This window comes from Vombatus ursinus, unplaced genomic scaffold, assembly GCF_900497805.2.
Source record: "Vombatus ursinus unplaced genomic scaffold, bare-nosed wombat genome assembly UNPS02014775.1, whole genome shotgun sequence".
Classification (NCBI taxonomy): Eukaryota; Metazoa; Chordata; class Mammalia; order Diprotodontia; family Vombatidae; genus Vombatus; species Vombatus ursinus.
Genome location: NW_020954553.1, coordinates 9027087 through 9098547, shown reverse-complemented (window position 1 = coordinate 9098547; position 71461 = coordinate 9027087). Strand labels below are relative to the sequence as shown.

At 43.0% G+C, this 71461-nt stretch overlaps 1 protein-coding gene across 2 annotated transcripts; it reads left to right on the top strand.

The window, feature by feature from the left end:
• Positions 1–10959: 10959 nt before the first annotated feature.
• Positions 10960–70095, top strand: SMAP2 (small ArfGAP2). Of its 2 annotated transcripts, XM_027864523.1 has the most exons (10): positions 10962–11169; positions 51241–51374; positions 52739–52824; positions 53962–54040; positions 57644–57730; positions 58346–58427; positions 59589–59701; positions 60202–60367; positions 62189–62505; positions 68830–70095. In XM_027864523.1, the coding sequence occupies exons 1-10, from the start codon at positions 11067–11069 to the stop codon at positions 68953–68955; spliced, it is 1293 nt and encodes a 430-aa protein (XP_027720324.1). In that variant the 5' UTR covers positions 10962–11066; the 3' UTR covers positions 68956–70095. The 2 variants fall into 2 exon arrangements, with proteins under 2 accessions (XP_027720325.1, XP_027720324.1); XM_027864524.1 differs by lacking the exons at positions 52739–52824; positions 53962–54040 and having other exon boundaries at positions 10960–11169.
• Positions 70096–71461: the final 1366 nt, after the last annotated feature.

Below are 71461 nucleotides of genomic sequence, written 5' to 3'. Positions count from 1 at the left end.
TGGGGATTGGATAAGATGACCTCTCTCCTCACGCAGTGTTTGTTAGGAAGAGAATTTCTGCCTGACATTTCTGACCTTTAAACAAGGTCCTCCCTCTGCATGTGGGAACAGGGTGTGGTGCAGGTCTCCTTCCTATCAATGGAGCAGAGGCGCTGGGCTGTTTTAACTCCAGAGCGTGACAGCTTGTATTGGAAGTGTCACGCTGCAATGAGCCTTCCTGGTTGGCTTTCTCACTGCATACATTACTGAGGCCTGGGGCGGCTCTCCCTCCTATCTTGGGGTGGGGGGTGTGATCTTGCTATCATCTCCTTCCTTGCCCGATTCTGAAACACTCTTGTTACCTCAATGACAGTGAGGTGGCATGGCACCTCTGGTAAGGAATTAGAAACCTTCTCACTGCAGAGAGCCTGGAGGCAGACAACGGGGAGCTGGAGAATTCTAGGCAAGGGTGTTAAAAACCCTGGCTCGCTCATAAGAGTGACAGGCCAGATGGAGGGTGGACAGCATCCTGAGAGCAGTCTGACCCACAGGGATGGGAAGGTGGTCCAGAAAGTTCCCAGGAACAATAGGAGGGAGGTCAGTAGAATGTCAGAGTCAGAAGGGCCCTTAGAGCACAGAGTAGGGGAGCAGGGAGGGGCCTTAGCACACAAACTATCAGGGCTGGGAGAGGCCTTAGCACACAGGCTATCAGGGCTGGGAGGAACCTTAGAACACAGAATGACAGAGTCGGTAGGGACCTTTGAACACAGAATATAAGATATGGAAGTGACCTTAGAATAAAGAATGTCATAGCTGAGAGAGATCTCAGAATATAGCACATAGACTGTCAGAGGTGAAAGGGACTTTTGAGCACAGATTGGGGCACAGACTATGACAGTTGATAGGTACCCTAGAACATAGAATATCAGATCTGGAAGGGACCTGAGAACATAAAACACAGACTGTTAGCCAGAGACTTTAGCATATAGAAGGGAATACTTAGAAGATATCTTAATTACAGATTGTCAAAGTTGGAGGGGACCTTAGAACAGAGATTGTTAGAATTAGTCCAACCTTCTCATTTCATAGTTGAGGAACTGAGGTCCACAGAGGTTGAGTGACTTGTCCAAGGTCACACTGATAACACAAAAAGTCAGATCCAGAAGGCACCTGAAATGTCATCTAATCCAACCCTGTCAATTTATAGATGAGGAAGGTGAGGTCTAAAGAAGGGATAAGATTTGCCCAAGATGATACAGACGATGGAAGAGTTAGGGAGTAAAACCTAGGTTTCCTGACTCCTAGTCCAGGATACTTTCCTCTATAGTTGGAGGTCTGAAGGCAGGCAGACAGACAGGGAAGTCAGAGAAGTCTGGCAGCTGGAACTGAGCTGCAGGGACTGGGGTTCCAGGGAAGGCCTACAGTTCTGGGGAGGGCTAGAATTAGGTGACCAGGCAGGATGCCAGTTTTAGAGGATTTAGGGTACCAGACAGAGAACTAAGGTAAAGATGCAGACACACGGGAATACAAAAGGGACCCCGGCTTATTATTGGACCTAGACACATGAGGGGCACCTTTCCCCAATCCACTTCCTTTTGGGGAGACCCTTGATATGGGTCAACATAACCTTGAAGTAATTTTCCTCTGGGGCTCCAGAGTGAGATTCCAAAGAGTAAGAAGACAAGAGAGCCTGAGCCTCTTTTGGGAAGCCAGGTTACTCCAGGTTTGAACCTAATCTATAGATAGGAGTCTTGAGCTATGAGGGGCCCCTTAGTGCAGAGGGAGAAGACACAGGGCTCTAGTCTCAATGAGATCAGCAGCAATTAGACATGCTGACATTGAGGTGCTGATGGACATATATGGGAAGATGTCCAACAGGCTACCGGAAACGGGTGTCTGGAATGCAGGGGAAAAGGTCATTGTTGAAGGAACAGATGTGGGTATCATCTCTACTGAGGTGAGACTTGAAGATGTGGGAGGGGATGAAGTTAATGAGGGAGAGAGAGAGAGAGAACAGAACAGAGAAGAGGAGTCATGCTGCATCCTGAAGCTACTTAAGAAGTATTCTCGGGGCAGCTAGGGGGTGCAGTGGATAGAGGTCTGGTCTTGGAGCCAGGAGGACCTGAGTTCAAATTTGGCCTCAGATACTAGACACCTACTAGCTGTGTGACCCTGGGCAAGTCACTTAATGCTGATTGCCTCACCAAAAAAAAAAGCAAAAACAAAGAAGTATTCTCACTACAGGGCCCCAGAAAAGGGAAAGACAAGGGGATAAGTATTTATTAAGCACCTACTATGTGCCAGGCACTGTAATAAACACTTTACAAGTCTCTCATTTGATCTTCACAACCTGGGAGGGAGGTGCTATTATTAGCCCCATTTTATAGTTGAGGAAACTGAGGCAGACAGAGGTGAAGTGACTTGCCCAGCATCACACAGCTAGTATCTGAGGCTAGATTTGAACTTGGGTTTCCTGACTCCAGGCCCACTGTGCTATTTACTGACCCACCTAAATACCTGTAAGAGGACTTTCCATGCTACCCTAGGGTCTGAGGATTCCTCCTGGAGGCTACAGACTAGATAAGGTTATACCCTTCCCTTATTGCCTCCTAGTTCTCCTCCTCCTCCCCAATGAGCTCTGGGTGCCATGTTTTAGTTAAAGAGCATCCAGAGTAAGTCAACCAAGATGGGGCCTTGAGATGATGCCATGTGAGGCTCCCTTGGAGGTACTGAGAATGTTCAGTTGGACAAGAGACTTGGGGGGAGACTAGGACCATAGGTCTAGAGCTTCAAGACCGTTTAGATCTAGAGCTTAGAGACCATTTAGTCCAACTTCCTCATTTTATAGATTAGGAACTGAGGCCCACAGAGGCTGAATGATTTGTTCAGGGTCACATAGAGAGTGAGGAGCAGAACTGGAATTTATACCCAAGCAAGGTGATCCCCAAATCCAACCCTCTTTCTATTGTACTATGGTGTGTCCCTCAAGATATGACAGAAGCCTGAAGTATATGAAGGGCTGTTACAGGGAAAGCAATGTTAAGTGGGAGAATTTCTGTATTTGGAGCTGCAGGACCTGAGTTCAAACCCTGGTTTTACCATTTTGTTAAATTTTTTTTAAAGTTATTTTCATTCTGAATTTAGAATTAGAATTTAGAACATCAACAGCAGGGAGACAGAGGAAGGAGAGAAGGAGAGACAGAGGAGAGAAAGAGGAGAGAGAGAAAGTGATTGAGAGAGAGGAGAGAGAGATAGCAAGAGAGAAGGTGATTGAGAAAGAGGAAAGAGAGATGGACAGAGTGAGGAGAGAAAGCAGAGGGGAGAGAGAGAGAGAGGGAACGAGAGAGAGAGAGAGAGAAAGAAAGAGAGAGAGAGAGAAAGAGCATGCATTTCCATATATGAAGTGAAACAGAAATGGGGATTATATGTGAAACTGTTAAGTTCTATTATGTACAATTTTTTTAAGTATGTAATAAATTCAGCATTCAAAGCTGTCCTGTTTGTCTTTACTTCACTCTGAACTTTCTTCCGTTCCTGTATTTTTATATCTTTTTTTGTGTGTGTGTGTTTGCTTTTGGAGGGCATAACCCCATTGCATAGTTCCCCGTCTTGGGTCTCCAACAAAAAAGGAAAAACACAATCTTTGTAACAAATAAGCCTAGTCAAACAAAACAAACCCACACACTTCTGGCTCTGTCACTTTTAAAATGTTATAGAATTTGTTTTTAATGTGGTTTTCATTTCCCAATACATCTACCTTCCCCCTCTCAAATATTTATTACCTAAAGTGAAAAATAAAGCAGAAAGAAAATTCCACAAAACTATCCAACACAGCAACCCAATCCAACATACTTTTAATCCCCCATCTCTGCAAAGAAAGGAGGGAAAGGCATTCTTATGCATGAGCTAAGCCTGGTCATTATACCTACATAGTGCAAAGTTTCTATTTTATTTGTGATTATTCTTTCCATTGACATTGTTGTGGTCATCACGTCTATCGCTTTCCTGGTTCTACTTATTTCACTTTGTATCAGTTCATATAAGTCTTCTCATGCTTCTCTCCAGATTCTTCATTGTTTCTTATAGAGCAGTACATTATATTTATGTACCACAACTTGTGTTACTCATTTCTCAATCAGTGGTCAATTATCATGTCTTTTATGCTCTGTTCACTTAACTTTTGTAAGTTAATCTAATCCATAAAATTAGGAAGAGGGTGTTGCACTAGAGGGCATCTAAGCCCTAAATCTATGGTCTGATGATGTGATGGCTTGTTCCATGTTGACAAAGAGAACAGAAGTAGGAGTGATGGGTGGAAGTTAAAATGAGGCAAATTTAGACTCAAAACAGAACTCATTTCCCTCCTTGCCTCCTAAGCCACCTCTCTTTGGGGAGGTTCATTGCCCATTGCTGTCAGAGGCACAGCCATCCTTCAAGTCACTTAGGTTCCCAACTCTAGTCATCTTTGGCTCCTCACTCTCCCAAATCCCATGTTTCCAATCTCTTGAGGAGTCTGTTTAATTCTCCTCAACAACAGTTTTTACCTATGTCCTCTTTCTCCTCCCCTGGCCACCATCCTACTTCAGGCCCTTACTACCTCTCACCCACACTATTGAAATAGCCTCCATATTGGTTGTTCTCCCTGCCTCAAGTTTCTCCTCTCTCCAATTCATCCTCCACTCAGATGCCAGTGATATTCCTGAGCAAAGATGAACATATAAGAGGAAACAATATGGCCTGGCTCTCTCACATAATTACTTTAGCAAAGGTCAAGGAAGAGCATGAGACTGAGTTCTGATCGTGAAATCTAAAAAAACCTGCAATGGGTGCTTTTTTCCAGCCCAGGGTGGCACAGGTAGACAGCCAGAGGCCTGAAGGTGCTGGGCAGGGAGTCCATCCAGGAAGGCCCATGCAGAACTCTTCTAGTATGGGCTAGGGCTGGGGCCTATAGCTTTGTACTTGGGACAGGGAGGGCTGATTGGGGGCAAGTCTGAAGTTTTATCACACTGAATCAGAAGTACCTCCTGAACCTTGGCAAAGGCTGAGGCCACCAACTCCCGCTGTGCTATTTTGGCTCAGGACTAACTGAAAGGACTTCTGAAAGACCTGGACTGGGGAGTCTACAGTGGTGTACCAGGAAGGGGGCTTAGACCAGGGGCAGGTGTATTGCTTTGACCCAGGGGTCTTGGAGACCTCCAGTATCTAGACCAGGGCTAGGGCCTGCAGCTGTCTACTGGAGTTATGACTAGGGGCAAGTGTGAAGCGTAGTTTCCAAGACCTCAAACTGGAGTTAGGAGCCTGCAAAACCCAGACTGGGAAGGCAGTGATAAGATGGCATCTTAGACTGGGCAGCTTACTGTGCTGAAAATTTGCAGCTTGCAGATCTGAGCTGCCCCTGAGGTACTTGAAGAACATGGTAGAAACCCAGAGGAAGCAGTGACAGTATCCTAGATAAATATCAAAGATCAGGGCCAAACAACATATCACCATTGCCTCCAGAAGTGTATAGAATTTGATCTTGACACAAATTCCCATTTCAAGAAGGAAGGCTAAAAAATGAGCAAACAAGGGGGCAACTAGGTGGCGCAGTGGATAGAGCACCAGCCCTGGCTTCAGGAGGACCTGAGTTCAAATCCAGCCTCAGACACATAACACTTAGTAGCTGTGTGACCCTGGGCAAGTCACTTAACCCCATTGCCTAGCCTCCCCCAAAAAATGAGTAAACAAAAGAAGACAGTAATAAAGAAATATTATGGATCTAGGGATGCTGAAGACAGAAACCCAGAAGAAAAGAATAAAGATTGGTCCTGATTAATTCAAATATTGAATTCCATGAAGTGGTCAAATCATTCAAATTTGCACTGCATATTTCCACTGTGCTGGAACCAGTAATCATATTTTACAAATTATAATTTTGAATAGTACAAATTCAAGAACAACACCACTACTTCATGAACTCATTACTCACATTCTTCATTAATTGGGACCTAGCTGTAAGTTAACTCAATAACTCAAACAAAAACACAGCTTGGCCACAAGGTCAACCATAATTCCTGGAAGAAATGAAAGTAAGAGTTTAAAAAAAATCATATAAGTGAAATGAGATCTTTAGAGGAAAGAGATTTAGAGGAAAGAGGAGATTAAAAAGGAGGTACAAAACCTCACCCAGTATCAGATTCCCTGAAAATGTGAATCTACCAGACAAAATTCCATGGGACGGCAAGTAATACTAGAATCAAAGTGATATTCCTAGAGTATAGGTCGGTTCCTGTACTCAATAAACTCCAGTGGTTCTATATTACTTCTGGGATTCAGTATTAACATCTCTATTTGATATCTGAAACTCTCCGCAGCCTGGCCCCAGACTGCTTTTCTAACTTTATGGTACATTTTCTGTTCTGAACCCACTGTGGTCCAACTAAACAGACCTCATTGCTTTTCCTCATCTATCTCATTCCATATGCTGTCTTTGAGCATTTGCCCCCATACCTGGAATTAACTTCATCCTCACCTCCACCTCTTAGGATTCCAAAATTCAGCTCAAGTACCACTTTCTCCATGAGACCTTTTTGTTTTGTTTTTTATTTATTTTTATTTTTTTATTAATTTATTTTAATTTATCAACAATCACTTCCATAAGCTTTTGAGTTTTAAATTTTTCTCCCCCTCCCTCCTAACCTCCCTCCCCAAGATGGTGAGCAATCTAATATAGGCTATACATATACATTCCTATTAAACTTATTTTCACATTAGTAAGAATTAGATTCTTATTAGATTCTAAGTAAGAATTAGAACAAATAGGAAGAACCACCAGAAAGAGGAAACAAAACACAACAGAAGAAAAAAACAGCAAATAGTATGTTTTGATCTGCATTCAAACTCCATAGTTATTTCTTTGGATGTGGATAGCATGTTCCATCATGAGGCTTTTGGAGATGTCTTAGATCCTTGTATTGCTGAGAGGGGTTAAGTCTATCAAAGTTGGTCATCACTCAATGTGGCTGTTACTGTGCACAACATTCTCCTGGTTCTTCTCACTTCACTCAGCATCAAACCATACAAGTCTTTCCAGGTTTATCTGAAGTCTGCCTGTTCATCATTTTTTATAGCACAATATTCCATTACATTCATGTATCACATTCACAATTATGATTACTACCTGTGTCTTTCTCTCTATCTTTTCCTCTCCTTACCCCCCCTTTATGCTTTTCTTTCTCCTTTCTCCTTTTCCTTCCTCACTGATGTTTTGCTTTTGACTACCACCTCCCTCAGTCCCACCTCCCTTCTATCCCCCCTCCCTTTCCTTTCCCCTTTTCCCTCCTACTGCCTATAGGGCATGTTAGATTTCTATGCCTGATTATGTTATTCCCTTCTGGAGCCAAATGTGATGAGAGTGAGGTTCAAACAATGCTCATCTCCCTCCCTTCTTTCCCTCTGCTGTAATAGGATTTTGTGCCTTTTCCTGTGATGTAATTTACCCTTGTCTGCCTCCTCCTTTCCTTTGCTCTCAGTACATTTTCTTAGATCAGATTAATTCACTTACTTGGATTCATTTAACCAACTTGATTAGATTTTATTCATCATTATATCAAAGTCAATTTATACCTACCCCCTTTACATATACCCCATTAACATGGTGTAATAACAATACAGTTCTCAAGAGTTACAAGTGTCATCTTCCCTTATAGGGATGTAAACAGTTTGCCCTTATTAACAACATATTGTATCTTTCTTTCCCATTTACCTTTTCATGTCTCTCTTGAGTCTTGTATTTGAAGATCAAATTTTCTGTTGAGCTCTGGTCTTTTTATCAGGAAGGTATGGAAGTCCCCTATTTCATTGAATATCCATCTCCTCCCCTGAAAGAGCATACTCATTTTCACTGGGTAGTTGATTCTTGGTTGCAATCCAAGCTCCTTTGCCTTACGGAATATCATATTCCGTGCCCTATGGTCTTTTAATGTAGAAGCTGCAAGGTCCTGTGTAATCCTGACTGTGGTTCCATGATATTTAAATTGTTTCTTTCTCGCTGCTTGCAGTATTTTCTCTTTGACCTGGCAATTTTGGAATTTGGCTACAATATTCCTTGGCATTTTCAATTTGGGATCTCTTTCAGGAGGTGATTCGTGGATTCTTTCTATGGCTATTTTACCCTCTGGTTCTAGGACCTCAGGGCAGTTTTCCTTGATGATTTCCTGAAAGATGCTGTCTAGGCTCTTTTTTTTCATCGTGATTTTCAGGTAGACCAATAATTTTTAAATTGTCTTTCCTGGATCTATTTTCCAGGTCAGTTGTTTTACCAATGAGGTATTATACGTTTTCATCTATTTTTTCGTTCTTTTGTTTTTGTTTGACTGATTCTTGCTCTCTCGTAGAGTCATTAGTTTCCATTTGCTCAATTCTAATTTTTAATACATTGTTTTCTTCTGTTAGATTTTGTACTTCCTTCCCCATTTGGTCAATTTTATTTTTTAGGAACTTATGTTTTTTCAGTGTACTTTTTCTCCAGTTGGTCAATTGTATTTTTTAAGGACTTGTTTTCTACAGTTAATTTTTGTCCTTCCTTTTCCAAGCTATTGACTCTTTCTTGCATACCTCTCATTTCTTTTTCCATTTTTTCTTCTACCTCTCTCATCCGACTTTTAAAATCCTTCTTGAGCTCTTCTAAGAAGGCTTTTTGGGCTTCAGACCAGTTCATATTCCCTTTTGAGGTTCCAAATGTGGGTTTGTTGACAATGTTGTCCTCTTCAGAATTTCTGCCTTGATCTTCACTCCTCCCATAATAAGAATCTACCGTAGGTTTCTTTTTGCTCATGGTGTTTGCTTATTTCCTGGCCTTTAAAGAGATTGGGCTCTCCTGCTGGGAAGCAGAGGGCACTGACCCAAACAAAAGTGCCTTCCCCTTCTAATTATTCCTATTTATGCTGCATAGAACTTGCTTTGTGTATATTTGTTTCCATATTATCTCCCCAGTTAGATTGCCTTGAGGGCAGGGATTGTCTCTTGCCTTTCTTTGTATACCCAGGACTTTGCTCAGCGCCTGGCAAAGAGTAGGAATTTAATAACTTTTTATTGATTGATTGTTCTGTTTAGAACTGGGTTACAGTTACAACAGAGGTTATACTAAGAAAGGTTTGGGGTTCCACGTACACAAAAGTTTTCCTGATTTCTTTCTTTATCATGGCCGCAGGTACCTTTCCCTCTTCTCGGATTGTTAACTTCCTTTTATATGGTGTCTTTCCTCATTAGAATGTAAGCTCCTTGAGAACAGGAACCGTCTCTCTCTCTCTCTCTCTCTCTCTGCTTATATTTGTATCCCCAACGCTTAGCACTATTGGCACAAAGGAAGCACTTAATAATTGTTTGTCAAGTTGACTTGATTTTCTTCTAACAACCAACTAAGATGTATTTTGAAAGAGAAGCTTTGGTGGTCATCCAGGACAATCCCCTTATTTTACAAATGGGGAAACTGAGGCCTGAGACATTTAAGTGACTTGCTGGATGGAGGTCACATAGGTATGAAGTAGCAGAGCTGGGATTTTAACCTAGGTTCCCCTGGTTCCAAACCATCCCTCATCTCTAGGGCACTGTGCTGCCCCTACTAGGTTGAGTGACCTGCTGTCAGGAATGGGACTGGCCTCTGCAGGAGTTAAGATAAGAAAGGACTTTATAGAACACGTAGCCCGTGTTTTATAGATGGAGGCTTAAAAGATCACACGGGCTGCATCAGGAGTGACATATGAGTGCTGTGGCTCCTTTCAGCTCTAACATTTTGGTCCTATGTTCTTTTCCCTGTTTTCCTGACTCATGTGTCTCCCTCTAAAAACAGATATGACAAAGACCTTGCTCTTGAGGTGTTTGCAAGCCAGGCTACGTTTCCCTTAGGCCAGGGCTTTCAGATCAGGATTCATGTCATCTTCCTGAGTATATCTACCTCCACATCTCTACCTTCAGAATGAGGGCTTCCTTGAGGGCAAAAGCACGTCCCCATCTCAGGGAGACAGTAGAGCGTTGTAGAAAGATCGATAGATTGGAAGTCAATAAGCATTTATTAGGCACCTACTATGTACCAGGCACTGTGCTAAATGCTAGAGATACAGAGAAAGGCAAAAGACAGGCACTTCCCAAGGAGCTCGTAGTCTAATGGATGAGATAACATGCAAATGTATAAATAAGATACATACAGAATAAACTGGAGAAAATACGAGGAGGCACTAGCATTAGCCAGAAATCATGGGTTCGTAGTGCAACTCTGTAAGATCTTAGACAAGTCACTTGCCTGTTTCCCCATTCTCCCGACCCCTCCTTTTCCCGCCCAGCTCCATTCATTCTTTTCCAAAGGTCCCCTTATGGGGCGTGATTTTATGAAACCACGCCCCCATCTCGCCTTTTCCCTCCGGGGATTGGTTCCTGTTAGAGCTCTCCACTCCCACCTTGTGTGACGCACGGCGCCGTTCAGTGGTGGGGCCAAGAGTAGGAGGGAGTATTCGACCTGTGGGGCGGGGTCTGGGAACTCGGCCAGGAGCTGGGCCAGGCGCGCAGGCGCAATGTGGAGCGGAGGGCGGGGCGCGAGGTGAGGCCTAGGGGAGGGGGTGGGAAGGAAGGAGGGAGGAAGAAGAGCCGGAAGTGGGAGGCGGGGGCTGTAGCTGCCAGGGAAACCGGGGAGTAGAGCAGCGGCAGCGACGGCGGCGGCTGGGTTGGGCTGATGGGTGGACGCTGAGGCGGCTAGGCAGCCAGGGGCGGGAAGCAGCGGGAGCCGGCCCGGGGACGCCAACATTCGCCTCCCCGCCCTCCCAGTGCACTCAGCCGCCGGGGGGCTACCGGCCCAACCGCCCACCGGGCCGTGAGGAGCCGCGCGCGCGGCCTTCCTTGCCGGCGCCGCCAGGGGGCGCCCGCCGCAGGGGCTCGGGGGAAACCTTCCCCCCGGCTCTTGGGGGCCGGGGCCGGAGCTGGGCCGGGCTTGGCCCGGCGGGGGCAGTGTCTGGGGTACCTGCGACCCCCCTCCCCCGGCCTCGGGGCTCGCAGGTGGGCTCGGGGAGCGGGTCTCCTCCTTCCTCCCCGGGCAGAGGTCTCGGGGGCGCGTGGCCATGACGGGCAAGTCGGTGAGGGACGTGGATCGCTACCAGGCTGTCCTGGCCAGCCTGCTGCTGGAAGAGGAGAACAAGTTCTGTGCGGACTGCCAGGCCAAAGGTAACCCCTGGGTAGGACCACCTGCCCTGCTCCCAGGCCCCCGGGACCTCTCCGAGGCCCTGGTGAGGGCAGGCCGAGAGGGCGAGCTCCCTGAGGGCAGGGACCTTGGCTTAGCCGAACTTCACCTCTCCGCCCCGAAGCCTGGGATGCAGCTCTGTACAGTGATTGTTTAATAAATGTTGGTCGAATGAATGAATGAAGCAACCCTCCAGTCTCTTCTGACCTCTCACCAGAGAGAGAGAGAGAGAGAGAGAGAGAGAGAAGTAAGCAGGCTCTCTGCAGCCCAGCAACCTTGTACAGATGGATGGAGATTGGGTGCATGTGTGTTTTGTGTTCAAAGATTAGATCATAGGAGAGCATAGATAGAGAACTGGAAAGGACTTAGAGTAATTATTGTGGCTGCTGAGTGCTGTTAAGAATGGCCACTGAGCTGGACCCTGACCATGGTGACCAAGGTTGGACGACTTTTCAGCCACCCGGTTGCCTTGTGCAGTTGGGCAATATCTTTATGCAGTGACACACTGCAGATTTCTTGGTACTTACTGGTACTTCACCCTCTTCAGGATGGTGGAGTGTGTGAGAGCCTGGTGTGGGGGTTGGCAGCAACAAACGGGTTCAGGCTGTAGTGCAGGCTCCATTTGGTGGATAAAGGTAATGGGGAGACAGAGAAATAACATTGGGTTTGCTTCGTGGTGTTTGCAGGGCCAAGCTCGGTGAAATGCTGTTATTGTAAAATGGCCCAGCAGTGCCAGCATCCAGCGTCCATTTGACAACGACCCTCAAAGACTGAGCTTGAGCAGTTGATTGGAATATAAATGAGGGTGTTTGGCCTAAAAAATACGCAGCAACTTGCTTGGCTGTTGACACATTTGTGGCTGCAAGGTCTTAGGGGTGAATAGTTTTCGTTTCCTCTTTTTGCTGAATACTTGATAAACATAGGAGTTATGGAAATATGCTTGGTTGGGGTTGGGGGAGGGGGTGGTCCTCTGTTTTTAATGTATTTTCCTGAAATTGGGCCCAGTGGCCCCATCAGTTTCTCAGGATGTTCTGTATTTATGGATGCTCTTTGTCAGTGGATGTAGTACCTTTCTACATGAGGATAAACCAAAGACCTAAATGTATTTGTTCTTTTTGGGGGGGGGGCGCATGAGGAGGGGAAGGGGGAAGCAGACACGTGTTTTTTGTTTGTTTCTTGTTTGTTTTCATGTGAATAGATGGAGAGAGAGATGCTCTGTCTTTTTCTTGTCCCTCATAGAAAGTGAAACAATTAGTTTGTCTTGGTGAACTCTGGCTCAATGGGAAGGTGGGTAAGCCATAAAACAGACTTTATTTGAAAAATTACTTGGGGTTAATTTGTTAAAGTAGGTTCTTGTTAATGAGTTTCTTCTGTCTGTTAGAATTTCCCTGCAGCTAGGGGAGGTGCGTTGGCTTTGCTCAGTTCCCCATTCTGAGTCATAGTGGGGCCACCCACAGGAAAGGACTATTGCTGGGATGGAGGAATTGGATGCCATTTCCATGATAAGACCCATTTCTCATCATAGGATCACATAGCCTGAGCTGGAAGGGACATCAGAGGCCATGTAATATGATCCCATTTGAAAGGAGGAAGCAGGCCAAGGGAGGCTAGATGAGTAGCCCAAGGTCACACTAGCAGTCAGCATCAGAGGTGAATTTTGAACCCAGGTCCTCTGACTCCAAAGCTTTTGTTCTTATCACTCTACCACACTTCCTCTTGGATTTATATCCTAGCCCTATCAAAGCTAGTGATTACCTTGGGCTCACTGTCACTGTCCATTTCCTCTAAAATGGAGGGGCTGGGATGCTCTCTAAGGTCTAAATCTTTTGATTCTCTCTTAAGCTGAAGCCAGTTGTGAAGAGTTTTACCAGGCTTTCCGGGCTGATTACACGATTCTCCTTTAATGAGCTCTGGCTCCAGCCAAACTGGTGTCCTTGCTGTTCCCTATACAGGATGGTCCATTTCCTGCTGACATGCCTACCTTTCCACAGTCTGTTACCCTGGTCTGAGATGTTCTCCCTCCTTCTTTCCATCTCTTGCAGCTCCTAGCTCTCTTCAGTGCTTAACTCTAATGCCACATCCTTCAAGGGGCTTTTTCTGATTTCCCCTCTTGGTAGTGGCCCTCTCCCCATCATTGTGTATTTATTTTGCTAATATTCTGTATTTACTTACCTGTGAATATATTGTAGGCCTCTCTGTAGAATGTAAGATCCTTGATGGTAGGAATCAGTTCATTTTGGTAACTGTGTCTCTAGTGCCTCACACAGTAATAGGAGCATAGTAGTTGTTTAATAATTGTTGTCTCTAACAACTGGTCATCCAGCTTGAATAATAATAATAATAATGACAGCTGGCGTTTAGCTCTTATTGTGCTAAGCACTTTACAAATACTGATCCTTATTTGAATGAATGAAATCATTTGATCTTCAACAACCTTGGGATGTCAGTTATGATCCCTATTTTACAGTTGAGGAAACTGAAGCAAACAGAGGTTAAGTGACTTACTTAGGGTCATACAGCTAGTAAGAATCTGAGGCTAGATTTGACCTCAGCCCTTCCTGACTCCAGATCCAGCAGTGACTGACAGGGAGCTCACTGCCTTTACAGACATTCCACTTTGGTACCCCTTTAATTGCTAGGTTGAGCTGATCTCTACCTCCCTGTGACTCTTTCCTTTACAAAAGGCAGTTGCCTTTTGTGAAGAAGAGAACATATCTAATATGTCTTTTCAGGTCAATCCTTCAGATATTGCAAAAGAGCAATCATTTTCCCCGTGTCCCTTATGATATGAGAGCAAAGCTTTTTTTTGTGCCATGGACCCCTTTGGCAGTTTGAAGCTTATGCATCTCTTTTCAGATTATGTTTTAAAATCATGGAAAGGAGTGCTAAATTTCAGTTAGAGGTTAGATAAAATGAAGATGTATGTATATTTTTCCCATCTCATTTTCCCATGAATGCCCTAACTTCTATCTACAGACCTCAGGTTAAGAACCCTTACGCAAAGTTTTATTCACTGCTCTTATTCATCTCCCCCCACCAAAAAAAAATACAAACCTCTCTGATAGGCTTTTGTATAGCTACCGATCAGCTACTGGAACTAATTACCTCATTCTAAATGAAAGTTAGTAACTTTGCTGGCTAAAAAAATTCACTTAATATTGTTGTCTTTATAACCTGTGGTTCCTAGAAAGGGCAATTTTCATAGTTTGGCAGTGCAGGATGCAGCTGACATGTTCTTTTGAGGAGAGGGAGTCGCTGTTGCAAATTACTGCCGGCTTTGGTCAGTTAATAAGAATTTATTGAGCCCTCAGATTATCTAGCCTGTGAATTAATGTATTTGGGCCTCCTCTCCATATATTTCCCCTTGGCCATTTTTGTATTTCACTACCACATAATAGAACAGGGGCAAGTAAAGAACACCTTTATTAGCAGTTTTGGTTACTTGTTAGGTTGGCCTGGTAAAACGTTTAGTAGAGGTGGAGTTTTACAACCCTTGGACTGAAATAAAGATGTTTTAGCTCATTTCCTTTGTGATCATAGATAATTAAGAATTTCACAGAATCTGATGAATGATTGGAAATGAGGGCATTAAGACTGGAGGGGGAATAAAATAGCCCTGAATCACGAATGGGCAGGACTTTTTTGTATTGCTCCAAAATATTTCCTCACCATAGATAGATTCCTTTTTCATTTTTATACTTTGGTTCTGCACTGTTGTCTCTTTATTTATTTGGCTCTTTAGAAATTTGACCTGAAATACACAAATAACAGAATCATTGGAATGGAATGGAATGATCTGCCCCTTCAGAGTTAGCTGTTTACTTGGTCTTGGAGTGTTTTACCACAGGGTCCATTAAATTTCCTGCTACTCCAAGCTACTGTAATTATTCTTCTGTGGGAATGGAACTAGTCATTTAAACCCTTGCTAAGACCTAAAGATATTTTCCTCTAGACCCTTAGGTTAATGGTCCCTCCTGGGAGTTTATTGCAACAGAGGTAATTAGGGACAGAGGACATATGATGGTGTATGATGGCAGCATGTTATGGTGTAAATAATACTGAACTTGAATCAGAGGATCCGGGCTCTATTCTCTTCCAGCTCTTCTTCTTACTACCCATATGACCTATGGGGCCCCATTTTCCTAATCTGTAAAAGAGGGCATTGAACTAGATGACCTCAGAGGTCTCTGCCAGCTCTAAATCTATGCTCCTATTAATCTGAAGGAAATGTAAAATTGGTCCCAGCCATTGCATTTTTCTTTACTTTTCCTAAGCCTCTGGTAGCTGATTGGAGAACTGGACAGCTGTAATGGCAGCATCCTCTAATATGAGGGAAGGCAGATTGGTTAGCCAGGCCCTGTTGCTAAAAAAGAAGAGTGATGCTTATAACAAGTTTAGTAACATTGCTGTTCTTAGCATGGGCTGGTAAAAAAGAAAGAAAGAAAGAAATATATGCAATGTTGACTAAACCTTGTTTCTTGGCTATGGATTGAATCGCCAAGTTGTTTCACTCACCTTAGTTTTGAAAATGCATTCCCCCTCCCCCTTTTCCAAAAGTACTGTATGTGGTTACAGGGAGCCTGGGCTACCACGACTCACCCCATAAATCCTTAGGCTTTGCAGCTGAAACCGTTTCCTGTGTATGGTGATTCTAGCATTTCTGCAAATGTGCTCACTCTGAGCTCATGTGGCTGGTTCTGGATGTCTCTTATCCTCCCAAGCTAATTGAAAAATGTTAATGAAAAATATTTTGTCACCTTAAATGGCAGATTGCATTATAGGGTTATTGCGCAAACAGAATACTTCAATAAAAAGTGAAATTCTCTTTAAAGATCTGTTTCTAGAGAAAGACCAACTGGTACAAAGTGTGTTCATCCTGGGTTCTGTGACGTTCAGGTTGTAATGACTGAAAACTCTAGTCACTGGCAGGTTTCTGTTTTGACCATGTGCAAGATGGTTAGATAAAGATCTAGAGAGTTTGGCCTACTCTGCTCTTAGGATCATGTATTTAGAGTTGAAAAGAGCTCTTTGGAGGTCACCTAGTTCAACCTCTCATTTTACAGATAAGAAATTGAGCCCCAGAGAAGAAGGACTTACCCAGAGTCTCACAGAACCAGGGTTTAAGCCCAGACCCCCCCCCCCCCCGCAAGTCCAACACTATTTCCACTGTGCTGCCTCAGTAGGTGGAGAATCATCATGAATTGTAATTACACTAAACTTATCTCTTAGATACCATACCACTGGACATGTTTTACATAAAACAAAAAATGCTTGTGAAAATGTCGAGTAACTATGAAGAGTTCTCTGTTATGTGAAGCGTCATGTAAACTCTTGGGTTGTTTTTCTGCTGGGGATCAGCTGATGGCTTCCTGTTATATATTAACTTAAAGCAAGAAGGTTCTCCCTATAACCTTGAATATTGTAGCTGTGTCTGGAGGTGATGAAAATCATTCTCTGAATCCAGATGCCTCATAGAGCTTTACTTCCTTGCTTTCAGCTAGTCAACAAGCATTTGTTAAGCACTACTATGTGCTGGGTACTGTGCTGTAGTACTAGGCTATTTTCTTAGTTGCCCAACTTTTTGCTGCTCTTACAGTAACTTTTTGAGGTTTTGAAACTGATGCTTCTTCACTGTGACAATTGTGGTTGAAGATGACACAGTTTTACTGAAAGTAATTTTATCAGGATTCCCATTAGATTGCCTTCTCACTGTCACAGAGCTGAACTTATTCCCTGGGAAACAGCCTTACTTTTTCCTTTCTTTTTGTTCTTTCAAACATCATTGTGTGGCAGAGTAGATGGTATAAATTGGAGATATGCCATCTCTTAGAGCAAGGGTTCTTAGCCTTTTTTGTGTGTCATGAATCCTTTTGGTCCAGAGAAGCCTATAGATCTCTTTTTAGATAAAGTTTTTAAATATATAAAGCAGATTGCAAAGGAAACCAGTTATTAAAGTACAGTTATCAAAAATTTTTTTAAAAAAATAAGTTAATGGATCCTAATTCTAAGACCCCTTGTCTCAAAGCACATGTTGAAAGACTGAGAACTGATACTCTATGAATGAAATCCCCAGTGGACAAAGGACTTAATCTGTGATGTTGAGGTGGTTACTTGTGTGATCTGTGCTTCAGGCTGCTTGCTTATAAGAGACTATGTCACATTTCAGACATCTGAAACTGGGTGTCCTGGAGATGTCTTAAACTCAGTATGTTCAAAACAGAACTCATTATCTCTCCCCCTATACTCTCCCCACCTCCTACCTTCCCTGTTACTGTAGAGGTCAACACCATCCTCTCAATCCCTCAGACTCACAACCTAGGAGTCATCTGGATTCCCCACTATCTCTTACCCCTATATCCAAGCTGTTGCCAAGACCTGTTGTTTTCACCTTTGTAACATTCCTCGAATATACCCCCCTTTTCTCCTCTGACACTGCCACTACTCTAGTTCAGGCTGTCATCACTCATGCCTGGGTTACTGCAATAACCTGCTCGTGGGGCTACCTGCCTCAGGTCTCACCCCACTCTGGTTCATCCTCCATTCAGCCACTAAAGCAATTTTCCTAAAATGCAGTTCCTCCACTCCCTCCAGCCCCCACCCAATATACTCCAGTGGTTCCTATGGCCTTCAGAAGCAAATACAAAATGTTTTGTTTGGCATTCAAAGCCCTTCATAACCTAGCCCCTTCCTACCTTTCTAGTGTTTTTACACCTTACTCTTAGATTCATACTTTTCCATCAGGTGACACTGGCCTCCTTGCTTTTCCACAAACAAGACACTCCAATCTCTCTCTTCTGGGCAGTCTCTGTGGCTGGAATGCTCTCCCTTCTCTGCTCTGATTACTGACTGCCCTGGCTTTTTAATTTCCAACTAAAATCCCATTTCTGTAGGAAGCCTTCCCCAACCCCTCTTAATTCTAGTCCCTTCCTTCTGTTAACTATTTCATATTTATCCTGTATGTAGCTTGCTTTGTATATATTTGTTTGCATGTTGTCTCCCTCATTAGATTGTAGGCTCCTTGAAGGCAAGGACTGTCTTTTGCCTATTTTTATATCCCCAGCACTTAGCACAGTGCCTGGCACATAGTAAGTTCTTAATAAATGCTTATTGATTGACATTGGAGGCTTTCCTGCATCTCAGGGGGAATTAGGATTAACTCACCCTGATGGTGTTTTGCAGACCTGAACCAGGGCACCAATAAGATCTCCATGTACGTATGAAGAAATAACAATTGTAGATTCATGAAAGACACTTATTAAGAATTAAATTATTTTTAATCTGCCTTTTTTTTTTGAACAAAAGACTATGGTCACTACTTTGGCTATATACAGTGGTGGGATTAAGACTTAGAAAACATATAATGCTCCGTTAGCTAATTCTGGATTGTAATTAATATAAACTAATCTTTTGGATACCACATCATTTCCCCCAAATAATAAAGTTTACTCTCTTAGCCTTCTCAAGAAGAGGGTTAGAGGTGAGTCATTTCTGACTAGTCTTTCAGCAAGTCTAGCATTCCATGATCATCCAGGTCACCAACTCCCTGCCTTTCTCAGCTCTTGACATTCTAATGTGTAGGTGGCAGCACTCTTGGGCCTGGTTGCCCATACTTTGTTTTGCTACATGAGTCATTATCATCTGTTTCCATTCTTCTGCTTGCAGAATCTAATCTAAAATTAATGGTGTCATATAATTACAGATTATACTACCTTACTAACTGGTATCTGTTGACTTAAGGTATTTCAGTTTATGTATTCTATTAGATTGTGAGCTCTTTTAGGGGAGAGACTGTCTTTTGCCGATTTTCTAACCAAAGCACTTAGCACAGTGCCTAATGTATAATAGGTTCTTAAATGTTTATTGATTGATTGATTACATTGGTAAGGTGGCATTTTATTGTAACTGAGAAGTAGACAAGGGATACAATGACTTATGGAATTGGGTCAGACTTCATTCCTCATCATCATCATCGCTCCCTGTGTAGAAGAACTCTGAAACGTGGGTGTGGGGGTGTATGTGTTGCATTCTGTATGAAGCACATAAGCTGACATTCTTTGATTTTCTTTTCCTGTATATCTTCTCTTATCTCTTATAGAAAGATAGCTTCTTAGGGTACTTGGACAATTACTTGACTTTGGAAAGTGAGAGTTTTATACTTAAAGTCAGTTTCAGAGTGGATTTTAAGACTTCTCTAAAACTTCAAGAAGTAAAGTGTACTTCATTGTTCTCTGTCTCTCTGTCTGTCTGTCTGTCTCTCTCTCCTGCTCCCTCCCTCTTTCTCTCCCTCTCCTTCCCTCTCCTTATTTCTCTTCCTCTTACTCCCTCTCTCCCTGTCTCTCTCCTTCTCTCTCTCTCTCCCGCTCCCCCTCTCCTTCCCCCCTTTCTGCCTTCTCTCTCTTCCTCCAATCCAAAGAATAAAAGGTTGTGTTTCTACAGACAAGAGATCAGGTCTCACAGGCTCATCCCAATAGTTTCAGCTTTTCATGTTCATAAAAGACTTTATCTATTGTTGAGACAGTCATTTGCCCTGGGAAGCACCATATAATAGTTGTGCCATAGCCTGTAGATCATGATGTCTGACCAGATAGATCCAAGTCTGCATCATGTCACAATAACTGGGAGCCCTTTATCATGTAGTTAACCTAGAAAGCTAGTCCCCACCCTGTCAGTTCTGAGAATCCTGTGAGGATGGCATAAACAGCTCTCATCCCACTTACGTGTCCTAGAACGCATGAAACAGCTCCACATTTTGGTCCCCAGGAAGAGAGCCATCAAGGCTGCAGCTGGAAAATTCAGTTGAGTGTGGTATGAGCAGAGGGAGTCAGAACCTGTTCAGTGAAATCACAGTGGGCACAAATTTGTCTTTGTACCTGAGCAGGAAGATATAATGTGGACATGCAGCCTTTTTCTTATCCTTTTGACCAAAGCATCCTAGAATCTTAAAACTGGAAAGGGCTTTGGGAATCTAGTCCAACCCTTTTATTTTAGAAATGGGGACGATGGAGACTAGTCACCTGTGCCGTGACTTTTACCCATAGTCATGTGATAAATCATTAGCAGAGCTAGGATTTGTACTCAAGTTTTTCTGCTTCACTGTTGGTCTTCTTTCACTCCATCCCACCAACCAGTGTAGCTTTTGTTATCTCTCCTATGACTACAGGTAGATTGGTATAAGAAAATACAGATGAAAGTTGTCTTGATCTAATTGAAAAATAAAAAATAAAAACATGAAACTGCACTGCCACACTAGACCTTTAGTGGACTCTGATTCTGTGGAGCGGAACTAGCACTAGCTTTCAATGTCATTTTGTTTTTCCTTCAGAAAATTATGTGATACACATTTAGCACTTAAGACCACCTCCCTTTCAGTGTCTTCTCTGGCAATCGGGTCACCCACAGTTCGGTCCTTGATGCATTTGGTGAATTGGTAGAGCCTGGTCAGCAAGAGTTAAGGAAGGGCATGGGAATTTTACTGGCTCCAGGCTGATTCTTCCTTATTAGCCATAAGAAATTGGACCCTTATTTGTCTGAGTAAAGGCATAGACTATGAACATGAGGGAGGATTTTATTTTTAGTGTCTCTTCTCCAAAATCAGCTTCTCTTTGGTAGATGATAGTTAGACTTCAGAAGCTTAACTGAGGAAGTAATTTTTATTTTGTTCTATTTTAGAGCAGAGAAACCTTGCATCAGAGGTTTTTCCCCATCCTACAGCTGGTTGTTATTAGCTACTCCATTTCTGTTTTACAGAAGAGTTCTGCATTTGTGAAGCATGATATTTTACAGTTGTAATGTATCGCTACCATGTTTGACTCTCTTCCCTTTCCCAAACTTTCCCCCCCCCCACTCTTCCGGACCCTGTATTTCCCCACAGGCGTTGTGGATGTCCGTCCATTGATGGCTGTACTGCCGATTCCTCCACTGTGGAGCACCCAGCGATGAGCCAAGTCCACCCTCGGCTGGGGCCAGTCATCAGCGTAAGGTTGTCCTGGTGGTTGTCTCCCCGTTGTCCAAACACCCTCTTGTGTGTAGCTGAAACTTGCCCTAAGTTCCTGCTAAATTCCCAGCCCCTTTTGATGTATTGCTGCTTAGTTATTCTGTTGTCTTGCCTTGAAAATTAACTTTTCAGCAATCCTGAGTCAGAGCAAAGCTTTTTGACTAAAGCCGTATTTCCTCCCCGCCTACCAACTTTCCTCCCTTGTACTCTAGTTGGTTTTTAGTTACACAAGGTGCCACTGGCTTAGAGATTGCTCAGTTTCACAAGCTTACTTTGAAAGCGCTTTTCCATGAATTGCCAGATATATTTGACATAGAAGTTTTAAAAGGAAATTTCTTAGTTTCGAAGGAGCTTCCCGAACCCCAGTGTTAGAATGGGGAACTGGTAGCAAAGAATCCAAATGTGTGTCTCTCAAAAAATGCCATACGTGTTTAAAGCTCTGGCTTCAGTGCCAAGGCGAAATGGAAAGAGCCCTGCCTTGTGCATCCTTCTCAACAAGAAGTCCTGAGCCAGTGCAGCTATCCCGCCCCACCCCACCTCACCCCACCCCACCCCATAGTTGTATTGGTGTTGGTAGAGACAATGAGAAGTCCTATGGCCCAAAGCTTGCATCTCTTGGTGGGAGTTTACCTGTTAAAACCCACCACATTCTCCAGCTTTGATGCATATATGTTTTGGCAGCAACCTTGCTTAACCCAGAACTGAAGTGCAGGGGCAGTCATTTTCTTTGCTTGTAGTGGGGGTTTTAACTTCATCTTTCCTTCCCCTTTCCCCTATGTGCTGTACTTGGAAACTAATTAGAGAGTCTTTCTCCGAATTGAAAGGCAAAAAGAAACTTGACCCAAGGGCAGATGTGTGCTTTTATTTCTGACTTTTAAAAAGCATAATTATAATAAACAAGATGATACCAAATGTGGTATAATTAAATCTCATTCTGCACTATGAAGTTTAGGTGATTTTTCCATGTGCATGTCTTTTGAACTCTATCTAAAGCCATCAGAAACCCTCAGAATAAGAGGTAATGGTCACAGGTGGGTGACACCTGATTTGAGAAAGCAAGAGTTAAAAGGCAAAGACAAATTTGTGCCCACTGTGATTTCACTGTCTCCTCCTTGATGTTGAAAAGCACCTCTGGGCACCTGTTTGGGACTGTGGGTTAGTTTTCTCTCTCTGAAGATGGGAATAAGATGTTCAGAACTCACAGAAGGTGACTGGAGTTTGGAAGAGGTCTGATGGGAATTGTAAGTGAAAAGGTCAGCCATGCAGCAGTGGTGGTGTTTTAGAGCCTTTTATTTTTTTTACAGGTATATGGAGGGGTTTTCCAGCAGTGGTGTTGTATAAAGGTCTCTGACTTATAGTAAGGATCCAGCTCAAACTTATGTGATGACTGTGTATTCTGGATAGAGGGATACAAAGAAGAAAAAGAACCCAGTCCTTATTTTCCAATTAGGGAGATACAGCATGTACACAAATGAGTGATGACGTAAGGGAAACTGTGATAGAGCCAGAGAGATCCATACAAATTTCGTAGAAGAATGATTGCTTTCGTGTTGGGGTTGGGGGTGGAAATCAGTGAAGAAGGCTTCATGAAAAAGTTGAAACCTGAGCAGAGCCTTGAAGGAAGAGGATTTCAGCAAGTGGAAGGAGAGAGAGGGCAGGTCGTGGATGGAGGACTGTCTCTGTGAATTCCACGAGTCTGGAAATAGGAGGAGGAGAGCGGTCATAGCTAGCAGACTAGTTAGTCTGGAATAGAACCTTCATAAAGAGGAGAGGTGTGGGGGAAAGTTGAAAAGACTGGAGGGAGACATTTTGGAGAGGCTTAAATTTTGTTCTGGCAGTAGTGAAACACAAAAGACTTTTGACCATTTGAGTGCATTAAGAGGATTTCAATAGGTGTATGAAAACCAGATTGGGTGAGGGGGAGAGGAGAGGCTGAGGTCTGGAAGATCTGTTAGACTTTGCAGTGGTGCAAGTGAGAGGTAATGAAGGCCTGGAATGGGGATGGGGGAGGGGGAGCAGAGAGAGAACCAGATGCAGGAGAGATTGTAGAAACCGGAGGAGCCTGATTAGGTCTCATGTTGAGAGTTCTGAAGTGAGCCTCTGAATAGAACAGCACAACACAAGTGTCTTAAACCAAGGTAATTATAAGTGTAATATAAAAATTTAGTGTACTTGCTGATGAAGTCAAAGAAAAAGTGATAGGTAGTTGTCATCATAACACTACCCCCAGTGCTGCTTCAGTGATTTGGGCCTTCTGAAGGTCCCACAGTCAGTTAAATTATCTAAATAACTATAAACATTGTTACTTTTTAACCTTTCAATTATTTCTGTGGTTGCACAGGCTTCACCAAATGTTCAGATCTGGGTGTCTGATCATGTATTCATAGGAAACCTTACCAGATTCAAAGGGGACTTCTTTCCAGGGCACCTCAACCCAAAGAGATAGGGGAGAACCTCTTAACTTTGCACAAGCCTTGGGCCCTTGTTGCAAGGGTCTTGTATCTGTGGTAGGGTATTACTGTGTGGAAACCAATGAAGGTTAGCATAACAACAGAAATCTGTTAATGTGATGTAGGTGAAGGAACTGCATTTGGCCACAGAGGGTCAAGCAGTGGCAATGTAGATTAGTCATCGAGATGTTCCTGTACTTTTACTTGGTCATAGGATTTAGACCTGGAAAGGATCTTAGAGATCATCTAGGCCAGCCCCATCTGAAAAAAGTTTTCTTAATTCCTTTTGTTTGTATATGTCATTTCAAAAGACAGCCCTTTCCCTACCCCTTCCCCAGTGAACCTCTTTAAAACAAGAATAGTTAAGCAAAACCAAGGGACGTGGCCACTGCAACTGACATTGAATGCATTATTCCACAGCCCTGGTCTCCCACCTCACCATAGAAAGGAAGAAGTTGAATTTCCTCTATGCTTTGTTGTTGTTATTGTTCATTTTTATTTTATTGTTATTTTAATTTGCATTGTTGTTTTCCTGACTGCTTACTTTGTTAAGAACTCATACTAGGCTTTTCAGGTTTCTCCAAATTCTTCATTGACCATTTCTTTTTTTTTTCTTTTTTTTTGGGGGGTTAGGCATTTGGGGTTAAGTGACTTTGTCCAGGGTCATACAGGTAGTGAGTATCGTGTCTGAGGCTGGATTTGAACTTAGGTCCTCCTGACTCCAGGGCTGGTGCTCTATTCACTGTGCCACCTAGCTGCCCCTCACCATTTCTTAAGGTGCAATAATATTTTATTGTATTCATGTACCATAATTTGTTTAACCATTCTCCAGCTGAAAGTATTCATTTCGTTTCTAGTTTTTTGCAATCACAAAAAGTGCTGCTGTGAATATTTTGCTATGTATGAGATGACCTCCCTTTTTATCCTTGACCTTCTTTAGGTATGTGTCTGGCTAGCAATAGAGTCTCTGGGTCAAAGCATATGGACGTGTTAGTCATTTTAAAAACATAGTTCTGAATTGTTTTCCAGAATACTTGGATCATTTTGTAGCTGCAAAATAGCATATTAGGGTTTTTTTTGTTTGTTTGTTTTTTTGCTTTTTGGTGAGTAGTTGAGGTTGAGTGACTTGCCCAGGGTCACACAGCTAGTAAGTGTCAAGTATCTGAGGGCAGATTTGAACTCAGGTCCTCTTGTCTCCAGGGGGCCAGCATTCTATGCACTGCGCCACCTAGCTGCCCCTCAAAATAGCGTATTAGTGTACCTGTCTTCCCATAGCCTCTCCAACATTGAGTAGTTCCATCTTTTGTTACTCTTGCCAATTTGCTGGTATAAAGGCAAAAATCTCAGAGTTGTTTTGATTTGCATTCTTCTTATTAATTACTTGGTGCAGTTTTTCATGTGGTTATTAATAGTTTTCAGATCTTTTAAGAACTATTTGTTCATATCCGTTGACCAGTTTGGGGCTAGTAGTCCAAAGTTTTATATATTTTAATTAGCTATATATTTTGGCTATCAGACCATTATCAGAGCGATTTGTTTTTGCACCAGCTATTGGCCCTTATATTCCCCCCTCCCCCCTAATCTCAATTTGATTTTTCCCTTATAGCAAAGAAAAACACATAGGCAACACTGACAACCCACATAGAGTCCAATAGTGTATACTGCCTGCCCCATCTGTGGTACCTGACCTTTTTATAAAGAGGAGGGAGGGAGGTATATTTAGTTTACTGGGACTGAAATTTAGCTCCCTCAGTTTTTAGACAAGGAGATGGAGAACCAGCCACAGGAAGAGCCTTGCTCATAGTCAGACAAGCGGTAAGGAGCAAAACCAGGGTTCCGCGTCTACTTTTTTTATGCCAAATTCTTTGCTCTTTCAGTTTAACGGTTTGTATCTGTTATTAGCTGATAATGTGGTTTTTATAGGCCTCTGTCACTTAGACTTCTCTAGGAGTCTGTTGGAATAGGTCTCCCATCAAGCCATTGCTACCTGAGAATGTCTCTAGCCTTGACCTTTGGCTTTTCCATTGCTTTCTTGTGTAACCATGGACAGGTCATGTCATGTTTCTTGGTCTATCTTTAAAAAAAAAATGACTTTACTTGCCTGTTCCTTCTTTCTAGAAATGGGAGGGGAGGAGGGGAGAAAGTGTTGTGGTGTGCATTTCATTCCTGTGTAGAAAGAGGCCATTCTGGATGGCAGGTGAGGCAGTGGTGAAGTGATTGTTAATGACCTGTCCCCAGCAGCTTTAATACCTCCTCAGATGTCATCAGAGCCCATAGAACAGTACTGTGAGGAAGGATTTTCCCCAAATTCTTCATTTATTTCTTCTGTCTGTAACTCAGGGTATTCCCAGACCATGTGCAAGATGCAGTTATGCACAGAAATGCCAAGAAAAAAATATCACTTCACTGATCCATTCTGTAGAGCTATTCTCGGCTTTTCCAACTGTTCTTGCCATGCTCATCAGCACCAGAAAAAGGAATACATCCATGACTACATTGGTGTTTTCCAGTAACCAGGAAGGTTTCCCCTTACTGTCCACATTTGAAACTGTCCCTAACTGCTTAAATTGGATGAGCCCTTATTTGGAGTTATGCTAGGAAACGAACTAAATATTCATACCCTTTGACCCAGATATCCCACTTTACACAGATACTCTAAGGAGGTCAAAGATAGAAAAGTCCCATAATCACCAAAATATTTATAACATTAATTTTGTAGTAGTAAAAAACTAAAAACCAATTTAGGTGCCCACTGATTGGAGAATGGCCAAACAAATGATGGTGCATAGATGTAATGGGATATTACTATATGGTAAGAAGGAATGAATGTGAAGACTACAGAGGTACATGAAAAGACATGTATAAACAGTGAAGTGAAGTTAGCAGAACTGGGAAAATCGTATGCATGATGACTAGAACAAGGCAAAAGCTGAACGCTGTAGTTCTGATGTTCCACCGTGGCCCAGAAGAAGAGATAATAGTGTGCTGCCCTCTCTTCTTTGGGAGAATTGTAGTATTGAATGCTCTGTAAGCTATTGTACTCGGTTGCTGTATTAATTAGTTTTGCCAAACTGCTTTTTTTCCTCTTTCTTTTCTCTTTGTTATGAGTGATAGCTGGGGCTCGGGAGGCAAAAGGAGAATTTTATAGAGAAATAAAGGTGATATAAAAAAATTAGATGAATTCTTTTGACCTAAAGCATGGTGTGATTGCTTTCAGGTGACTTCCAGCCCTTTTCCTTTTTTCCTCCTTCCACCTGGAATTGCTTTCCTTCTCTCCTAATACTAATACATTTGTAAAGACCCAATTCAAGTTCTACTTCGATAAAACCCACAATTGACACTTCTTCCTCTTAGCTCTTTACTAAGGTCAATTATGCACAGTTTAGCCCTTAATTATTTTCACATTGTTTCTCTGGTGTTATTTTTCTCTCTCAGGTTAGATTGTCAGCCTCTTTGGGGCAGAAACCACATGATATGTTAGTTAATAAACGTTTATTAAGTGCCTACCACATACCTGGCATTGTGCTGCACACTGGGGATACAGATATAAAATGAGAAAGACAATCCCTGCCCCTAAGGAGCTTAAAATCTAATGGAGGAAGACAGCACTCAAAAGGAAGCTGAAACTGGTGGGGAAGGAGGAGGAGAAGGTGAAGGGGAAATCAGTTAGAAAAATCTCAACAGAGTGCAGCCAGGTGAGAAAAGAAGAGATCCTTAGCCTGAGCTGAGCTCTGTCTTTAAATGGAGGTTGGGAGTGCATGACCCTGCCCTTCCAGCAGAGAGGTGGAGGTAGTGTTGGTGTAGAGTACCAGGGCTGATGAGAGGTTATCCCAATAATGAGCTTCCTGGGACCTGGTGGAGGAGACAGAGAAGTCCCCTTCAAAATTAGTTTTTATCCCCCACAGCACAGTGAGTAATTGTTGATTGATTGCCAGTCTTCCATTAGCTTCCTAGCGAGAAAGAAAATTGAGTTATTGTTGGTAGCTGGAAGACAGGATGGATGGCTGTGTCAGTCATTTGAGGGCTCTGCAACCATTGTCATTGCCTCTTCTGGGTCCTGGGGCCCTTCTTGCTCATGCTTTTTAAAGGAGCCATTGCCACCACATTCGGTGGTATCTGAGACCTCGGACATCTCCGCCATTCTCCAGAAACCTTTGTAGTCTGGTACGTGCCTCCGTCCCTGTGGCTTCCTCCTGATAAGTGAGTTTCTCTTGGAACTCCATTTTGATGAAATGCCTAAGCCAGCTGTGCTTACCTCTTCTCTCCTCTCCCAACTCTGCTTCTGACTCTTTAGCCTTCTCTCCCTAGAACACACCCCTCTTTTTTTTTTCTTTTTTTAAAATTTATTTATTTTTTAAATTTTCAATATTCACTTTCACAAGATTTTGAGTTCCAAATTTTCTCCCCATCTTGTCCCCCCCAACCCAAAATGGCATACATTCTGAATACCCCTTCCCCTAATCTGCCCTCCCTTCTATCTCTCCCCACCTTCTTTTATCCCCTTCCCCTTCTATTTTCCTGTAGAGTAGGATAGATTTGTATACCCCGTTTCCTGTATTTCTTATTTCCCAGTTGCACATGAAAGCAATTTTTTTTAGCTTTTGTTTTTAAAAGTTTGGGTCCCAATTTTTCTCCCTTCCTCCCTCCCCACCCACCCTCATTGAAAAGGCAAGTAACTCGGTACAGGTTATACATGTGTGTCATGGAAAACACTTCCACAGTAGTCATGTTGTGAAAAACTAGGTATACTTCCTTTCATCCTATCCTACCCCCCATTTATTCTATTCTTTCTTTTGACCCTGTCCCTCCTCACAAGTGTTTGCTTCTGATTACCCTCTCCCCCGTATCATCTCTCTGCTCTCTCGTCCCCTTTCCCCCCTATTTTCCTGCAAAGTAAGAGATTTCCATACCCAATTGAATGTGTATGTTCCCTCCTTAAGCCAAATCTGATGAGAATAAGATTCACTCATTCCCTCTCACCTTCCCCTGTTTCCCCCCACTGTAAAAGCCATTTCTTGTCTGTTTCATGTGAGATAATTTACCCCATTCTACCTCTCCCTTTCTCCTTCTCCCAGTATAATCCTCTCTCACCCCTTAATTTTATTCTCCAGATATCACCCCTTCATCTTCAACTCACCCTGTGCCCTTTATCTATCTGTCTGTCTGTCTATCTATCTATCTACATACATACATATAGTTTTTTCCCTCCAACTACCCTAATACTGACAGAGGTCTCATGAGTTAAAAATATCATCTTTCCATTCAGGAATGTAAACATTTCAACCTTAATAAGTCTCTTATGATTTCTCTTTCCTGTTTACCTCTTCATGTTTCACTTGAGTCTTGTATCTGAAAATCAAAGTTTCTATTCAGCTCTGGTCTTTTCATCAAGAATGCTTGAAAGTCCCCTATTTCACTGAATGACCATTTTTCCCCCTGAAGGATTTTTGTGGGTAGGTGATTCTTGGTTGTAATCCTTTCTCCTTTGTCCTCTGGATTATTATATTCCATGCCCTGCTGTCCCTTAATGTAGAAGCTGCTAAATCTTGTGTTATCCTGATTGTGTTTCTACAATACTTTAATTGTTTCTTTCCGGCTGCTTGCAATATTTTCTCCTTGACCTGGCAACTCTGAAATTTGGCTACAATATTCCTAGGAGTTTTCCTTTGGGGATCTCTTTCAGGCAGTGATCATGGTGGATTCTTTCAATTTCTATTTTGCCCTCTGGTTCTAAAATATCAGGGCAGTGTTCCTGGATAATTTCTTGAAAGATGATGTCTATTCTCTTTTTTTGATCATGGCTTTCAGATAGTCCAGTCATTTTTAAATTCTCTCTCCTGGATCTATTTTCCAGTTCAGTTGTTTTTCCAGTGAGGTATTTCACATTGTTTTCTATTTTTTCATTCTTTTGGACTAGTTTTATAGTGCCTTGATTTCTCATAAAGTCACTGGCTTCCAGTTGCTCCATTCTAATTTTTAAGGAATTATTCAGTAATCTTTTGGACTTCCTTTTCCATTTGGCCAATTTTGCTTTTTAGGGCATTCTTCTCCTCATTGACTTTTTGGACCTCTTTTGCCATTTGGGTTAGGCTGTTTTTTAAGGTGTTATTTTCTTCAGTATTTTTTTGGGTCTCCTTTAGCAAGCTGTTGACTTGTTTTTCTTAATTTTCTTGCATCAATCTCATTTCTCTTCCCAGTTTTTCCTCTACTTCTCTTACTTGTTTCTCAAAATCCTTTTTGAGCTCTTCCATGGTTTGGGACTGATTCATATTTTTTCTTGGAAGCTTTGGAGGTAGGAGCTTTGACTTTGTTGTCTTCTTCTGGTTGTATGTTTTGATCTTCTTTGTTACCAAAGAAAGATTCTGTGGTCTGACTTTTTTTTGGACCTTTGTTTATTCATGATCCCAGCCAATTACTTGAGTTTTAAACTCTTTGTTAAAGTAGGAGTCTGCTTCCAGTGTGGAGAATGTACTGTCCCAAGCTTCAGGGGTTTTGTGCAGCTGTTTTCAGAGATACTTCTAAGGACCTGTAAATTTTCAGTTCTTCCAAGGTGGTATGATAAGGGGCAAGGTGTTTACTCCTTTTCTGGCCCATGCTCTGGTCTGTGAGTGACCACAAGCACTCTTTTCTGCCTTGGAACTGTGAGGAGGATTTTCTCTCCACCGCTACTACAAGCTTCACCATACCAGCACTCCTCCTCGCCCCAGTACCATCACCCAGATGTGTGACCCAGATCTAAGCAAGGGCAAAGCAAGAGAATCCTGCCTCAGCCACCAGCAAAAGATCCCTGCAATACCCCTCTGATGAGCCACTGGATTCCCCCTTAATCTGTGGGCCAGAAGCTCCAGAAGCAGCTGTTGCCCTGGCCAAGCTCAGGGACCGGGGCTGGGACTGTGTGCTTCTCTCTCTCACCACAGACACAGACTTTTCCCACTGACTTTCTAAGTTGTCTTTGGCGTTTGTGGGTTGAGAAGTCTGGAAACCGCTACAGTTGCCCACGATTCAGTCCTCTGAGTCCCGCTCCAGGTTCTCTGAGGCCTACCTTGCCTGTGCACCCATGCCAAACTGTACTCCTCTCCCAGCTGGCATGATATACCTTTCCCATCAACCATGCAGGCTATCTTGGGCTGTAAATTTGTTTCACTCTGTCTTTTTGTGGGTTCTGCTGCTTTAGAATTTGTTTAGAGCCATTTTATACAGGTATTTGGAGGAGTTTGGGGGAGAGCTCAAGCAAGACACTGCTTTTATTCCACCATCTTGGCTCTGACCCCCCACCCCCTTTTTTTCAGGCTCTTCTTTCAATTGGTGACTTCCTCTTGGAACCTCCATTTTGAGGAGGTGCTCAAGCCATCCAGGCTCCTTCTTTCTCCTGGCTCTGTCATGCCCTTAAGTGAATACCCTCCCCCAGTCCCCAGCCTCTTTTCAGTCCCCTTTTATAGGTTGTTTCCCTCTTTAGAATGTAATCTCCACAAGGACACAGACTGTATTTTTGTTAATATTTGTATTCCCAGCTCTTAGCACAGTGCCTGGCACATAATAAGGTATAAATAAATGCTTGGTGATTTGATTTGACTTTTTTCTTTGAACCTCCTTTAATACTTAAAGCCCTAGTTATAGCTAATCATTGATGTATATGTTTAAATCTGGGATGAATTGTAGAAATCATTTAACCCAAGCACTTTATTTTACTGGTGAGGAAACTGAGCGTCTGAGAAGTAAAATGATTTGCCTCAAATGACTGATTTGGGATTCTGATTCAATTCCTCTGACATTGTAATGGTGGAAGACAACATAAAAAAAGGAGCTGAAGGTGGGGGAAGGAGGTTTGGGAGATGGTGCTGAGGCAGGAGAAGTAATTACCCTCATCCCATCCCCATGGTGGTGACATTTGGAGAATGAAGGATGACTCTTCTGAACCCTTGGTAGGTTCCAGGAGTAACTCGGTGGAGGGAGGGGACAAGGCATCTGAAGCATGTAGCAAAACACAGAGAATGAAGCAGGGCTGGCCTGGGCCCATCCTTAAAATGGAGATTCATCATTAGTCATTACTGTAGGAGCTCTAGGAGAGGGGAAGCAAGGTGGCCTAGTGGAAAGAATGCCAGGCTTGGAATCAGGAAGAACTGAGTTTATTCATGTCCTGCCTCAGACAGTGACCAACTTTGTGATCTGGGCAAGTCACATCCCCTTGCTCCATCTAACAATAATAATAATAATAATAGAATTTTAATAGAATAATAATAATAGCTGTCTTTGCCATTTAGAGAAGCACTTTGCCCTTTAAAGATCTGGCCCCTGTGATATTTGCTCAGGCCATCTCAGGTCAGCCAAGCTTTACTTCTCCTTTATACAAATAACTTGTTATAGAGTTTCTAAGCTAATCTCAAAGTTCAAAGTATTTTGGCAAAGTAGATTGAAAATTTTGTTGATGTTTTTGCCCATTACCTTTATTCCTATGCAGGTTCCAGGAATGTCAAAAAATGTAATAGTTAATAATAATAGCAGCTAACATTTATATAAGGCTTGCTCTGTGCCAAGCACTTTACAATTATATCATTTGAACAACAACCCTGGGAGTGTTATTATCATCCCTATTTTACAAATAAGGCAAACAGAGGTTAGGTGACTTGCCCAGGGTCACATAGGTAGTAAATAGCTTAGGTCACATTTGAACTCGGGTCTTCCTGGTTTTAGGTCCAGGCCTGCTGCCTCAGAATGGGGATAATAATGGCATTTACTTCTCAGGGTTATTGTGAGGATCTAGTGAGATAGCATTTACATACTGCTTTATACTAGGTATTATCATTAACTCCCTCTTTTGCACTTGCTCTGAATTTGTAATCTCACGGATTTTCTGGGGCACTCAGGTCAAGTGACTTGCCCCAGCCAGTGTGTATCAAGGTGGGACTCCAACCTAAGGTTTCTTGCCTTTGAGGCCAGCTCTTTAGCTTGTATCCATTGATACTTACCACATGGTAGGTGTTTGATAAACAGTAGCTGAAAATGACATTTAGTTCTTATTCTTTTCTTTTATCAGAACCAACTATGGGGACAGGCCAGATCTATATTTCAAAATGGACTTTTTCCACCCTGATGGCCTGTAGGACAAATTACCATCCTGTCTGTTCCTGCTTGGTAATATAATGACTCACAAATCTCAGTCTTGGAACTGTCCATCTAGTCCAGCTCAGACCTGAATAAGAATCCCCTTCATGTAGGCATTTTTTTGCCTTAGGAATCTAAAACAATTCTAGCAGATGTTTCAGGGTGTGTGCTTTACTTCCTTGCATCTTATCATGGCAGTCGTCTGTAAACTCACTTCCTCTCTGTAGAACCACAAAATGCCACAATGCCAGGCAGGGCAGTGGAGGAGTTGCTCTACAGTGGCTGCTGGGGACAGCCCTTTCTCAATTGTCTGTGATATCTGTGCTACTGAACACTGTTATGTTGCTGTGGTCAGTTCATTTATTTAGGAAACATTTATCTTTGTTACGCACAGAGGTGTGCTATGCTTAAGGCAAGCTGGGAGATTTGATAGACTATATAATTTCCTCAACTGAAAACTAAAAATCATATTGGCACTACCTACCTCTCTGGGGTTTTTGTGAAGATCAAATGAGATAGTAATTGTCAAAGGCTTAGCTAAGGGCCTGGCTCCTAGTAGATAACTGTAGAAATGCTCGTTTGTTATTATTGCGAATCTAGGTAGGTGGTAACAGAGGCTTTAGTCTTAAGTCTAACTCTAACCTCCCTAAATCCTACGGCTTAGGAGATAGATCAAAAGCTGGACTGCATCTCATAGGCCATCTAGCTCACCCCCTCATTTTACAGATGACATTAAAGCCCAGAGACTTACCCAGGAGCCTTGCCCAAGGTCACACCAGTCAGATGAGTCAGAGGTTGGATATGAAGCCGGTCTGGGCTTTTTCCCTTGTGCCACATGGCCTGTGTTGGGGTGGGGACAATGTGGTATAAAGGCAACTGATAGAATGAAAAGAGCCCTCCCTGGATTTGGAGTTAGAGAACGTGGGTTCAGATCCTCATTTTGCTACTTATTCATTAGGAAATCACTTCCTCTTTCTGGACTCCAGTTTTGTCATTGGTAAAAAACAAATTGCCAGAGTTAGGATGAGGTGGGTGAGTGGGCGTGGTGTCCATGAATTAACTTTGCTTGAGTGCTCCTTCCAGCTCAAAATCAGGAAGAGAGGAAAAGTAAAGGAAACAAAACCTGTCAAGTTTCTAACATGGAACACTAACTGGGTAAATGATGCTTCTTACAGGAATCTTGAAGTCAGAAGGAAGAGAAGCAATTATTGGGAGAAAAGAAAAGTTGGTTTTGAAGTGCCCATGGGCCATCTAGGTATTGATGTTTGTAGGCCTTTGGGGCACTAGAGAGATGTTAGGATTAGAGATTCACCATCTGTATTGAGGAAGTGGTTAAAAGTGATGAGAATTAATAAGATTGCCAAGGGAGAGAGGGTGAAGGGGAGAGAAGAGGACAACTGCAAAGAATTTGAGGCAGCATTTATTTTATGGTGACAAGGAACTTGCAGAGGCAGGAGAGGCAGGAAAAGTAGGTAAGGCAGCTACCTTTGCTGGTTTTTTTCTCTGCACAGGTTACCCTTAATGACAAGTTTCCTGATGCCAAATCCTCCCTAGGAATACAGTAGCACAGGGTGTGAAGAAATTTGAGGAAACCTGACTTGGGCCTTGATTCTTTTCCTAGAGACTTGCAAGGGGCGGGGGGTTCCCATTGCCTTGACTTTCTCATGGATGTCAGAGTCTCTGATCTCTGCCTGGCTCCACACCCAGCCTGCTGCTGGCACCTTAGTCTGAACCAGATCTGTCCTGTGCCAGAGTATTTAAGGGCTTTAAGTATATAAATTAAGATGGGCGTTTTCCCCTCACAAGGGCAAATGTGCACCTTAGGCTTTACTTCCTTGAGCTGGAATAACTGATGACAGAGAGTCAACCCCAGTCATTCTGGTTGGTCTGTGATCAACTATGCTGAATCTTTGTTCCAGTGTTCAGGCCTGTTGTGCTGTTTGTCTTTAGTCTTGGCTTGTTGGCCTATACCTGTGATACATTTAAATTACTATTCATCCTTCATCTTTTTGCTACCATTTGGGGCCATGCCTGATTTGTCAGGAAAGATGCTTTTAGCCTCTTCTGTGAAGAATTTCAGATTCTGAAGTTTTTTTTTGAGGGGCGTGCTCATAGCCCACATTGCCTTGGGAGGTTCTCGGGCTCAAATCTTGCCAAGATGTGAAAGGGAGGGATGTGCTTTCCCAGAAACTGATGAGAGACGAGCTGTTTTTAGCTGGGCTACTGGATCTTTAACCCAGCCCTCCTCTGCTCCCTTTTCCCCATGGGCTTAGCTAGGAGACAGCCTTGGGTGGGAGACAGGATCTGGGCCGAACATCTTGGGTGTTGGATTTCCCAAGAGCATCAGTAGAAAGAACACTGGACAGGAAATTAGGAGACCTGAGTGTGAATCTTGTCTCTGCTCCTGGTTCTTGCCATGTGATGTTGGTTCACAGTTTCCTTCTCTGTAGCTCACATTTTTATAGTGTTTTGTAGTTTGCAAAGTGCTTTACACAAATGAGATCATTTAATTTTTAAAATAACCCTGGGAAGAAGCATGCACAAGCATTATTATTTCTGTTTTGCAAACAAGGCAACTAAGGCTTAGAGAGGTAAAGTTGCCTCAACTGTTAAATGGAAGGATAGGATTAGATGCTCAGATTCCCTCCCTTTTTGTTCCTGTGTTTTTTTGCTTAAACCATTGTCTGTGCAGTGAGAAAGGGAAGAGGCCTTTCACTGAGAACTGTGGTCAAGTCACCAGCTCCTCGACCTTGGAGTTCTGTTCAGCAGATCTTTATTAAATGCTCTGAGGGAAGACAGTTACAAAGGGATCGAAATAAGCCCCTGGTCTGATCCCTGGCCTTCATGGAGTTTACAGACTTGGGGGATAGGCTGCGGATAAGACCTGCCCAGATTTGTCTCCATGTTGGTAAGTCCAAAGCAACAGAGCAACCCAGTTTAAATCTCTTCAGCATTTCCTGTGTTAGGAAAGAGAGTAAAACTATGCAAGGTGGTTCTATTATAGTCCTTCTTTAATTCCCGTTTTCACACTTTTCCCCTTTTTAGTTCACTCTCATTTCCAGCTCCCTGCTGATCATCATTTTTATCAATAGACCTTTATTGCACCTACTAAATATATGCTCCTGCATGTGAGGAAAATTTAGATGCATCCCAGCCAGGGTTTTCCTCAGGCTCCCCTGTCAGACTTTGAAATCATTCTTGCTGCTCCCCCCAGCTTACCAGCTCCAAAAAGACTTTTTGTTCTAGTTAGAACAGAGTAATTGACCAAAAACTCATGTACTGTTGGAGAAGAAAGGAACCAGTGGTAGAGAATGTCTTAGAAGCTAGAGGGCTGATGATTTTTGCCATCAGTTAGTCCACAAGCATTTACTAGGGGCTGTTCCATGAATAAGATGCTCCATCTTTCTCCTCTGGGCATCCTCTCTGGCTGTCCGCCATGCCTGGAATTCTCCTCCTGTTCACGACTGACCTCCCTGGCTTCCTTTAAGTCTCAACTAAAATCCCACCTTCTACAGGAAGCCTTCCCCAACTCTTCTTAATTCTGGTGCCCTCCTTCTGTTCATTATCTCCCTATTTATATGTTATATAGGTTGCTTTGTATATATTTGTTTGCATATTGTCTCCCCCATTAGAGTGTAAGTTCCTTGAAGGCAGGGACTGTCTTTTAGAAGCTTGTTTGTATACCCTTCACTTGGCACAGTGCCTGGAACATAGGCTTAATAAATGTTTATTGATTGATTGATTAAGGGCTTACTATTTGCTAGGCTTTGTGCTAAGTTCAGGAGTACAAAGAAAAGCTAAAACTCAGCCATGCCCTTCAGGGAGCTCCTGTTCTACTAGGTGAGGCAGCATGCAAATATCCAAGAGAGAGACAGAATAAATGGAAGGTCATCTCAGAGGAAAGGCACTTAACTAGTGGTAGTAGTGGGGCCAGGCAGAGAAAAAAAGATCAGTCATCAAGCTTTTCCCAGGTATAGGGTATTTTGTTAGACACAAGGATACAAAGCTCTACACGAACCAGTCTGAGGTGTAGTAGTAGGTGGTAGGGAAAACTATGAATACTCACAAGACCACTGGGAGGACAAAGCCATCTCTGCCTTGGAAATACACATGATCAAAGCAGAAGTTGAGACCATGAACTTAAGTAATCACACATGTAAAGAACTTCTCCTAGAGGAAAAGGGATTCAATTCTTTAGAGGCAGGTAGGAGGCCAGTCCTGAAATCAGGAAGACCTGAGTTCCAATTCGGCCTCAGAAACTTGCTAGCTGTGTGATCTTGGTCAAGTCACTTAAATTCTGCCTGCCTCAGTTTCCTCAGCTGTAAAACGGGTAATAATAGCAGCTGTCTTTCGAGGTTGTTGTGCGGATCAAATGAGTTAATATTTGTAAAGCACTTAGCATGTGGCACACAGTGGGTTGCTATAAATGCAAGCTGCCATTATTGTCATTATCATTAATTTCAACACATCAATCTAGACTCTTTTACTCCAAATAGGTCACGAGTTGTAGAAAACACTCTTGTGGAATTTGATTTTATACTTGGTACAATTAATTAAAAAACATCTTGGAAAAGTGTGGTATAAGCTCTGGATTTTTGAAGTAAGAGGACCTGGGTTAGAATCATAGCTCTGCTACTTATTGTCTCTATAACCTTGGCCAAACCACATCGTCTTTCCAGGCCTCAGTTTCCCTCTTTGTAAAATGAGGGGGTTAGACAAGATGGTCTTTGAGGTCTCTTCCAGCTCTAAATCTAATGATCCTGTCTGCCTGTTAATAGCTTCGGTGTTTGTGATCAGGGCCATCTTCCTGTAGTGTCAGGTGCTGGATTGTGGGCTGTGGTGATGAGGGTCAGGGGTAGGAGAGACTGTGCTTTGGGGGGGAACCTGGCCTGGAGCCTTGCCTCTATCCCCCTCTCCTCCCTAGTAGGATGCTTGGTGGGGCCTAGACCCACACTCAGACACTTGAGTCAGTGTTAGCACTGATCGCTTAGTCCTGGCAGGCACATTCACCCTGTTCCAGCTGGGCCTTTGCTGGAGTAATTGCCTGCAGGGAGCCTTCAAACCAAACAATTGTTTGCAATGAGAGAGCTTCACTATTCAACCCCTAATGAAATAATCTCCTTCCTGCCCCCATGAAAGCAGCCATTTTTTGTTTCCTCCCTCCCCTTTTGAGAAAGGCCGTGTCTCATCAGCCAATTTTCTGCTTATTCACAAATGCTTAAGCGGAATCTTTGTAGAGGAAGTTGGCTAGAGCCAAGATACCACAGGCTGACCCAGGGACAAGGAGAGTTAAGGGTACATTCCTTCCCTCCCCCATCCATGTGCGTGATATTTAAATATGGGGACTCCCAATGTGTGACTTCCTAACTGGTAGGTGATACAATCTAAAACCCACAAAAGAAAAACAACTAAGCCGGTTTTTTGCTTTGTTTTTTAGTAGATGCACTGTGTAGGAGACTTATTCCATGTGCAAAATTTATATAACCTTTCGGTAGCTCCCTTTTGCTTCCTGACAAACTGAAACGCCTTAGCCTGCTGCTGAGGGCTGTCTCTCTAGCCTTATTGTATACCATGCTTCTTGGAGTTTAAATTCAAGCCAAACTGGACTGACTGTGCTGCACTGGTTCTTGTCCTGTGCTTCCTCTCCTTTCTCCCATGCTCATAATGGACTCTTCTCTACCCCCTTCTACCCATCTCCCACTGGCGAAGTCTCTTCCTTCAAGGCCTAACTCCAGTTCCACTTCTTCCATCATAGCCTTTCCTGACACTCTTCTCCGTACAGGTGAAAGTGGATCACTCCCTCTCAGATTTCTTTTGGCACTTTGCCTGGCTCTCCTTTGCCCCTATCACATTCTTCCTTATTTCATAACTATGTGTGTGTTGTTCCCCCTTCCACATCATTCAAATGTAAGTTTATTGAGGTCAGGGACTATAATTTTTCATCTTTATATTCTCAGTGCCTAGCATAGCACCTTTTGAATAGTAGATACTTACATTTCAATTCACAAGCAACAACAAGCAAAAACCCTCTGCTAGGCACTGGTAAGATTATAAAGATGAGTAAGTAGTTCCCAGTTTAGTAGGAGAGATAGGATGTGTCCACAAATAACTAGGATATAAGGGAGAATATGGTAAGTTCTGTGAGAGGTACAAACACATTGCTTTAGTGATTCTAATTGGGTAGAGGTCATTTTTGGCTGAGGGGATCCAGGGAAGTCTCCCTGGAAGGGGTGGCGTTTGAGACGGACTTTGAAGAATGGATAGGATTTCAACATGCAGTGTCATGGCGGGGTAGGATGGGAGTGCATTCCAGGTGGCATGTACAGCAGTACTGAGGCCAGGAAACGGGGAGCATATTTGGGAAACACAAGTAGTATGGAAAGGACTTTAGATCTTGGAGGGTCTTTAATGCCACCGAACTTTAATTTGTAGGCAGTCGAGAGCCATCGAAGGCCTTTGATGAGACTGATCTGATCATGCCTTCAGTAGGTTGCCTTCTTTAGAGGTGCTGGAAATCCAAATTAAGGTCCCAGTTCTGGAAAAATCCAGTCCTGAGCCTGAGTCTCCTGGCTCCATTAGTTTGCTGGGGTATTAACTCCTCCTTTGGGAAGCAAGTCAGAGTTGACTCCAGGGTTTTCATCTTTCTAAACCTTCCCTGTTCACTGAATCCCAGCCTAAGGTGCTGACTTCCCTTGATTTTTGGGATCTCATGGATAAGGTTGACTACTTGGGTTCAGAGCTCTGCTGCACTCCATTCTAATTACCTGATTTCCTTTTTTTCCCCCTGCTGCTACCGATTTCCTAATAGGGCAAAGAAAATCATACAGATTCAGAAATACTACATTATGATAATATTATTAGAAATATATTTTCTCAATCTAAGTTTCTCTAACTTAAATGAAATTGCTCAGGCAGAGCCTGTCTTACCTGCTAGTCCTGTTATGAAAACAGGTGAATTTGAAAGGAACACTATTGCCTCAAAAAGCTGCCCTGGTCAAACCCATCTGGAGTTTTGTATCCAATTCTCTGTGCCACACTTTAGAAAAGTCATTAAAAAAATGTTCAAAGGAAGATAATGAAGATGGAGTAGGCCCTGGAGACCATGCCATGTAAGGGTTCCTTGAAAGAATTGGGATGCTTAAGCATTCCAGAAAGGAGATTTGGGAGGCAGAGGGGATAGAGAGTGAGACAGCCTTTCAGATACTCAAGGCCAGCTGTCATATAGAAGAGGATTATCAGATTCATTCTGTTTGGTTTCAGAAAGCAGAACTCAGAGAAGTATATTTATATATAATATACTTATATTACTTGGCATATACTTGTACATGTACTTATTCCCTCCACCACTTCCCCTTGAAATGCACTCTTCTTTCTAGTAGGGATTATTTCCTTCTTATTAATCCCTGGTGCCTAGCTCTGTGGCTGGCACATAGTAGGCTCTTAATAAATGCTAGTTGATTGATTGAATGGAAAGAAGTTGCCAGGAAGAGAGATTTCAGCTTGATCAGAGAAAGTCTTCCAGACCATGAGAGCTGTCCACAAGTGGAAGGCACAGGGCCTGTCACGTAGCAGACACTTATTAGGTGCTAGTTGACTAGAAGAGGCTGCAGAAAGCATAGGGTCCTGGAGGTTATCATGGAGCTGAAGCTGGAAGGGCACATCTTGGTCATCTTGTCCAGTTCCTCCCTCCTCCCATTTTATAGGTGGGGAGCCAAGACCCAGCAAGGGGATATGATTTGCCTAAGGTGTTCAAGTGGAGGATTGCGTTGTCAGGACTGTTTTAGAGGGCATTCTTGCTTGTATCTGGGTTAGACTAGGTAGTCTCCAACGTCCCTTTCCATGTTTTAAGATCATGTGGCTCTTTATGGTTTAGGCCAGGGCTTGAAGTTTTCATCTTGATTGTGTTGAAACCTTGCCAAGGGACTGTAGGACATAACATCTTCACCTTCTGGAAGGCATCTGTTTCCTAAACTGCACCGCTCCCTTCCCAAGACTTCTGAGGAGAGAAACTGAGTAAAATAATACAAGGCATACAATAGTAAACACTTATTCGTTGACTTGGTAGTAGTACATATGGCCTTGTTACCAGACATGCCTCCTAAGGGGATACTAATTAGCTTTGTCTTTTGGCAGAGAGAGGAGGGAGACACCCAAGTTCTACTGTCTCATCTACTGGTAGCTCCCTTTGGACCTGTTATATACAAGGGAAACAACATTTGTATTGAGCGGAGTTTATTGAAAGTAAATTGTCCCTCCCCCAACCATTCTAGGCTAGCTTAATGAATTTGTAGTTGTTCAGGTGTTTTTTTTGTTTGGGGTTTTTTTTTAGTTTAATAAGTTCTAATTAAGTTGGCACTGTGACGACAGAAACAAGCCAATAACATTGGATATTTAGAATTGAGTGATTTAGTATCTATTAAATGTTGACCAGATAGACAGGAATCACTGGAAATGAGATGGCTCTCAGGAACATTATTGTTTCAAGTTGGGGAAGGAGCTATGTACGACTTTTCATTCCTTCCCCTATGGCTTTTGACTGTAATATGTATATCCTAGGACTCTTACTACTTCTTTCCCAGCTTGTCCTCTCTAGAAGTTTTTTCCAGTTTCCCATTTTTCACTCCTTTTTCTAATCCTACCTCACTTTTTTTGATGATAGTCAAGCCTGTTTGCTGATCCTTACGATTGCTGTACTCTGCAATGGTAGTAAGATTTGAAACCTCTTTATTCTCACTTTTCTTCATAGATCACACTCTACTTCATTGTACAGTATGACTTGACTTATACATTTTATTTCTTGAAAACATTGCTGAATTAAGTATCATAGTTTATAAATTAGGTTTCACAGGTACTAAGAGAGAAATCTCTCATAGTATTTGTGTTTATGTGACCTGTGACCAGGGTCACAAAGCTAGTGAGTGTTATGTGTCTGAGGCTGCATTTGGACTCATGTCCTCCTGATTCCAAGGCCAGAGCTCTATCTACTGTGCCACCTAGCTGCTCCGTTATCTTTTCATAGAATAGAAACCTGGTGGAAGAGTAGTGTCTTGCTCATGGCTCTCTATTTCTACCTTATATAATTAATATTTAATATAAGAACTGAAGGAGAACATTTATTTATTCTCTGAGGGTGTCCAGCAGTAGGTCCAGTGGGTAGAAGTTACAGGACCATAGATTTCAGATCAACATGAATAAGAACTTTCTTTGTAATTAGTTCTGGACAATTGAAATCAGCTGCCTGGTGAGGTAGTCAGTGCAGCAGTAGTTGAAGAGTTCAAGCAGAGTTAAAGCTGCTGTAGAGATCATTCCTGTATTCCTGGGATTTCACAAGGAATCCTGTAAATTGGCAGAAACTCAGAATTGGAAAGGACTTGGGAAGCTCTTTAGTCTAACTTGTACCTGAGAAAGAATCCCTGCCTGATAAACCAAACCCAAGGAGTGGTCAGCTAACCTCCATTGGAATACCTCTGAGACCAATGAGATACTCAGTAGCTCCCAAGACAGCCCATTTTCTATTTGGACAGCTTGAATTGTCAGAAAGATGGAAGGAAACACAGACAAGCAGGACAACTTTACAAGTTACGTATCAAATTTATTATATACTTAAGAGGAAAATTCATAATAGAGATTCACAGTCCTTATCTTCACAGTGTTCTTTTAGTCTGCTTCGTACATAGAAATGCTCATTTTATCTGGTGTTTGTTAAATCCAAAATAAAGAAAATTCTTCCTTTTGTTAGGTTGAATTTTCTCTCTGCTACTCTTTCCCCCTTCTCTCCAGTTTCTTCTAAGTCTGCCAATCTAGGTTGAAACAGAACAGGTCTTTAAATATATGGATGGGCCCTTAAATATTTGAGAACGGTTTAGATTCTTTGAGTCTAAACTACTTTTGGTACTAAATTAGTTTGCTTTACTTTCCTAAGAATTTTAAAATCTTAGCTGGTGTTTTATTTTATTTGTCTGTTGTACAGATTTGGGTCCAGTCTCATTTTAGTGACAGACAGAAATGAAAATCTTGCAAGGTGGACGGAAATGGTCTTTTTGTAGAGCTCTCCGTGAGCGGATGGAGTATTGAGCAAGCTTGTCTTTTGACCTCATGGTTCCTTAAAATGTTTGCAGAAGTTCAAGGTTCTTGTTTACCATTGTTTTGGAATGGGAGAACTGAGTGAACCAGCTTTCCACACACGAGAAAATGCCTTCAGCCTCACTTACCAGAAGCACACATCTGCCTTTCCCAGGAGGCCTTGTTGTAGCTATGCAGTCCAGTGCCCCCCCCCCCCCCCGGGGGTGCTGCAAGGTTAGGAGGAAAAGGACTCTAACGCACTCCCCATCCATCACGTTCTAGCTGCCCTTGCTTTGGCTTTTATGTTCCACAAGATGGCTAATGCCAGACTGAGCTTTAAAATGAAACTCTGTAGTGTGTGTGTGTGTGTGTGTGTGTATGTAAGTTTGTGTTTGAACTTCTCTTTCCTGTTTTAGGCTGCTGAATGAACTGCTTCCTTATGGGGCCAGTCTATTTTCAGTCTGATTTCAATGTTGGTCAGCACCTTCTGGCTCAGTGTAAATCAATTATTATCCCATTTCTTCTCTTTATTGAAGCATGGATTCTAAATGATCATCTCTCAAATCTACAAAATTAGCTTTCTTTCCCACCATGTGCCTTTTTCTTCTAAAAGTTGTGTCATGTGGCGGGCAAAGGCCCCCTCTTAGAAGAATCATTTCAGTTATATTTTGGTTAGATTTTACTACATATATTTCCAAGATGATAGAACCTAGGGTCTGAGCCCTTAGAGATTGGTACTTCAGTGTTTCCTAGCCCAGACTTTGGTTCAGACCAGTAAAAATGTTCAGTTATCTACTGTTGGATCACTTTGCTTTTGTAACCTCAGCACTGCAGTTCTGGGGACAGGGACTGCAAAGCCTCGGAGGAGGGAGCTGGGAATAGAATGAGCAAGACTCAGAGGAGAAAGTTAGTTTTAAAAATGAGTCTTAAGGAGTGGGATCTAAGTTTGGCCACAAGAGATAAGAAGGTGCCTCCTTCCTCTTCTTTGAAGGGGCAAGAGATGCTGGATATGGAACACTGCACAAAATGTCTGACTTTTTTGATATGTCAGTTTTTCTGCACTCTTTTTTTTTTCTTTGCTATACACGATTAGTGTCTGGGAGGGTGTTTGGAGAGGTATGTTGGAAAATGTAGATGATATAGAAGGCAATTATTAAACATTATTTAAAAGTAAAAAAAAGGGTTTAAAATATGGAGACTTTTATTATAAAGTATTGTGAACCAATAAAAATTAGCCATAGATTTATAGCTGAGAAAAACACTAATCTAGTCAAACCCCTAATTGTGTTGATGAGGCTCACAGAGGAGAATGGGACTTGCCTTAGGTCACACGCCCAAGGTCTGCCACTAAGTAGCCATGTGACCTTGAGCAAGTCCCTTTACTCTCTCTGGGCCTCAGTTTCCTTATTTGTAAAGTGAGGAAATTAGAGATTTCTTTCTTTTTTTTTTTTTTGCACTTAATAGTGTTTTTTTTTCCCCCAATTACATGTAAAGATAGTTTTCAACATTTGTTTTTGTAAGATTTTGAGTTCCAAATTTTTCTCCCTCCTTCCCTTCCCCCCTTCCCATGACAGCAAGCAAACAGAATCAGACATTTCTAAGGCCCCTTCCAGTACTCTTCTGGAATGTCTCAGAATTGCCTATAGTAACCTCGAATTCAACTGATCAAAATTTATTAGAATATTTTTCCTTAGACTCTGCTTCTAGGAGAAACAGGAATATGTTTAAAAAACAAGCAAACCAACCTTGATATAAGGGACTAATGCTTGGCACAGCACCTGGCACATAGTGTGCCAGATACATGGTGTCAGAAGACTTGGGTTCAAATTCCCTGCCCCTTACTACCCATGTGACTGTGGCAAGTTGTGTAGCCTCTCTGGGCCTCATTTTCATCAAGTATAAATGAAGGAATTGGACTAGATGACCTCTAAACTAACCCTTCAAGGCGTAAATCTATGATCCCATTATTTTCATTTTAAACATCATTGGAGGGGGAGGAGCTGTACATTGTGCACTTTGCGGTGGTATTAACCATCTATACCTGTGATTTTAAGCAGTGAAGATTGATGAAAAAGAGTAATGTAGTGGAAGAACATTGGGCATTAAACATTAAAGCTGAAAGACTTGGGTGGGGGAGGGGGAGTTCCAAACCTCAGCTTTGCCAGTTGCTACACGTGGGCAAGTCACTTTCCTTCTCTGTGCCTCTGTGTCCTCATCTGTAAAATGGGAGAGTGGGACTAAATTCTGTGACTCCTTTCTAAATCCTATGACCCATCAATGCCAGGATATTCAAAATGAAGGTATCAGGGTCCTGCCAAAACCTCAGTCATCAGGAAGGAGTTAGTTACCTTTGTTTTACTAAGGCAAGAAATTGAATGAATTCATCTAAGAAAGATTTTCAACAACCTTTGTTGAAACATAAGGTCTTTTTGGTTACTTCTATGTTAACCAAAGCAGCCCCTGAGCACTTTAGTTAGGTGAGGTTTTACTGCAATGTTTTTCTTCCCCAAACTGTAGCTTCTTCCCCTAACTGTAGCTTATTTCTGCGAATGTTATTCAACTCAACAGTTCTGAGGCAAGGCAGGAGAGATAGAGACCATCTCCAATCAGATGGTTTGGGGCCCTAATGCCTGTTGATAAGGGAGACTCTCTTTCCCCATAGAAGCAACCCTATAAATGATTGTTATGTTCCCAGTCTAGCCCACAAAATAATAGCTCAAATTTCTTGTCAGTTTGCAAAGTGCTTTTCTTAGGATGACTTTGGGAGTGTACAAAGTGTGTCTGTAACATTATTTGATCCTCACAGTGAGCATGTATGGTCAGGAATGTAAATATCCCCATTTTACAGAGGAGGAAATGGGTCCAGAAAGGGTTAGTGAGTTGTCCAGGGTTTGACGGGTGGTAAGTGGCAGAGGGGGCATTCAAACCCAGCCCATCAAGTGCCAAATCCAGAGCTCCTGCCACTCTTATTACCACTATAGAGAGGAGAAAAGAAGCAAAAGTTAGTATTTTTATGTATCTGTTTCTTGTACATTTATAACTTTTGAGATAGGTAGGTCTTAGATATAAGGTCACACCAGGATTTCAAGTGATTTGAGTGTTGTTTTGTAACGTGCTCACTTTGTGAAGCAAAAGGACAGAATAGATCTGACATGGGGCTGGTGCAGAAGCATATTCAACTCTCTGTTGCCTTTGGAGAGTCCTGCCCCCTCTTTGGATCTCATCCCTAAAACGAGGAGGTCGAACTCAGCAAGCCTGAAGGTTCCTTCCCAGTCTGGGTGTTCTGTGATTCTATTACCCAGACTGTGAATAATAGTGGCTCTGAGATCCCCTGAACCTCACTGAGACCCCCTAAATCTGGTTGCTCTCATGGCACAGCTGAGGATGCTAGTGGCAGCAGCAAGAGAGGATATTACGGAGGCCATTTGTGTGAATTGCTTGGAACTGTGTGTTCAAAAATAAGTTTTCTTTTCTCTTTTTGTAAAATGGGGTGACAGAGGCACAGGACCATGAAATTACTGAAGATTTAGTCAGGCAGTGTAAATGTAGGGCTGAATCATGGGGCTCCCTATTCCCTGACTGATGCTCTTACACATAGTTGTATTCTTGTGCTAGTCCTGGTTAACCATGTCCCTAAATTAAGTATCCCTTATTGTATGATGCTGATTGATGTCATTTAATGGGGCATAAGACCACTTTATTACCTGCTGCCATTGTATGAATTTTAAATTGTCTGTTGTCTTGCTAAGCATGGCGGTGATCTCTGCAGCTTGATGGTGCAGTTGGATTAGTGGTTAGCGCTGGGACCAGACCTCAGACACTGTGTTGCCCTGGGCAAGTGGCTTAACTTCTGTCTCAGTTTCATCATCTTTAAAATGGAGATAATAATAGCCCCTATTTTCCAAGGCTGTTGTGAGGACCAAATGAGATAATATTTGTAAAACACTTAGCACAGTGCCTGGCACATAGTAGGCTTTTAATAAATGCTTATTTCCTTCCTTATGCATAATATTTTATTTATGTAGTTCATCTATCCTTTTTTCTTCTGTTGTAAAAGTGTTCCCTGTTCAACTCTTTCCACCTCTTCAGGCAGCTTGTTTCCTCCTTTGTGTATCATTATTTCTAGTTGTCATTAGGTTGCGTTATCCTTCATTGTGTACCTTCCCCTTGTCAGATGCACCAAATGAGTAGATCTTGTAGCAGCTGCAGAATCCACACTCTTTCTTTGGGCCTCAGGAAGTCACCTTACATGCTAGACTGTCTTGGGTTGTGTGAATGGCAGTGTTTAGAGAAGGCCACTGCAGCTAAGTGAGTATGTAATGGGAGACTGTAAAGAATACTTTCCAGAAGAAAGCAAGCTGCTCAAAATCCGTGTTTTCTAGAATACCTTTATTTTTGTCCTGTGAACCTTCTAAGGCAAGCTTCTATCCAGTGTTCTCAAGAGGGACTAAATTGGCTTATCTCTGAGAGAGTTTTGGACATTTTTACTTCCATCTCTCTCTGCCTATTTCCCTAATCTCAGAAAATGGCAGTTGTAAGGAAAAGGGGAAAGTTTGAGAGCCACCATTGGCAGCTAGCAGGATTTAGAAAGAAACTTATAGCAAATGCCCTTTGCGTAATGGGAGAAAACGAATCAAAACTGCTTGAGTCTGTTTCAGCTTCTCTAGATATACTTAGCCTTGATACTTTAGGGCAGTGCAACCTGCCCACCAACTTAGCTTTGCCCAGTCACATCCCACCCCATCTGCCCATCTATCTCCTTAGGTGAAGAAAACACAGATATCTGTTCAGGGCATAGACTCTTGGAGTTGGAAGTGACATCAGAGGACATTTAGTCAATCCTCCTGTCCATTGCACAAATCACCTCAACTACGTTCCTAAGAAATAGTCAGTTATTCAGCCTCTGCTTGAGCAGTTTTAGTCCCAGTGAGCTCACTGTCTCCCAAGGTGGTTTATTCCATTTTTAGACTACTATAATTTTTGGTAAATTCAAAATCTAGAGTTCTCCTGAATGAGTATTTCCTCTTCCGTAGGACAGCCCTTCAGCTGTTTCAAGGCAGTCGTCATATACCCCATCCCAAGTCTTTCCTCCAATTCCTTCATTTGTTCCTAATGTGTTTTCAACTCATTGTTATCCTGAGTGAATTTGCTGTAGATACTTCTCCCAAGTGCTTTGATGTGTTAGGATAAAGTCCTAGCAGTAGAGTCTCTGGGTTTACAGCTCTGATCAGTTTTGTGATTCTTAGGCTTGTTGCCTTGACTCTCTAAAGTGTTTGCATCAGTCTGCAGTCCCACCAACAATGTGTTAGAATCTATTTCCTCACAGTCCTCCAGCAGTCAGCTGTCAGGCCCCATTTGAAAACCTTTCAGGCTTGAGTTGGATCTGTCAGAGATTGCTTTCTTCTGTCATAGCCCAAGAAGCTAGAGTCACCTCCAAGGCATGACAAAACATCAGAAGAAGGCTTTCCTGGAAGGTCCTGAACATATTAATAATGTTTGTTGAATGAATGAGTAGCAAACCTTGTATGTGTGTGGTACTACCCTAAAGGAAACTTGAGTCACTAGCTATAGTCTGCCACTGTTCTAAATGGTATAAAGTTATATAAGTTTTGGTAAATTCAAAATCTAGAGTTGAGGGAAAGGTTTTTGTTGGTTTCTCATGCAGTCATTATTGGTATTTCTGGGCTGGGGCCCTGTGTTATGGCACCCAAATGCTGTTCCTTAGAAGGTACAAAAAGACCATGGTTACCCTGGGGTGTCATGTAGAGAATTGATAAGGTTCTAACAGTGGGTTAAATGATGAGCAAATAGCCTCCTTCTTGGTGTAGGTTAGGAAGTAGGAGGGAAACCACCATAACTGATGCACAATTCATGTTTTTATGGCTAGTTTTGCTCTCAGCATGGTGGTAGTAATTAGCTAGCCATGTATGCTCAAGGAGTCAATGCTGCTGACTTTTTATGTGAAATGTGATCTCTTTAGTGTTTTTGAAACCTAAATTTACAGCTCGTAAGTGAGAATAGCAGTGTAAAAACAGCACATAGTTCTCTAGGAATCCTCCTGTGCTCAAACCCAGGCGCTGGCTTGTCCATGACCTTGTGTGCTTGCCTCTCCACACTAATGCTTGTAATTTGGAGCACGTGAGCCATTGAGAAAGTTTTTATGGACTTACTCCTGAGGAGTTGGGCATTTTGGAAAAGCCATGTATGTGTCCATAGACAAATTTGGAGTATGACTATTATTTGGTGACATGAAGGTATGGGAGGTTTTGTGGTGTAGCAGAGACTGAACTTGGAATTAAATGGGTTTTTGAATCCCCCCTTCTGCTACTTCTTAGCTATGAGGATCATGGAGGTCACCTGCTCGGACTTTGACAGAGAAGTTGAGTCTCTAGTGGTACAGGGCCTTGTCCAAAGTAATACACAGCTAATAAGTAGCAGAGCCTACATTTGAACTTGTCTCCTGATTTCCCCTCACCTAGCTGGGACTCAGTGTCTTGGGGGACAGGGTTGCCCTGTGTGATCTTTGAATCTCTTTCTAACTTTGACACCCTGTGGTTTTGTATTGGGCTAATACTTCAGGTAGAATGAGTCCCAGCTAGTGATCGTAAGGAGGACTTGAGGGCTCTGTTTTTGGGACGTCTGGTTCTCTATCAGCCTAGCACCTAAATACTATTTCTATAAAGGAGATTCTCGTTTATTATTGCTTTGAATTTCCGAGATCTAATGCCCACTTTTCTCAGTATTATTTACCTCCTCCAGAATTTCTGTTAAACACTGCTTTTTCATAATCTAGTATCTCAAACCTGCAGAGTTTCACTATTGCTGTTTCAAGTACAAGACCTATTTGCTTTGGGGAGATAGTGTCAGGCATTGGATCGCGGGAAATAACTCATTGTCTTTTCTTCCTCTTGCTCATTCCCTTGTTCCTCCTCAGTATAACGCCATCATTCTGTTATCCATATTACATTTGTGGAGTGTGGTGAAGAAGGAAATTAATATGTGCATTTCCTGTAAGTTCTGTGGCAAATGTCTACAATCTTAAACCACTTCTTTCTCTACGTGACTTCCAAAGAAGAGGTGGCTAGTAATTCAGAGCATTCAAGAGAGATCACTCTAATCCATTGCAAGGGGATGAGGGAAATGATTCTATCCCAGGTTTTTGTATTTGGTATGTGGTGGAGAATCTCATTGTGTTCAGGTAGGATTGTGAATTATTTGGCAGCTTCCAGTCTAATTTCCTGTGGCTTAGCCAAGCAGGGACATAACCCAAGTGGAAAGCAGCCTGTTAAGTGTAGTACTGTTACATGTTTTATAGACCTTGTTGGGGGAGGGGGTTAATACTGTAAACAAAAACCTGAGTTTCATCCTGGGCCTTGGGCTTAACCTCTTACATATCTCTTGTTCAGTTGTTTCAGTTGTGTCTGACTCCTTGTGACCCCATTTGGGCTTTTCTTGGTAAAGATACTGGAGTGGCTTGCTATTTCCTTCTCCAGCTCATTTTACAGATGAGGAAACTGAGGCAAACAGGGTTAAGTGACTTGCCCAGAGTCACACAGCTACTAAGTGTCTGAGGCCAGATTTGAACTCAGGAAGATGAGTATTCCTGACTCCAGGCCCAGCACTCTATCCACTGTGTCACCTAGCTGCCACAACATGTCTCTTACTGGTAGGAAAACTGAGATCTGGGCCCTTCAGCAGCTGTCAAGCCCCTTAATATAGGAGCTTGGTAACCAGATAGCAGCTACCAGACTCAAGAAAATAAGAGGTTGAAAGGAAGTTTACACTGCTTTGCTTTTTGTTTTTGATAAGAGACGTCCCAAAAACAGAGCCCTCAAGTCCTCCTTACGATCACTAGCTGGGACTCATTCTACCTGAAGTATTAACCCAATACAAAACCACAGGGTGTCAAAGTTAGAAAGAGATTCAAAGATCACACAGGGCAACCCTGTCCCCCAAGACACTGAGTCCCAGCTAGGTGAGGGGAAATCAGGAGACAAGTTCAAATGTAGGCTCTGCTACTTATTAGCTGTGTATTACTTTGGATAAGGCCCTTTACCTCTAGAGACTCAACTTCTCTGTCAAAGTCCGAGCAGGTGACCTCCATGATCCTCATAGCTAAGAAGTAGCAGAAGGGGGGACTCAAAGACCCATTTAATTCCAAGTCCCTATCTTGGGCTTTTCTCTTCTCATTTAATTAAACGAATACAGTTATACGGCCTATGGGTTTGGGTTCTGACATTGTCAAATAACAGGAAAAGAAAGCCTCTTGGTGCTCCCCAGTAGTCTGAAGGAACTAATAAAAGGTCTACACCATTGAGCTTCTCTGGTCTCTATTCTAGTGGGAACATAGAAGTTTTATGGCATTCTTCTCATTTGGAAGCACCTCTACGGACAGAGTCTTGGCCAGCATAATAAATAACCAGCCCTTTCCCTGACTCTCCTCATAGGACCACGATGGGCCTCCTGGAACATTGGTGTGTTCATCTGTATCCGATGTGCAGGAATTCACAGGAACCTCGGTGTGCACATTTCCAGGGTGAAGTCAGTCAACCTAGACCAGTGGACACAAGAGCAGATTCAGGTAATGGACACAGCCGAATTAGCACAGAGCCACAGACTTGACTGCTGGTAAGCATTCTCTTCCGGGGAGGGTGGGTCACCAAAGATGGTAGGTGAGCACAAAGGCCACAGAAGAGCCCTTCATTTGGGAACAGTAAACAAACTAAGTTGTAATTCATGTTGTGCTGTCCTAGATGAGATAGTAGATGGTTGTCAGGAATTACTGTGGCCAAATAAGGTCATCTGTGGGGTGACTTTCCAAGCTCAGTGGACACTGTCTCTTGCTGGACCCATACTCAGAAGCCTTTCCAGCTCGTCAGCAGAGCTGTGCTTCGTTTTCAGAAGCTCAAGGTTCTTCCACACCACAGTGAGCAATTGGAAAAAGACTTTAGTGGAGGAGGTGAAAAAGCGAATGCATTTTTTAAACTGCCTTTGGGTCCAAACAGACAGTACTGTTTTATCGAGGGGTTGTGATCTTGGTTGGTGGAGGGAATATTCACATGGATAAAATTACAGATCATTGATATATTGACATGATGACAGTCAAAACTTGGTTTTCTGTCTTTAACAAGCAGTATGACCAACCAGAAGCGTGTTGTTTTTGATAGAGTGGATTCGGAGTTAGGAGACATGTATCCAGGCACTGCCACTTGTAACATTGGACAAGCCTTTCTCCTCTCTGGGTCTCGGTTTTCTCTTCTGTAAAATGAGGAGCTTGAACTAGATTGTTTCTAAGGTCCTTTTTAGTTCTAAAGGCCTTTGACTCCCTTTGACCTTTATCCTCAGTCTCTTTGGGGGATAATTTGGACAACGCTAGGGGCCACACTTTACACTTTGTCTGGCTTTCTTTACAAAGGTGTGGATAAACAGTATGTTTTTGTGACTATTCCATCCTTGTGTAAAGCTTCATGCACTTATAAAGACCACTTCAGTCATGCACGTGCCCATTTTTTTCCCTGCAGACCGCCTGCTAGGGTTCGTCTTCCTGAGAGATGATCCAGAAGCCAGTAGTGACAGCATGCTTTGCTTGGGCTCATACTGCACTCTAGCCACAGAGCTGGGGTTTTAACAAACTTCCCTCAACCCTCTTTCGCCAGGTGTGTGGGAGTGTTTTCCACCTCCTTTTGGTCTGGCTGAAGTGTCAGCACCTCGGCACCAAAGGGATGGTTTGTTCAGTCTAAGTGTCCCTGTAGACTATGACAGATACAGGATGCCAGGCTCACCCTTTCCTAGGGACACTCCAAAGCCTTGGAGATAGCTGCTCTTTTAACTGGCCTCATCAATGAGATAGAAATCCAAAGCGGAGGAGGCAGGTCTTCAGTGGGACCTCTTAAGTATCATCCCTTCTGAGGAGCGTTAGGTTTCAGTGCTCTCTTTGAATTTCAGTGCATGCAAGAGATGGGGAATGGGAAGGCCAACCGACTGTATGAGGCCTACCTACCTGAAAATTTCCGGCGACCTCAGACAGACCCGTATCCTTTCTGACCTGTGACTTTGTGCACCATGAAGGCTGGTGATTCAGCATTGCTGCCTAGGACCTGACAACAGATCTTGAGTTTGGGGCAGCTATGTGGGGGCCATTCAGGGCAACTGAACTCCCCGCAGACCTCTCTGCCTGTCATCAGAAGTTTCACATGTCACGTTACTAAGGAAAGAACTCTGCCCAGAGGTTCACCTTTAAGTGAAATGATTCTAGTCAGAATTGTAGTGGGTGGTATGTGAATTCTCTCACATGGCATCGTCTCTGACCATTAATAAATCTGTGAAACCATGGAAAGAGAAATTAGTTAGCTCTTCTCTTTCTACCCTTACAGTCCAAAATGCTTTCATATGCAATCATTTCAACACATCACTTCTACGCTACCTGTGAGAGAATTAGAGCTGTTGAATAGTTTGCTTGTATGTGGGAGAGGGGAGCGGGGAACACTGAATATTGTAAAGTAGGGCATATGCTGTGTTTACCACCTGCCTTTAAAGAATGTACTTTAGAAGATTTTCCTTTTCTTCATGTGGGGAACCCTCCACCAACTCAGATCCCACCTCTGTTCTGCCTTGGTTTTGTAGGTTGGTATGACGGAGAAAATGCAATCCCTGTTGTCCACCCCTCTGGTGATGGCTCTCTCTCTGGCTGGCTAGACCATTCTTCAGAATACAGGCCCAGAATTCATGAGTGACCCTACACTCAAAGCTTTTTTGATGTAGTTAGGGCTTGCCAGAGATTGTGCTCCAATGGCCCTGCCTTCAAGAGGTTTCACATGATGAAGCATCAGACTGGGACCTTAATGGAGGCAAACTTCCATGGCAGACTGTTCACTTTAGCTATTCAAAAGGATCATGAAAAATGAGGTGCCACTAAGCTTGAATGGCTGTGATTACGGGATGGGAGGTGTGTTCCCAGAAGCTGGGCATGGGATACCACAAGGAAACGTGGGGAGACCAGGAAATGGGCCTCCTTCCTTTGGGAATGAGAACTTGTTGGGAAAAGGAAAAACAAAATGGCAAGGTGATATCATTTCTTTTTACATCTCCTGCCTTTCTCAGATCTAGTAGTCTTTTTTAATTAGCATTCACCATCCTTGTTTACTTCATCCTTAATCAGCTGCTTGCAGAGCTGTAGAAGGATTTATCAGAGATAAATACGAGAAGAAGAAGTACATGGACCGAAGCCTGGACATCAATGCCTTTAGGGTTAGTTTTATGTCTTTTTTGTAAATGAGGTCGACCCAAAAAAAGAATCTGGAAATCACCCTGTAAGAGACTCATAAACCACCAGGAAATAGCCCTTTAAATATGTCAGAAGGAGGAAGGAAGTTAAGTAGAGAAACGTGGGGCCACTTGGTGATTTGGGTGCAAGGATCATCTTCCGGAACTAGAAAGAGACTGAATTCTTTGGTTTGGTTTATACCAAGGATGATGATAGGGAAATTCCCACTCTTACATTGACTCCTTGGACCTTGGCAGGTACAAATTACCAGATCAAAGAATGGTAAAAACATAGTTAAGTTGTTCTTCAAATTAACAAAGCAAGTCCACAAGCACCTGCCATGTGCCAAGGAACTGTGCTAAGTGTTTGGGATACAAAGAAAGGTAGAAAAAAAATCTATCCTCAGATTTAATAGGAAAGACAATTGTGTGCAGACAAGACACATACAGGATAATGAAGATAATCAACGATGGGAAGGCACCAGTATTGAGAGTGATCGGGAGGGGTTTCTTTTAGAATGTAGGTCTTTAGCTGAGACTTGAAGGAAGCCAGGAGATAGAGATGTGGAGAGAGAGAGAGAGTTCCAGGCATGGAGGGCAGCCAGTGAAAATGCCCAGTTAGGAGAGGGAGTGTTTTGTTCAAAGAACAGCAGGGAGGTTCAAGCAAGCAGATCCTTACACTGAGTCAGTAAAATAAACTGCCAAGAAGGGATGGTAAACAAGAATTTTGTTCACCTGTTGGCCTAAGTATGAACCTATTATTACAAATGGCCATTATGCCATTGGACTGATGAGTGTCAAAATTTCCCCAGTGGCAGGGGAGGGTTCTAAAGGGGGACCTGGAAGCTACTAGATGATGTCTTATTTCCAAATCCAGGAGTCTTGTGAGATCTGTAGTAAACATTCAGGATCACTGAATACTTAAAGAAAGCCTGTTGGCGGGATGGTTTCATTAAGGGCAAAATCTACCTTAAGTAATCACTTAGAGCTTTTTGAGAGGATAAATATGTGCTGAATGGAAGTACTACTTGATATCATACCTATTTAAACTTTTTTTAAAAACCCTTTGACAAGGTTACATACTTTTAAGACTGTCTTTTTAAAAATTGAGTCCTTGTGAACATAGGGTTGCCCTTTACATATACAGACCTGACTCAGAAACAGGATGCCAGTCATAGTGATAGATGGAAACTTCTGTAGATTGAGAAATGGAAAGAATGGGTTTCTTCAGAGATAGAAACAAGGACCATTCTTACTTACAGTTCAATGCAGTTCAACAGACTAACAGCTCAGTGTAGTCAAGGAATTGTGTAAGATGACAAAGATGAAAAACTACACAGTGCCTGCCCTCAAGGAGCTCACACTCTAATGGGAGGCATATGACCTACACAGAAATAAATATGATACAAAGAAAAATGTGCCAGGAGCAAAAGAGAGCCAGGCAAAGTGTTCTGAGAAATTTGAGAAAGATCCCTTTCCCTTGAAGGGGAATGGGGAGACAATGCTTCATGGAGGAATTAGCAGCACATAAGTTGGTGTTTGAAGAAAACAAGAACCATAACCAGCTAGAGGGGGACAGAACGTCATGTGACTACTTCACATTCAGTCCAGTCCAGTTCAAGAAACTGCATGTGCAAAGGTGTGGACATAGGAAGGGACAGCACAAGAATGGGGGAAAGGGAAGGAAAAGAGTATTTTCCCTAGACTGTATAAAGCAGAGTCATGACAGATAGAAGCTAAGTGGGTTCATTGGAACCAAATTGTTTTTACAATTGAATACCAGGGTCAGGAATTTAAACTTTTATAGGGAAAGGGACTGAATCTGATTTCATTGGTCTAGAGAACTTTCATGTGAGGAAACCCAATTTGCTAATAAAGATCAGCATCTTTGAAGCTTGCAGTCTTAGAGAATTGTCTGGAGCCTTAAGAGGTTTAGTTATAACTTGCCCATTATGTTCCAGAGATGGGGTTTGAACCCAGTTCTTCCTGGCTTCACGGTCAGCTTTATATCCACTGTACCATGCTGCTTCTCATGGTAAACTTTTATACTCTTCCTAAGAGATCTGCAGGAGGGAATAGACAGTTAATCCAGGTTGTGAATGATACCAAATCCTGTCAGGTAGTGAGAAGTTCAGGCAACGGGAATTCGAGATCCTCGAAGATCTTGCTAGCCTAGGTTGAATGGGAAGTAGAGTAATAGATGAGTTTCAGTGTAGGTGATGTTTTGGGGGAAAGAACCCGAAGTTCAATCATAGGTTGATGTGTTCAGAGCCATCAGTAGTGGCTCTGACAGTCATTGCACATTGTTGCTTGAAGATATCTACCCATTCTTTTTGTATGACAATAAAGCCATCACTAAGAAGGGTATTGTGTCTACATCTGGAATAATGTTCTTTTTTTCTGGTCACTATACCACAGTGCCATGGAACTAAAAGATCACTGGCTTTTGAAATCCAAAAGATCTAGGCTTGAATCCAGGGAGTTCCTCAGCTCAGCTCACTACCTCTGTGACTCTGAGCAAGGCACGTCCCTTCTCTGGGGCTCAGTTTCTTCATCTCTAAAATGAAAGTTAGATTAGAAGATCTTTTTTTTTTTTTGGCTAGGCAATGGCTTAAGTGACTTGCCCAGGGTCACACAGCTAGTAAGTGTCAAGTGTCTGAGGCCGATTTTGAACTCAGGTACTCCTGACTCCAGAGCCAGTACTCTATCCACTGTGCCACCTAGCTGCCCCGAGATTAGAAGATCTTAAAGGACACTTCCAGCTCTAAAAGTCATATGATCCTAAGTCTTTTAAGGGGGAAAAGGGGACTATTATACGAAGATAGAGTAAAAAGCTTAATAATCTTTAGTGGGAAAAGATGACATCAGGCTCAGGTGAAACATGGGCACAACCAATCAGGTAGCAGAGCTCTCAGAGGCTGTCTAATCCAATCTGTATCTGAGCAAATGTGTAAGATCATAAATCAATCCAGGAATATTTGAGGGGGGTGTGAATTAAGGACACAGAAGTCCAACTTCAGCATTCTAAGTAGTAACCTTGGTACCCCCAAGAGTTGGTATCGGTGAGAAGAGATTTGTTTTTTAACTCATGGATGACAGATACATTATGATGATAGCTCACATTTTTATGGCTCCTTGAGATTTCCATGACCCTTTCCCTGTAATGATCCTCAGAGGCAGGTAGTGTAAATCCTTCCATCTCCATTTTACACACGAGGAAAGTGATGCTTCTGAGGGCACAGAGCTGGTAAAGTATTGGAGCCAGGATTTGAACTCATGTCTCTGGACTCCAAGTTGAGCTCTCTTTTGACTACACGATTCCGCCTCTCATTTTAGGTTACTAAGAGAAACTCATCTATCTGTGGGCGTGCCCCATTTCTGTCATATGAGCTATATGTTGGTGTCTCGAGACAAAATGCCTGGCAGGATATGCTGCAGCTCCAAGCTAAGTGGCATCTGCGTAGAATTGTGGGGCCTCCGAGCAGTTCTCCATTACTGAGTTTTAACGCTTGAAGTTGTCACCAAATAAAATGACTCAAATCTCTGTGGGTCCTTATGTGTTCTTCTGCTTTGTTAAATCCTTCCCAGAAAGAAAAAGATGACAAGTGGAAAAAGAGCAATGAGCCAGCTCAAGAGAAGAAAGTAGAGCCTGTGATTTTTGAGAAAGTCAAAATGGTGAGTTGGAGTGGGAGAGCTTCCCCAGGGACCCTTGGCCTCCCTTTTCTCCTCAGTCCTAGGGGGCTCTGCTCTGCAGGGTTTCTCTTGGGACCAGGTGGGAACTTTGACGCTCCATAAACAAGAGGTCCATTCCGTGCTTGGCTGTGTGTCTCTGGAGCATGATCCTCAGTGTTGGGTGAAAATGCTTTCCAACCCTCAGGCACTTGGTTTGCCCCCTGTTCCCTGCACCCTCCATCAGCCCTTCCTGACTTTTGTTCTCTTGTGGTCCCAAACTGCCTCTTTCTCTCTTGATTTTCCTGGGCTTAGAGACGACCTGTCTTGGTTTTCAGTGTGCCTCCCATGGTGCTAGAGAGTCCTTCCCTTTTCCTGAGGTGTAGCCAAACCAGCAAAGTTTTGTCACTTTAGGTTTACACTTGTGGACACCAGTCTGATTACATGCTCCTTTCTTGCTGGCAGTGTTAAATGTTACTTTCTATTGTCTCCTGTCAGTAGCTCTGAATAATAGTAACCTTGGTCCAAGAGCATTTGTTATTTTTTTATGATACATTGAAAAGAATTCTTTGAAAAATCAGCTGTTTCATTTCTTTAATAATATTGTGTTTTTCAATTTAGCCTCAGAAGAAGGAAGACCTGCAGCTACCTCGAAAAAGCTCCCCCAAAGCAATTGAGCCTGTCATGGACTTGTTGGGCCTTGGTGAGGGTTATGACTTCCCTTTCTGTCCTGGTCTAAAAGGGCTGCTTTTGTGCTTCTTTGAAGAGTCATCGGGGCCCTGGGGCTGCTGGGGCTGCTTTTCTTTCCTGGGTTTGCTGCCATACCTTAACTCACCTCAGGTGTATTCAGTGCCTACATGCCCTGTGCTGGGGGAATAGAGATCAAGATGGCACAGACCCTTTTGTCAAGGAGCTTGCAAGATCCCAGAGGGAATACCATACACATGCATATGATGCCAGGGAAAATGAGAAAGGCAAAGAGAAATTTTGGGAAAAGGGTGTTTAGGAATATGAGGAGGGAGGCCCCCCTCCCCCCAGTGTGTAGCTGGGAGAGTAGGGGGAGGTTTCATGGACCATGGAGCTCTTGAAAATGAATGCTGTAGAAATCTTTGACAAGCTCTGTCCCCATCCCCTCACCTTCTCACCTCACCTCAGGAGACAGTTGGAACTCCTCAGTACATGTAGTGACACAATATTCAGGCCTCACTGAAATATCCATCTATACATGTCTCTGCCCCATAATTCAGTTCCACCCGTACCCCATCAGATCTGTAGGCCCTCGGGATGGAGAGGCAAGAGAAAGGCAAGGAGAATGTGGAGTGGAGAACTGGGTTACCGGAGAGGTAGGGGGCAGAGAACACCAAGTTAGGAAGTCTGAATGTTACCCAAGTCAGTCACAGTCCCCTCCTAGGATTCAAGACTTCACTAACAATAGTTAACTCCCTTGCAGCACCTGGGCTGGGAGTCAGGCTTATCCTTTAACCTCATTATGCTTCCAGGATCAGTATGATGGTGTCTTTGGGCTTTGTTAGGCCCCATACAGATGCAGATCATAAGCTTTCTGCCCCTTAGGAATCAGTTTCATGAGTTGTTGGGGGAAAATGAATCACCTGGTGACCACCTGTGATGATCCTGTGCACACTTAGTCATGCTGCCCTTTAGGTCACAGATACACAACCTTTCCAGGTTGGATGAAGTGGCAAGAGCTTTTGTTCAATCTCCAGAACCCAGGGTCATCTCCCAACAGTGATGAAGCATCCCAGGAAGATGGCATTGGGAGTGTTGCCCTCCACTTAGCATCACAAACAAGTGGTCAGTGTTAGCATGTGCTTATGTTTTTGAGACTTGTGTCCTCTCCTTCCAGATGCTCCTGTGGCCTCTTACAGCATCACAAACAGCAAGACCAGTAACACCCTAGAAAAGGATCTAGATCTCTTGGCCTCAGTTCCATCATCTTCTCTCTCGGACTCTAGAAAAGTGAGACTTGTGAATCTCAGGCTTGAAGCAAGTGCTGGGAGGGCAGTATTTAAGACTTTAAAACATTAAGTCTTTGGATGGGGTTTGCTGCCTTATTCCTTAATTGACTTTACCTGACCAGTTATCTCTTCTGTGTCCTTCTCATCCACCAATGGCTTCTTGGTTTTGTTTGTCTCTTGCTTGGAAAGGAAGGGTCCTCCAATGGGTTTCTCATTAAGTTTATGTAAAGCTGTGCAGGCTGACTGGGTTACTGTTCCCTTTCTATGATTATCTTCTTGGGGGAGGAGGGGAATTGGGGGAAGCATAAAAAGCTGTCCAGAAGAGCCCATCAGGCAGATAGCTTCAGGTTTATAAATGGTTAAGAAAAATGACCCCTATCTCTGGAAACTTGAACCTTAAGCTATGAGCTGTTATAGCAAATGTCATTACTGATGTCTGGGATGGGAAGGTAGATTGAGTTTGTGGCCCCTTCTTATTCTCCCTTCCCTCTTTGCTCCAAGGTTGTAGGATCCATGCCAACTGCAGGGAATGCCAGCTCTGTTCCTGAAAATCTGAACCTGTTTCCTGAACCAGGGAGCAAAGCAGAAGAATCGGGCAAGAAGCAGCTCTCTAAAGACTCTATCCTCTCACTTTATGGATCACAAACTCCTCAGATGCCTGCTCAAGGTAAATTTCATAGGGAAGGGAGCTTATTGGGCATTTGCAATGTTAAAGGATAGACATGTGGGGCTAATAGATAAGGGACTAATCTAGAAGTTGGAAGGGTTCTTGCTGCTGGTACAGCCTTAGGTACTTCTGAGCATCCTATCCTAAGTGTACCTGTTTGACCCTTCCTGAGAAGCCACAAAGTATCAGCAGGCAGATAGATGCCAATTTAACAGCTGCCGTTCTTCCAATTCAGTGCAATAAGAGATAGGGATCAGTCATGGGTCAGAGCCACCCAAAGAGGAAGGAAGGTGCTGAGGTGCTGGGCTTGGCCTTAGAAAGGAGGTAGCCATAGAGAGACTTAACTAGTCGTAAGCCTGGATTAGTGTCCCAATCTTTCATACTGAGTCAGGGTGTCCACTCAGACCAAGCTGAGCATTAAAGTCCGTGTGGATAGACTCATAGCAAGCTTCTTACACTGGGAGATATTTAGGTATGAAGGTAAACTAGAAGCCAGGCTGACCCATTAAAAAGTCCTACAGATTAAGGTGTAGCTTTGTTCCTGCCTCCGTTCTCAGATGGGCCCCCTTGAGAACCTTCTTAGTGTCTTTCAGACCTCTTTCTCCCAAGACACATCCAGACACAGGTCTCTTGTCATTGCCTTCTCGCTCCTTCTGTACCCTGTCCCTGCCCCCTGGGGTTGTAGCTCCCTAAGAACAGATAGTGTCGTTTTTCATCTCTGAATCCACCTTACACGGTGGCTTCTGCCTTTTTTTTTTTTTTTTTTTTTCTTTGGATCCAGACATCTGATTTCATCAGGGTAGAGGAACTCTCAGTGTGGAAATGTTCTCCACTGGCGTCAATCAGCAATTTATCTGTAACTTATCGCCTGGGCCCTGAGAGGTTAAGTGTTTGTCCAAGGTCTTATAGCCAGTATGTGTCAGATTGTCAGAGATGGAACTTGAACCTTCTTCCTTCCTGATTCCAAAGTCGGAAGACCTGGAGTAAAATCTTCCTTTACTCTTTACCACCTTTGTACCCTTTAGCAAAGCTCCTCCTCTCTCATCTGTTTCCTCATCTGTAAAAGGAAAGTATTGACCTGGTTGATCTTGAAGGTCTCTTCCAATTTGGCCATTCCCTGGTCCTGACATTTTTAAGAACCCTGACCAAAGAGTGCAGCTGAGTATGGGAGCCTGGGTAGAGTGCAGGGGAAGAGCATGCTCCCTTCATGAAGATGAAAGGCTCCTTGGGGGAGGTGAGATCTGAGCCGATTGGTGAAGCAAAGAAATCTGAAACAGCAGAGGAGGAAAGGGTCCCAAAGGGAGGCAGCCCTGGGGGAGGTAAGGAGCAAGCCAGACGAGAGACAGCCAGCAGCTTAGCTTTTTGAAAACTCTGGCAAAGTCACATCCCTCTCATAAGCCTCAATTTGTTTACTTGTAAAATGGGGGTAGTAATTCTTGAGTTGCTGACCTCCCACAGTCACTGTGAGGAAAATACTACATTTGAAAGTGCCCTAAAAAGGAGAGCTGCTGTTAACCTGCTGTTAACCACCATTTAAAGGAGCTCAGGGTAGGGCAGGAGAAACAGGACTGGTGTGGGCATCTGGATACCTGAGCCTGAGGCCCAGCTTTCATGTGATGTAATGGGGGAATGTGGCATGTCTCCGATCTCACCTGGTGGTTGTGACTACAGTAATGGTATGAGCGTCTTAGGGAAGAAAGTCTATGTCAGGCTGTCTTGAGGACACTATTGAGAAGACTGGAGGGGGTTAGCTGTCAAACCTGACTTGCTTCTAGGCCCTCTCCCAGCTCCCTAATAAATGTGCATATGCTCTCTTGGCAGCGATGTTCATGGCGCCAGCTCAGATGGCCTACCCTGCAGCCTACCCCAGCTTTCCTGGTGTCCCCCCTACTGGTACCATGATGGGAGGGATGATGCCCCCACCAGTGGGCATGCTTGCCCAACCTGCAGCTGCTGGGATGGTGGCCCCTGTAGCCATTCCACCAGGCTACGTAGGTGGCATGCAGGCCACGGTGATGGGTGTCCCCAATGGCTTGATGGCTGCCCAGCAGGCTGGCTACGTCACAGGCATGGCGGCCATGCCCCAGACAATGTACGGCATTCCACCAGCACAGCAGCTGCAATGGAACTTGGCTCAGGTGAGACTTGGCCTTCTTTGGAGGCTGTCACTCCATCGCACTCTGTGATGCCTCCTTCTTTTCCTGTTCTCTTCCTCTGACCAGAGGAATCCTTTGTATGCTCTTTTCCTAGAAGGTCTGCAGTCTCATAAGGTAAGTTCTCCTGTCCCTTCCTGCTCTAAGTCTAGGATCCTGAGGAAGGCAAGCCTGGAGGAGGGATGAGATCGCTGCCTTCAAGTACTGAAAAGCTGTCATGGGGAAGCAGGATGATACTCATTCTGCCTGGCTTCAGAGGGAAGAACTAGGGCCAGTGAGGGAAAGTTGCAGACAGGCAAGTCTCAGCTCTTTTTTAAGGAAAATCTTTTTTTTTTTTTTTTTTTTAGAAGGAAAATCTTTTTAACAGTGAGAGCTGTCCAGGAGTGGCCTGGGCTGGCCTTGGAACTAGGGAGCCCTTGGTTAGTGGTAACCACTTGTCAGGGTGGTATAGAGAGTTGTTTCCTCTTCACCTATACATTGGACTAGGTGCCTTTTGAGCTCAGTTCCTTTTAACTCTTAGAATTTGTAGTCTTAGAAGAACAGAGCCTTCTGGGTATTTAATTTTTTATTAGAAATGTAGCAGCATTCAAGAAATGTCAGTAGAGTATTGGGAAAATCAAATATTGACTTAGTTATTTATATTTGATTCCATTCTGTAATTAATTCTATCTGTAACACCTTGAGCCATGTTTCTTTGAGTTAAGTTTAGAAGTTCATGGATCCAGAAGTTAAGTTTAAAAGTTGTTTCCCTACAGATCACTTTAACTGAAAGAAAACTATTGTTTCTGTACCACTAGTTGTCTTTGTACAATTAGAAGAAATCTGTTCTCCCTGAAGGGTGCAGGTGGTTGCCTGGGAGTCTGGTCTGTTATAACAGTGTGGCACTTGCTAGCCATGCAGGTGGATACCCCAGTGAGCTTTCCCTAGCAACAAGATGGAAGGAGAGGTTGTTGCTAGCTGTGCATTCCAGACTTCCATCCAGTCATAATGTTTTTCATCATCTCTGACACTTCAGGTTCCCATCTGTGATGTTTCCTGTTCTTTGTTCTGTTGTATTTCCCAAAATTGTATGAAGGCTAGTAACCCCCACCTCATGGTCTTTTAGGCTTACTGAGGAGTCGAGAGACCCATTTTATTGGTAATTGCTAGGCTTCCCAATAAATTGAACAAACTTGAAACTTTGTGCTTCGGTTTATCTTAATTTCAGTTGCAACAGTATGAAATTAAACCCTGTGTCACAAACCTAAGCTATTTCTATTTTTTACTAATTATATGATATAAACATAAAATAATTAATTTGTTTTTTCTGTTCCCCTTTTCATTCACTTCTGTCTCCGGACTTAGAACCAGCAAAGGCAACAAAACTTTCTTTTATATTATTTTATGTATGTGTTCTGACTCTGTTTTCCTCTTTGCATCACTTTATGAGCATTTCCATATTTCTTTGCATTTATTTTTTTTTATAACACAGTGATATTCAGTTACATTGCTATATCACAATTTAATCAGCCATTTATCAAACACTGCACATGTAGGTCATTTCTAATTTCTTGCTATTATTAATACTGCAAAGTATTTTTGTACAGGTAAGTCTTTTTAGTAATGTCCTTAGGCTATATTAACAGAGGCCGCATTATCCAGCAAGATGAATTAGACTCAGGAAACATTGAGTATGTACATCTTCCTTTTATAATTTCCTGCCTAGTTCTGCTGCCAAACACCAATCTCCCTAATTAGTGAAGGGCAAAAGTGTTTCTTTTCCACCAAGAATCATCTCTTGGATTCCCTTGGATTCCCTTTCTGCCAGAAGGCAATGGCTGGACAGCCAAAGATCTAGTGGAAGGAGCACTGGACTTGGAGAGAGAATACTTGGATTTTAATCCTGACTCTGCTGTTGGCCATTTTTTTTTTATCTTGGACTTTGTTCTCTAAAATTTTGGGGGGTTAGGCTAGAAGGTCCTCTTTGGTTATGGATATCCTGTGAGCCTATAAACCTTTTGTCTAATCACCTGAATTCAGCCTTTTCCTTCTGTCTGATTCTCTATGCTTTCTTCCTTTATGCTTTTTGTTCCCCAGTAAAAGCCGCTTGAGTAGCCCTCTTTGGGCTTTCAAAGAAAGCAACAGTTTCTTTTTTGGGTTTGTCCCCATGCCTCCCAATGAGTCAAATAGTAGCTTTCTCACTGTCCTAAGCAGCAATAGCCTAGCCTGGTCCACAACTTTTCCAGAACTCACTCAAAGAACTCTTCTTGCTATCTTGTTAATTTTCTCTTGTATACTCTTTTTGAAGGACATTGGGGTTGTGCTCCACCTCCCTGCTTTGTAATCATGGCACCCTGGAAACATTCTGGTTTCTTCCTTCCCTCTCGCCTGTTCTAAATGGACTGATTCTAGTCTTTTGCATACGTAGACTCCACAAGCAGGCATCTGGCCTGCAGCAGCGCCGGGTGTTGGAAAAGACACAGACCAGGCTGGAGATGTTCCCCCTCATAAGGAAGTACCAGTAACTCTCTCAATTTAAGACCACACTTAGAGATTGGATAAGGGCTGCAGGGAAGGGACTTACCATGGAAGTGCCTTTAGTTACTTACGTGCTGATCCTTGCCAACAATCTCTGACTTCCTGAGCCTCGGGATCTTGGCAGTCAGCTCGCAGTAGAACTTGTCATCTTAGGATGTGATAGGATTGGGGGCTGCCATATCTGAAAGACAAGTAATGCATTGAAAAAACATAACCCAACTCAGCTCTGGCCTTGAGGTCAGGAGATCTGAGCTTCACTCCTTTGCTTAGTGTCCCTGGGCTCTTCCTTAGCCTTTCTGAGCCTGAGTTTCTTCGTCTGTAAAACCACAGAATCCAAATTGATCCCAGAGGCTGCCAAGTCTAACCTACAACTGAATGAGCTGCCCCTCTACAACTTACCCAACGAGTGGTCACATCCAGTTTTTGCTTGAAGACCTCCGTGGGGGAGAAACCACTACTTCCTGAGGCAAACTAGAATAAGCTGTATTGGTCTCTGGAATTTCCACCCTCTGGAATCAAGCAGAACAAAAATGTTCTAGCTTCCACAGGACAGCTTGTTAAGTACTTGAATATATCTGTCATGTATTCCTTCCAAGTCTTCTTTTCCCCAGGCTAGGCATTCCAGGTTGCTTCAGCTGCACTTAATGTGGCACAGAAATCCATGCCCTTCAGTTTTTTGGTTGCCTTCCTGGATCTCCTCCAGCACGTCAATGTCCTTCCTAAGATATGGTGGCCAGGGCCGAACATATTACTGCAGATGTCATCTAACCAATGCAGAGGATAGTGGAACTATCACTTTCTTTATCCTAGGCACAATGCCTCTTTTTAATGCAGCCTGAGATTGCTTTCTGTTTTTTGCCTGTTGTATCATATTGTTGACTTGAAGTCCACCAAAACCTTCAGATCACTTCCTCCATCTTGTACTTGGGAAGTTGATTTTTTTTTCAATCCAAGTGTAAGATTTGGTGTTTATTCCTATTAAATTTCATCATTTAGCCCAGTGTTCCAAGCCTGTTGAAATCTTTTTGAATCCTAACAGAGTGATCTGTTTGTTAGCTATTCCTTCCAGGTTTGTGTTTTCAAATTAGCAGGTGTATGCTGTGACTTTATGCTAGTCATTGATAAAAATGTTACATAGCATAAAGTCAAACAGATCATTTGGGCTGTCCTTTGGAGACCCTCAAAGCTGTCATCAGATTATGACCTGTTCTTTTTTCTAACTTACTTTTTAAATTAATAAGCATTCACCTTTTCTTCTAATATTTTTCCTCACCCCCTTCCTAAAAAAAGGAAGAAAAGCAAAACCTTTGTTAACAAATATGCATAGTCAAGAAAAACAAATTCCCCCCCTTAGCCATGTCCAGCAATTCATGTCTTATGAGTCTTTAGTGCCCCGCTTCTCTGTCAGGAGGAGGGTGACATGCTACATCACCAGTCTTCTGGAGTCACAGTTGGTCACTGCATTGATGAGCATTCTTAAAGTCATTCAAAGTTATTTGTCTTTACATTGTTGTTGTCCTTGTATAAGTGGTTTTGTTGGTTCATACTTCATTCTGCATCAATCATTTTGAGTTTTCTCAGGTTTCTGTGACCCATTTTTAATGAGGCTATACTGGCTCCTTGCAATCACAATCAATAACCTTTGTTAGATGTTCATTAACCATCATTTTAATAACATGTTTTAGAATTTTTCCAGAAATCAAAGCAAAACTTACTGGCCATATAGTTTGCAAGCTTTAGTGCGTCTTCCCTCTTCTTGGAAGTTGGGACATTATTTTCCCTTCTTCAGTTGTTCAGACTGTTCCAGATAGCTCATCAATCATATCACTGCTATGCTATGTAGTTTGTCTAGGTCGAGTGTCTTGAACTTATCAAGACTAGCTGGGTGCTTTCTTAATATCTCCTTGACCATTTTGGATGTCAACCCCCTATCAGCCACTTTGAAAACAGAAGCAAACAGAAATTTGCTCTCCCCAAATCTAGAATGCATTTTAGATTCTTCCTGAATTTCCTCCCTATCACAAGTTCTAAGTTAATTTGTTCTTTTCCTAATGTTCCCATCTTTTCCATCCCAGGACATTTTTGATGAGAATCAGACCAAGAATAGTAGTTCTCTTTGTTGGTTTCTTAGACCTGTTTGGAGGAGGAAGATATCATTAAAGCAGTTCAGAATATTATTATTTACTCTGCTTTTGGAAGAGAGAGCTCTCCAGCACTAATTGAAGTCTGCCATCATTGCTTTAATCAAGCCTTTATGCTAGCTTGTGATTTTTCCCAAACTCCACAGATTTCCTTTGTACCCAGGTGGTTTCTAGTATGGTCCTATGCCCAGCTCACTTCTGTTTTTGTCTACCTTGATTTCTGACACATTTCCCACCTTTTTTTTTGCTGGATTTACTTAATATGCAGTGCTCTTCTGCCCCCGTTTTTTGCCTGTCTCTTGAATAAGACCATATATATGCATGAGTCCAGTGCTAGGGTCAGTGATACCTGTGAAGTCAAATTTGCTTCTGTATTCGGGTCTCTACTTCTTGTATTCTTTGCAAATTTGTGTATCAGTACTGGAGGCCAAGAGTGCGATTGGCTCCTTTCTTGGATGTTGTTTCTTGTGAACTTCTAGATTTCTCTGCTGGGCTTGTTCTGTTCTCTTGGTAGATGTACAAAGGCAGTTATCCCCATGGCTCTTTTTTGTTCATTCGTTTGTTTGTTTAAAGTCCTTTTTATTAGATTTGCAAGCCTCTAAGAACTTAGATTTTTACTGGCCCTTGTTAGGTCCACTCCTTTCCTGACTAGGAACCTGTCATTCCCATATTTCAAGCCATGGAAATCTAAATTCTCTTTTCGCATGCCATTCTTCTTAACCACTTCTTTGCTCTCCAAGACTCTTTCTTTTCTGAATCTCATGCTTTCAGGCAGAAGTGATGAAAACACCATCTGTGTCCCAAGATCTTCAGTTTCTTGCCAAAGATTCCTAGTCTTTAAGAATGCTTTCTAGGTTCTTTCCAGTAGTTTCATTTGTGCATATATAAATCACCAGAAATATAGGTATTGTCATTTAGTTGTCATCTATAGTATCTCCTCTACCTAATTTATAGGATTTTTATGAGGAAATCACTTTGCTAACTTTAAAGCACTCTAAAAATAGGAATTATTAAAATAATATACTTCAGCATTCAAGAATCTCTATAATTTCATCCATGTAGGTACTCACCTACCCACCCAAGTCACAATTCCTCTACAAATAAACTGTCTTGGAAGATTGCTGTGACATCATTACTCTGCAGCCAAATTAGTGACTTGGGCCTTTTAATTCAGCTCAGCTGGTCCTCAGATGACAGACACGTCCATCACAGAATCAGTGCTCACAGCCTTCCCCCGAGTATAGTAGCTGCCAGAGTCGGTGCTTCCTTGTCATAATCTTTGAGGACTGCCCACTGCAAGGAGCATGTATCATTCCAATTTCTGTATTGTTTTAAGGTTTACAAAGTGTTTTCCACACAACCCTGTGAGGTAGGTAGTATATTTTCCCCATTATACTGATGAAGAAGTGGAATCTCAAGAGAGGCTAATCAGTCTTAACCCATGGCCACGCCGCTTGTGTCTGGGAGATTCTTCATCCACAAGGTCTTGGGCTGGTCCTCTAGCTTCATGCTGTATTTTAAACTTTTTTCCTTAGACCTACCGCAAGCTGCAGATTCCCTTAGCATAAAGCTAGGGGCCCCTTCTTTGCATGAATTGGCTCATGCTTGTTCCTTACCATCAGGGCTTGAAAACATCCTCTCTCCCTTCCAGATGACCCAGCAGATGGCCGGAATGAACTTCTATGGCACCAATGGCATGATGAGCTATGGACAGTCGATGGGCGGTGGGAATGGCCAGGCAGCCAATCAGACGCTCAGTACTCAGATGTGGAAATAAAAGCGGAGCACCTGCATTGTTACCACTTCTTTTCCCAAAACCTCCCTGCTCTCCCTTCTCCCTGCTTCCCTCTCTACCTCTTCCTGTTTTGTTTGGAAACTGCTCTAGGAGACACACAGGGTTTGGCCTCCCATCCAGCCTGATGACTTCGCCCCCCCCCCCCCCCCGTACCCGAGACCTGCTTTCTGCTGTCCATGCCCCACATGATCCTTAGAGCCTCGGTGTGCATCCCTTCTTGAGGAGGCAGCAGAGCGCACAATAGCACCACTGGATTGCACACACCCAGAGCCCTTTTCCTTACAGGAGAGGAGGCAGCTTCTGCCCCCACAGCCTCTGAGAGAGGTTTGTGGGGGCTGTTCAGGCACTGAGGGAGAGGGTTAAAGGCCCCTCTGTATCACCCATATGTCTTTTTTTTTTAAGTTTGCTTTTGGGTGGGTGGGGAGGGATGAGAGGAGTGCTGGCTAGAGAAGGGGATTGTAATCAAACTCCAATCATGGATCTTTGTGAAGGGGGGTTACCAGGCTCAGGCTGAGCCAGAGCCCCTCCAAGGGAGGGAGAGCCAAGGTCATTCTGCTCTGTTCCAAGCAGTCTTCCATCTGTGGCTTTAGTCCTTGTCATTGGACCCGAAGTCACTGTGAGGCTCTGCTGCCTGGAGATGGGCCTCATGCACACATGGTGAGAACGGGAAGCTTGCCCTTCTTATGAATGGCTTTTTATTGTTTGTTTTCCCATCCAAACTGGAGGGTGGTGGTTTAAAAACAAAATAAAAAGTTTTAGATTAATAAACTAACAGAAGAGTTAATTTATCGGCAGCTAAGAGCTATTGCCGGTTTTTTTTTCTTACAATTTTAAAAATGTGTTATCTGCCATCCTAATAATGCCTCCCTGCCTTCCTCTCCCTCTCCCTGCAGTCCTGTTTGTTCTGGGGTAGCCCTGGCACCTCTGTTTCTTGCATATTTTACACTGTGCATGAGGCAGAGACCCCAGGCAGCTTTCCTGTCAATCACCATTCACCTCACTAGGAAATCAAAACAAAAAAATTTTGCTTAAAATATTTCATTTGCGTGAACCAAAATTTTTGGTTGGCTTTCTCCTGTGTATATGTAAATTCCTTAATAAATATTGCAGTGAGATGCTGTGTGTTTGACCATACGTGTGTATATGTGAGAGATAAAGAGAAGGTTCTAGAGTAGAGGGCACTGTGGACCACCACAAATCATGGCCTTTGGACACTTGGCTTCTAGGCAATGCCTGACTTTTGTGGGCCAGTGAGCAGCTTTTGGTTACTGGAGGAGAAATCTTGGGGAGATCATGGCTGAGGCTAAAGGGGAGCCCTGGAAATCAATATCTCCACTTCCCTAGTCTCCAGTGCCTTTAGGTATTTGGTTAGCTCAATCACCAACGGCCAAGACCATAAACAGGGTGCTAGAAAGGCTATCTTGACATACAAGGTTTGGGATAGAAGGGTGGCTCCATAATCTGCATATTGGAACTCAAAATCAGACCTCCCTTTCTTGGCCACCAGTCTTAGGAGGAATTAGAACCAAGCGCAGAGCTGTTGTGTGAGAATCTGGGCCTAGCACATAAATCCTTGAGATAGGAACCACAGCGGGGGCATAAACAGGGCTCCAGTCCACCTACCCCAATACTAAAGTGTTAGACCAGTCATCAGTTCTCTCTCTCAGAGCCAGGCTGCTAGGGGCCACTGTGCCACTAGGGGTCACCAGGACTATTTTCTTAAAGCACGAGGAAGGAGTACTGGGACATTAGCTGGGATTTTTCAATTCTTAGATCAGCCGTGAAATCAAGGAGTGACTGGATCTAAAAGAATTTGTATCATTTGACCATAACCTTTGCTCTCTTCTACTTTGAGGGGGTGCTTTCTGAGGGCAAACCTGGGAGTCCAAAAATCTACTGAGTAGTTGTGTGTCTTTGGGCAAATTGCTTCTCCTCTGAGCCTTGGGTAACCTTATAATTTTATATGTGTAAAGTAGGAAGACTACCTGCACCCTACCTCATAGGAGGGCCTTGTAAATTATCAAATACTGTAGAAGGGGGAGCCATTTGGGGACTGGTTTTCCTGTGAGAATTTGCACATGGAAAGGCTGAAGGGCCAGCTGCAGAGCCCCAAGATGGCAGCCATGAATAAAGTACCAAAGGGCATTGTTTTGTCAGAGGTGCAGCAATGTGAAGGCTAAAGGACAGAGACATCTGGGGCTTCAGGAGAGGGTCATACATTCATACATCTAAAGGGACCTTAGAGATGAGGAAACACACTTGGGTCAAGTGACTTGTCCAGAGTCACAAAGATAGTAAGCATCAGACTCCAAATCCCAGGCTTTCTCCATCCTGCCATCATGAGATGAAGCATAGTGTTGTGTTTGAAAGAGAACTGCGTCCCAGGCCCTTAATTTGAATCCCAACTCTGCTATTCTTACTACCTGTGACCTTAGGTGAGGTCTCTGGGACCCAATTTCCTTATCTCTGAAGTGAAGGTATTAGACTT

Excerpts from the sequence above, each read along its gene's own strand:
- SMAP2 (XM_027864523.1), top strand. The coding sequence starts at position 11,067 with ATGACGGGCAAGTCGGTGAGGGACGTGGATCGCTACCAGGCTGTCCTG. Across the intron at positions 54,041-57,643 it reads TGGACATCAATGCCTTTAGG|AAAGAAAAAGATGACAAGTG; the intron begins GTTAGTTTTATG and ends AATCCTTCCCAG. Across the intron at positions 59,702-60,201 it reads CTCTCTCGGACTCTAGAAAA|GTTGTAGGATCCATGCCAAC; the intron begins GTGAGACTTGTG and ends CTTTGCTCCAAG.